The sequence below is a fragment of the Budorcas taxicolor genome, chromosome 16 (assembly GCF_023091745.1).
Source record: "Budorcas taxicolor isolate Tak-1 chromosome 16, Takin1.1, whole genome shotgun sequence".
In the NCBI taxonomy this organism is placed as follows: Eukaryota; Metazoa; Chordata; class Mammalia; order Artiodactyla; family Bovidae; genus Budorcas; species Budorcas taxicolor.
The window spans coordinates 78,236,288-78,308,376 of NC_068925.1; the positions used below are offsets into that span (position 1 = coordinate 78,236,288).

At 43.2% G+C, this 72,089-nt stretch overlaps 1 protein-coding gene across 1 annotated transcript; it reads right to left on the bottom strand.

Moving 5' to 3' along the window:
• Window positions 1–12,475: 12,475 nt before the first annotated feature.
• ATP6V1G3 (ATPase H+ transporting V1 subunit G3) lies at window positions 12,476–33,092 on the bottom strand. The gene is made up of 3 exons (XM_052654126.1): window positions 33,011–33,092; window positions 21,233–21,333; window positions 12,476–12,649 (listed from the first exon to the last, which is right to left on the bottom strand). The coding sequence occupies exons 1-3, from the start codon at window positions 33,090–33,092 to the stop codon at window positions 12,476–12,478; spliced, it is 357 nt and encodes a 118-aa protein (XP_052510086.1).
• Between the last annotated feature and the right edge of the window lie 38,997 nt (window positions 33,093–72,089).

Here is a 72,089-nt window from a genome sequence, read left to right on the forward strand (position 1 = left end):
TGGGCACAGAGGCCTTTCTGTCCCCCTTCTTCTTGTTATAGGGAATGGCCCCCAGCCTCCAGGACCTTCCCTGAGTCCAAACAGTTGCTAATCGAGAGAGGGGCAGCCAAGAGACCGCCTGAGGCAAGATTTAAAGTATCAGAGATGCTCACCAAAAAGGTTAACTGAGAGACTTCCCTGGTGGTCAAGTGGCTAAGGCTCTGTGCTCCTATGCCGGGGACCTGGGTTCAATTCCTGTTCAGGGGACTAGGCGCTTCCCAGGTGTTGCTAGTGTAAAGAACCCACCTGCCAATGCAGACGACATAAGAGATGCTGGTTTGATCCCTGAGTCGGGAAAAGCCACTGGAGCAGGGCATGACAACCCACTCCAGTAATTTCTGCCTGGAGCATCCCATGGACAGAGGAGCCTGCCTGAGTCGGACATGAGTGAAGCGACTTAGCACACATACAGGCCCTGCACACACCCTAATCTTATCAGCAAGCCCAGCCTTGAACTCTTGTTCTTTTGTGCTTCACCCAAAAGTCTGTCTCTGAGATTTGATTCTACACCAGTTTGGAGAGGACCAGCTTTTGGCATCTCTGCCTTGAAGAACCAGTAAAATTTGCCAGATACAGAAACTGTAGGCAAAGAGAATGGCAAGTTACTATAACTGACCTTAATATTTTTCACTTGCTAATACTACTTCTAAGACTGTTGTTGTGACTTTCTCGCCATTAGCAAGTCCTTAACTTGGATGAAAGAGAGTGGTATTAGTTATTTTATGTACCATGTGTGTGCATACTTGGTCCTGTCCAACCTTTTGCGACCCCATGGACTACAGCCCACCAGGTTCCTCTGTCCATGGGATTTCCCAGGCGAGAATACTGGAGTGGGTTGTCATTTCCTTCCCTGGAGGATCTTCCTGACCCAGGGATCGAACCTGTGTCTCTGGCGTCTGCTGTACTGGCAGATGGATTCTTTACTGCTGAGCCACCTGGGAGCCCCATTAGTTGTTTTGACAAGAGTCAATTACTCATTTCACAGCTGGGGTGGGGATGGGTATTGTGTTGGTGGGTATTTGTTGCCTGAGAGTTTCACCTTCCCTTCGGTGTGGTTACGGCAATTTTGAAAGTCCTTTCAAGACTGGTGGGCTGTCCAGCGTTCCATCAGCAACATTACAGCTCTTTCAAACTTTGTTGATGCCAATAGTCACCAGGGGGAACTTCTTGCCTCTTGTGCAGACATATGTACCTCACATTTGGGGCTGGTGGTTTTATTCAAGGTGTTTGGGCATACTTACATTTTTGCTTAGGAAAGAATCTGTCTGAACCGTGACTGTGAACTGTGAATTCACTAGGAAACAGGTCTTTAGAATATTGGCAAGGTTGTCACATTCACTGTAAGCTCTATTTAAATATCTTTGGGGTTGGTCTGTGGAACATATATGTTCTTATTAATTGACTGCACATTAATAGGAATGATAACAAGTTAATACTGGTAGATGCTTTTTCGATGGAAGTGATAGCATGATAAAGCAGGCTCTGTTAAACTTCTGTTCTGTTAGATTTCACTTCTCCAAACATAAACAGTTTACTTTAAAAATGAAGTAATTTCATAATGGTCTGTTTAAACTGGCTGCAAACGTAAATCACACTGGTTTTCTGCCATTCCCCACCTCACCATCCCCTACCACACTTATTTCTCTCTTAAATCAGTGTATTTGGCTTAGTACTTTTTCAGCTATAATAATGATAATAATTGTCATAATTATTAGAAGCTCATATATCACTCATAATGTGCCTGGTAACATTCCGAGAGTTTTCTGGGAATCTAGTTATTTAATATTCATCCTAACTCTTTGTAGTAACAGCATCGCTCTTGTTCTAGGGATGATGGAGCTATAACACAGAGAGGTGAGTGACATGTTCAAAGTCACAGTCAGTCGCTGATGGTGCTGGCCAGGAGTCCAGACAGTCTCACTGCAGGGCTGGTGTGACATGAACTCTTTAGCCAGGGCGATAGTCAACACGCTTCTCTTCCCAGAGTCATAACAGGAGTTTCATTGATTTCAGGACGCAGAGAACCCCATGCCTGCAAAACATCCCCTCTCACACTGAGGCAGGAGGAGCAGGAACATGGGCGTGGCAGTTACCCTCGAGCCTGAGTCTGTATTTCCCGTCTCAAATGTGTGATTCAACAGGATTCAGCAGTCTTGGTTGAATAAATGAATGGGTGGATGAATAATGACTACCACACAGGACCTAAGATCTGCAGTTATGTCACTGGTGAGTGATTCCCTCTGGCTGCCCTGGGAGGTGAGTGAAGCAACTCTCTGTGCCAGTGACTCTTCGAAAGGCCAGCATCACATTGACCCGGGAGGATGGAGAACAGGAAGCAGGACCACCAGTTAGAAACAGCTCTCTCACTGATAAAATAGAGCCGTAATGTTTTCAACAACCTCTGGATTCCTAGCTTTAGAGAATTTCCTGGTGGTCCAGTCGGGGCTTCCCTGAAAACTCAGTTGGTAAAGAATCCGCCTGCAATGCAGGAGACACCGGTTTGATTCTTGGGTCGGGAAGATCCGCTGGAGAAGGGATAGGCTACCCACTCCAGTATTTTTGGGCTTCCCTTGTGGCTCAGCTGGTAAAGCATCTGCCTGCAATGTGGGAGACCTGGGTTCGATCCCTGGGGTGGGAAGATCCCCTGGAGAAAGGAAAGCCTACCCACTCCAGCATTCTGGCCTGGAGAATTCCGTGGACTGTATAGTCTGTGGGGTCGCAGAGACTCAGACACAGCTGAACGACTCTCACTCTCACTTTCGCTTTCAGGGCCATGAGAGCCATTTTGAGGAGAATTATCTCAGGGCAACTTCTGAGCTGAAGGAAGCAGGGCAGGAGAGCAGATCTCAGGTCTTAGATGATGAGTCTTGAGGTGGAACCAGACCACCTGCCCACCCCCTGCCCACGCCTGAATCCCACCATCACCAGAGGAAAACACACCGCTGGCATCATCCATTCTAAAAGGATGACAGTGCGTCTCATTTTGACACTCAGCACTGCTTGGTAATCCTATCACACGTCCCTAGCATAGCCATCTTCTTACTTCCTAAAATGACCATTTCTCCCCTTGTTTTGTCTTGACAAGTCTCCTAAGATTTCTCACTCAGCTAATCATTTTCCTCCTATTCATTAAGACACAAATAACAACAGCAGTAAATGAGACCTGAAATTTGTCATCTGAGCACTAAATCTACCTGCCCACTTGCACGTCGATTCCACTGTTATCTTCCAGTTCATACAAGAGGCCCTACTTTCATCGAAGGTCAACTCCTGTTATAACGAGAATCCTATGCTTCTTTTCCCCACAGGGATATGGCTTCTGTAAGTTTTCTTCTACTCTGCATTGCAATCTTCGCTTCTTTAGTGGAAACTCAGTTGTTGTTGAAGATTGACTGCTTTGATCTCCTTGTGGTCCAAGGGACTCTCAAGAGTCTTCTCCAATACCACAGTTCAAAAGCATCAATTTTTTCAGCCTTCAACCTCCCTTATGGTCCAACTCCCACGTCCATACATGACTACTGGAAAAACCATTGTATAGCTTTGATTGTGCGGCTTTGACTATACAGATCTTTGCTGGCAAAGTAATATGTCTGCTTTTTAATACACTGTCTATGTCTGTCACAGCTTTTCTTCCAAGGAGCAAGTGTCTTTTAATTTTGTAGCTGCAGCCATGATTCTGGAGCCCAAGAAAATACAGTTTGTCACTGCTTCCACTATTTCCCTATCTGTTTGCCATGAAGTGATGGGACTGGATGCCATGATCTTGGTTTTTATAATGTTGAGTTTTAAGACAGCTTTTTTACTCTCCTCTTCCACCCTCATCAAAAGGCTCTCTAGTTCCTCTTCACTTTCTGCCATTAGAATGGTACCATCTACATATCTGAGGCTGTTGATATTTCTCCCAGCAATCTTGATTCCAGCTTGTGATTCATCCAGCCCAACATTTTGCATGATGTGCTCTGCATATAAGTTAAATAAGCAGGGTGACAATATACAGCCTTGACGTACTCCTTTCCTGATTTGGAACCAGTCTGTTGTTCCATGTTTAAGTCCTAACTGTTGCTTCTTGACCTGCATACAGGTTTCTCAGGAGACAAGGTGGTCTGGTATTCCCATCTCTTCAAGAATTTTCCACAGTTTCTTGTGATCCACACAGTCGAAAGCTTTAGCGTAGTTCATGAAGCAGAAAAAGATGTTTTTCTGGAATTCTGTTTATTTCTCTATGATCCAAGAGAATGTTGGCAATTTGGTCTCTGCTTCCGCTGCCTTTTCTAAACCCAGCTTGTATATCTGAAAGTTCTTGGTTGACGTACTGCTGAAGCCTAGATTGAAGGATTTTGAGCATAACCTTACTAGCATCCAAGATGAATGAAATTGTATGGTAGTTTGAACATTCTTTGGCATTGGAATGAAAACTGACTTTTTCCAGTCCTTTGGCCCCTGCTGAGTTTTCCAAATTTGCTGACATATTGAGTGCCACACTTAACAGCATCATCTTTTAGGATTTGAAACAGCTCAGCTTGAATTCCATCACCTCCACTAGCTCTGTAGTAATGCTTCCTAAGGCCCACTTGACTTCACCCTCCAGGATGTCTGGCTCTAGGCGAGTGATCACACCATCATAGTTATCCCAGTCATTAAGACATTTTTTGTACAGTTCTTTGGTGTGTTCTTGCCACCTCTTCTAAATATCTTCTGCTTCTGTTAGGTCCTTACCATTTCTCACCTTTATTGTGCCCGTCTTTGTATGAAATGTTCCCTTGATACCTCCAATTTTCTTGAAGAGATCCCTAGTCTTTCCCATGCTATTGTTTTCCTCTACTTCTTTGCATTGTTCATTTAAGAAGGTTTTCTTACCTCTTCTTGCTATTCTCTGGAACTCTGCATTCCATTGGATACCTTTCCCTTTCTCCCTTGTTTTTTCTCTTCTCTACTTTTGTCAGCTATTTTTAAAGCCTCTTTGGACAACCACTTTCCTTGCTTGCATTTCTTTTTCTTGGGAATGGTTTTGATCACTGCCTCCTGTTCAGTGTTACAAACCTCTGTCCACAGTTCTTCAGGCATTCTGTTTACCAGATCTAATCCCTTGAATCTGTTTCTCCCCTCCATTGTATAATCATAAGGGATTTGATTTAGGTCATACTTGGATGGCCTAGTGGTTTTCGCTACTTTCTTTAATTTAAGCCTGAAGTTTACAATAAGGAGCTGATGGATGATCTGGACCACAGCCAGCTCCAGGTCTTGTTTTTGCTGACTCTATAGAGCTTCTCCATCTTTAGCTGCAAAGACTATAATCAATCTGATTTCACTATTGACCTTTTGGTGATGTCCACATGTAAAGTCATCTTTTATGTTGTTGGAAAAGGGTGTTTGCTATGACCTGTGTGTTTTCATGACGAAATTTTGTCAGCCTTTGTCCTGCTTCATTCTGTACTCCAAGGCCAAACTTGCCTGTTGCTCCAAGTATCTCTTGACTTCCTACTTTGGCATTCCGATCCCCTGTTATGTAAAAGACATCTTTTACTGGCGTTACTTCTAGAAGATCTTGTAGGTCTTCCTAGAACTGGTCAACTTCATCTTCTTTGGGATCAGTGTTTGGTGCATAGATTTGGATTACTCTGATGCTGAATGGTTTGCAGTGGAAATGAACTGAGATCATTCTGTCATTTTTGAGATTGCACCCAAGCACCGCATTTTGTACTCTTTTGTTGACTATCTATCAAGGCTATTCCATTTCTTCCAAGGGATTCTTGTCCACAGTGGTAGGTACAATGGTCATCTGAATTAAATTCACCTATTCCTGTCCATTTTAGTTCACTGATTCCTAAGATGTCCATGTTCACTCTTGCCATCTCCTGTTTGACCACATCTAAATTCCCTTGATTCATGGACCTAACATTCCAGGTTCCTATGCAATACTGTTCTTTTCAGCATCAGACTTTACTTTCACCACCAGACACATCTACAACTGAGAATTATTTCCACTTTGGCCCAGTTGCTTCATCCTGGAGCTCTTGGTAATTGCCCTCTGCTCTTCCCTAGTAGCATATCAGACATCTTCTGACCTGGAGGCTCATCTCCCAGTGTCTTATCTTTTTGCCTTTTCATACTGTTCATGGGGTTCTCGGGACAAAGATATTGAAGTGGTTTGCCATCCCTCCTCCAGTGGGCCATGTCCATCTTTGGTGGCTCTGAATGCCACGGCTCACAGCTTCACTGGGTTATGCAAGCCCCTTCACCAGGACACGGCTGTGGTCCACGAAGGGGTGGGTGGTTTGTATGGTCTCTTCTTTTCTCACTCAAGTGTGATGGTCAACTGCAAGTAACGTGGTTCTGCTGGTCTAGGCTGTGTTCTTACATGCTGTGATAACCTTGGTTCTAGAATAGCTTTCAGTTCAGTTCAGTCGCTCAGTCGTGTCTTACTCTTTGCGACCCCATGAATTGCATCATGCCAGGCTTCCCTGTCCATCACCAACTCCTGGAGTTCACTCAGACTCATGTCCATCGAGTCCGTGATGCCATCCAGCCATCTCATCCTCTGCCGTCCCCTTCTCCTCCTGCCCCCAATCCCTCCCAGCATCAGAGTCTTTTCCAATGAGTCAACTCTTTGCATGAGGTGGCCAAAGTACTGGAGTTTCAGCTTTAGCATCATTCCTTCCAAAGAACACCCAGGGCTGATCTCCTTTAGGATGGACTGGTTGGATCTCCTTGCAGTCCAAGGGACTCTCAAGAGTCTTCCCCAACACCACAGTTCAAAAGCATCAATTCTTCGGCACTCAGCTTTCTTCACAGTCCAACTCTCACATCCATACATGACCACTGGAAAAACCATAACCTTGACTAGATGGACTTTAGTCGGCAAAGCAATGTCTCTGCTTTTGAATATACCATCTAGGTTGGTCATAACTTTTCTTCCAAGGAGTAACCGTCTTTTAATTTCATTGCTGCAGTCACCATCTGCAGTGATTTTGGAGCCCCCCAAAATAAAGTCTGACACTGTTTCCACTGTTTCCCCATCTATTTCCCATGAAGTGATGGGACCAGATGCCATGATCTTCGTTTTCTGAATGTTGAGCTTTAAGCCAACTTTTTCACTTGCCTCTTTCATCAAGAGGCTTTTTAGTCCCTCTTCACTTTCTGCCATAAGGGTGGTGTCATCTGCATATCTGAGGTTATTGATATTTCTCCCAGCAATCTTGATTCCAGCTTGTGCTTCTTCCAGCCCAGCATTTCTCATGGTGTACCCTGCATAGAAGTTAAATAAGCAGGGTGACAATATACAGCCTTGACGTACTCCTTTTCCTATTTGGAACCAGTCTGTTGTTCCATGTTTAGTTGCAATATTTCAACATTGGCATCTTGGCACACTCTGGCCAGCTCTATTCCAGGTCAGTCTATTTGGAACGTTAATAGGGTTGATTTTCTGGTGACAATTATTGATTGTGTGTCTGTGTGTGTGTGTGTATGCACACTAGTATAGAGGCAAAAAAGTATGAAATCTTTTTGTCCCTCTCCACTTCTGCAAATGGCATGGTTTTGTTTTCAGATAGATTGGAAATGATTAAGAACTTAATAGAGTCATTGTCCATGTTGGAAAGAATGAAAATAAAAATAGAGGAGGATTCTAAGCACCCTTCTGTGCAAAGACCTGTGGAGACAGATGAAGCCTGCAGGGTGAGGACACGTGCAGAAAGGTCAACGTTTTTGGTGACTGGGGAAGCTGGAAGAAATAAATGAGTGTTCTCTGAAATATGTAAAACCTTCTCGTATGTAAATAGAGTAAACTCTGGTGACTCTGCCATCTGTGACAGTGTAAGAGTTCTTGGGAAATGACTCATTCAGTTAAGCAAAGAGATGAAACCAAATTTGAATAGTAAAACTATGTGAGTTACAGAGAATCCAGAATGCTGGGTGTCAGCATGTACTCCTGCTAACACAGTGTTTAGGGTAGTTGTGGAGTCATGGAAAAATGAACAGATGCTACACAAGTGGATGAGAAAAGGGCTCATAGTGGGAGCCACTCTCTGCAATTGACTTGGTTTAGTTGGTGGGACTAAACGTGGAAGGCCTGCTGTTGTTGTTATTCAGTGCTAAGCTGTATCTGACTCTCTGTGACCCCATGGACTGCAACACACCATGCTTCCCTGTCCTTCACTCTCTCTGGGAGTTTGCTCAATTCATGTCCATTGGTTCAGTGATGCTATCTAACCATTGCATTCTCTGCCACCCCTTTCTCCTTTTGCCTTCAGTCTTTCCCAGCATCCAAATCTTTTCCAGTGAGTGAGCTCTTTGCATCAGGTGGCTAAAGTATTGGAGCCTTGTCAGCTTCAGACTTTACTTTCACCACCAGACACATCTACAACTGAGCATCGTTTCCACTTTGGTCCAGCGGCTTCATTCTTTCTGGAGCTGTTAGTAGCCGCCCTCTGCTTCTCCCCACTAGCATACTGGACACCTGCTGACTTGGGAGTCTCACCTTCTGGTGCCACATCTTTTTGCCTCTTCATACCGTTCATGGGGCATCACAGCAGGAATACTGGCATGGTCTGCCATTCCCTCCTCCAGTGGACCATGCTTTGGCGGGTCTCTCCACTATGACCCGTCTGTCTTGGGTGGCCCTGCAGGGTGAGGCTCAGAGGTTCAGTGAGTCATGCAAGCCTCTTTGCAACATCAAGGCTGTGATCCATGAAGGAGTGAAGACCTGTAAGGATCATTTAGTTTAACACCATGTTGTCAATTAAGCCTTTAAAGAAAGAATCCAACTTGAGAATGCACTTATGATTGCCAGGCGGAAGGGCGGGGGGAAGGGATAGTTAGGGGGCTTGGGACGGACATGTACACACTGCTCAATTTAAAATGGATAACCAACAAGGACCTACTGGATAGCACAGGAAACTCCGCTCAGTGTTATATAGCAGCTTGGATGGGAGGGGAGTTTGGAGTGGTGAATGGATCCATGTATATGTATGGCTGAGTCCTCTTTCTGTCCGCCTGAAATGACCACAACATTGTTAATTGGCTGTGCTTCAGTATAAAATATAAAGTTAAAAAAAGAAAAGAATCTGAGGCCCAGAGAGACTGAGTTACCAGCAGAACACAGAGAACTTGAGGCAATGCTGGGACCAGACGCAATCTTCACGGCTGCCTTCTGGACGTGGGAGCTGATTCCTGCCGAGAAAAATCCTGTGCTGATTTTAGTGTGTTTCCACAGTGCTTAAGGCTTAAAATAGTCACCCTATCTCCTCTGCAAGCTCAGGGATTTATCAGGTTGGGTGTTCTGGACACTCTATCTGAGCTTTTTACATCCAGAAAATTGACAGCTTGATGGTTTTCATGGGATAAGTTATTTCAGATATTTTTCATGAGATTAGATACTCAAGGCAAATCACAAGGCCGTGTTTTTCCAAGTGATCTTCTCACGTGATGACTTTTCACATGTGCTGTTTTACACATTGTTTGATGTGTCTTGAGCTGTAGGAGAGAGTAATGAATTCTCCAAATCTGCGTTGAGATGGAAATCCTGCCCTCGTTTTATGGAGATGCCTTTGTTTGATGTCTTCAGCTTCTCCTACAGCCCTCTCCTCCCTCTGAAAAAATGAGGGGCAGTGTCCTAGGAAAGTTGATACCTTTCTGATCATTAATTGGGGAATCAGTTGTCTTTCCGGTAAATGGAGAAATTTACACCATAAAACCAGTAAACAAATCTGTTTTGTTTTCATTGCTTCCAAAGTTGGGAAAATAGAGAAACAAATGGAATTCAGTGTCTTCTGTTTACCTAATGTGAATGTAAAGTTGCATGTATGAGATCTGAAACTGTGATAAAATTTTAACCTTTGTCTGCTAAAAGGAGACAGCGGTGCTGGTAATCTAACTGAAGGTTTCTCAGTCCTGTCCGACTCTTTGTGACCCCATGGAAAGTACATGGAATTCTCCAGGCCCGAATACTGGAGTGGGTAGCTCTTCCCTTCTCCAGGGGGTCTTCTCAATGCAAGGATTGAACCCAGGTTTCCCATATTGCAGGTAGATTCTTTACCAGCTGAGCCACCAGGGAAGCCCAGGAATACTGGAGTGGGTAGCATATCCTTCCTCCGGGGGATCTTCCCAACCCAGGAATTGAATCAGGGTCTCCTGCACTGCAGGCAGATTCTTTACCAGCATTCTACAAGGGAGTCTAAAAACAAGAATCATTTCAGTTTGTGTTTGGAATTAAGTATATACATAGTTTGGTAGAAATGAAAATTTCCTAATTAAATTTTGTTTGGATTGGAATTAAAGTTTGTCCTTCTATAAATGGCATCACCAATCCAATGGACATGAACTTAGGCAAACTCCAGGAGATGGTGAGGGACAGGGAGGTGTGGCATGCCATAGGCCATGGGGTTGCAGAGATTTGGACATGACTTTGCAACTAAACAACAACAACACAAATTGTTGGAGAATCAGAGTGCCTCGGACCTTACTGGTAAAAATATAGAAACTTTTCAGGGAGGCAGCAGAATAAGTACGGAAGCATGAAGACATTGGAGTTGTATTTCTAGATGAAGCCTTGAATTGTCCATAGTTCTCAAGCAACTCTAGGCAAATTTCTTGATCTTATTTCCTATCATGTTCCATGGGGATGCTAATAATACACACTAATACACACCGCAACAGAATCAAGATAATTGATACAAGGCACTTAAAGTACATGGTACTTAAGACTCTTGAGAATCCCTTAGACTTAGGGAGTCCCTTAACTAGGAGATCAAACCAGTCAATTCTAAAGGAAATCAACCTTGGATATTCATTGGCAGGACTGATGCTGAAGCTCCAATATTTTGGCCACCTGATGGGAAGAGAAAGCTCATTAGAAAGACGCTGATGCTGGGAAAGACTGAGGGCAGGAGAAGGGAGTGACAGAGGATGAGAGGGTTGGATGGCATCAGTGACTCGATGACATGAATTTGAGCAAACTCCGGGAGATAGTGGAGGACAGGGGAGCCTGACATGCTACAATCCATGGGGTTGCAAAGAGTCGGACATGACTTGGTGACTGAACAACATGAACAACTTAAGAAGTTAGCTATGACTCTGTGGGCAGCTGGGCTAAATGGCACACTTAGTCCCTTGAGGGTGGGAGTGGGGGCTCCTATTCCAAACTACCATAGGCCGGGTGGCTTATGGATAACAGAAACTTACTTTCCACAGTCCTGGAGACTGGAAGTCTCAGATGAAGGGGGCAGCATGACCAGGTTCCACGAGGGTCCTCTTCCCAGCTGCAGACAGAGGGCTTCTTGTAGCCTTACATGGCAGAAGGTGGGTGGCAGCCTCCTGGCCCCTTTTATTTCATCAGTTTTGGCTGGGCTGCATCTGTTTTGCTGTGTTATGGCGCAAGCGCTTCTCACTGTGGCGGCTTCTCTTGTTGAGGAGCACAGGCTTTGGGTTCACAGGGTCAGGGGCTGCAGCGAGCAGGCTCAGATGCTCTGCGGCATGTGGGATCTGGCCAGACCAGGGATCGGGCCTTGTTCCCTGCACCGGCTGGTGGATTCTCATCCGCTGAGCCACCAAGGAAGTCCTGGTCTCTTTTGGTAACGCCACTCGTCCCTTCACACGAGTGCCACCCTCAGAACTTGATGGTCTCCCAAGGTTCTACCTCCAAACACCATGACAATAGGGATTGATTTCTGCGTATGCATTTGGGGGTGGGGAATGCAAGCATTCAGGCCATCATACACCCTAACCTGCTCCTTTAAGCTTTTATTGTTGCTGTTGTTGTTTGATTTTTTTTTGTTTGTTTTCAGCCTAAACATGTGTGCTAGCAACTCATCTGTCATTTAAAAAAATTTTTTTTTTCTGCTTGAAAGAGAAGAATGTTTGCCTAGTTGAGATTAGGCAGAGAGAATAGTTATATAGCCCGTTTCTCTTCATGTATGTATACATGTATGTGTGTGTGTGTGTGTCTATCTATTGTCTCTCTTTCTATCTTTGAAGGTCTTATTCTTTGAACTAGTGATAACATCTTACTGGTTTCCTCATTGATTAATGAGTTACGTAAAATCCTTAACATATAATAATTTTATACCAATATCAGAGTCATGATTCTACCTCCCTTAAAATGACCTTTCAACAACCACAACTAAGAACACATTTTCTAAACTGATAAAGAGGGGAAGAAATTAGGAAAAAAACAACCCATCCCCACTAAAAGTGGCCCCATCCATGCTTTTGCTCATGTGTAAAAAATTAGAAGAGAAGGTCACACCTTCCACCAGGAGAGATATGACGACTGTTTTGTTGGTTTGCTTTTAAATTCAGTATTCATGTGTGAATTACATCACATGAAAATCTGTAGATGTGTAGTAAATTCAAGATGTAACATTTCAAATCTCTTAATACAAACATGAAGCCATAAACAACCGGGGGGCATGAAAACACTATTGAACAATCAGATGCACATTTAGTTGGTGATTCTGTAGTTCACGTGGATTTCTGGTTTGACATCACAGACGATGCTTAAAAGCTCATTGATCACGCTTTCCATGGACGCGCTGTAGCTTGCATTTAGTTCTTTTATCTTCCCTAGGGTTTGCACTTCGATTTCTTCTAAGACATTACTCTGAGAGCCCATTATCTACCAAAATAAAACAGAATTCACTACACTGTACATCATATTAAAATTTCCTTGTTTTGTAAGTTAAATTCAGTTTGGACTATCATTTGCATTGTGCATTATTTTTCCAGAATTTTTTCAGAAAATGGATAAGGTCACCAATGCTGTGAGTGGGATGGATAAACTTTTCTAAAAAATATATAATCTGCAAAAAAGATCAAAGCTGAATCACTATGCTGTACAACTGAAGCTATGTTGTAAACCAACTATTAAAAAAAAACGGAAGCTGGCCACAGCAGGTGACTTCTAAGTTGACCTTCACACAGTACAAATTGAGGGCAAGTTCACGATCATTATATTAATACCATGCTCAGAAGTTTTTTTCATGTATTTATGATAGTTTCCACAGAGTTCCTGTGTCTTACTTTCTGAATTAAAAGTCTGGCAAATAAAGTTGAAAGACATCATTAAACCCATTATTGCTGGTCTTGAAAGAGCAAATAACTGGTTTGTGAATTTTTAAAATAAATTATCTGGACTCTTTAAATCTGTCTTTTTAGGAATATACAGCCACAATATGCCCCATAAGATACCTTCAGAAGCCCAGATATATCATTTATTGTGTGTGTTCAGACACTCAGTTGTGTCCAACTCTCTGCGACGCTATGGACCATACCCTACGAGATTCTTCAGTTCATGGGATTCTCCTGACAAGGATACTGGAGTTGGTTGCCATTTCCTCCTCCAGGAGATCTTCCCAACACAGAGACTGAACCCATGTCTCCTGCATTGATGTCAGGTTTTTTTTTTTTAACAGTGAGCCACCTGGGAAGCCCATGGGTAGGTTGGGTATATTCAATACATTTTTGACTTCAGTAGTTTCAACCTGCCGTGTGTTTACCAGAAATTAACCCCAGTGTAAGTCGAAGAAGACCTGTAGTTGTCGATTTAGTCCCATTACAGTTTTAGACTCAGTGTCACTTATCTTTCTGATTGTTTTCTCACTAACAGTGATCACCAGTATTTCCTATCGTCTCCTCTCTCTCTTAGCTTCTCTGTCAAGTAATGATATGACTGAAATATAATTTCCATGAACAGTATGAAAAAGCAGAAAGATAATTTTACCAGCGGAGTTACCAATTTAAAGAAATTCTGCGGTGAAACCCTTTGTAAGATTATCCTTTGCTAAAGCAAACAGTCACCTCCTAATTGGTCTGCTCTGTAAACTCAGCCTTTCTTGAACAGGGAATTGTGAAGGCAATACAGCTGGTTTTTGTTTGTTTGTTTTTCTCTTCCCTGAGTGTTTGGGGAAAGCGTGCATTTAATTTACCAGGAGACTCCACTAATGATTGACTTCTACTTCAAGGATGTTAGACTTTTCTAAATTCTAGAATCTGAATGATCTTTCTGGGTCCCAGACTTGAAATCAAATGTCACTGAGGCATCAGGTTCAAGTTCTTTTCTGTTTATAGTTCAGGCAGCTGGGTCTTTCTAGTTCAAACAAAATCATTTTGAAGTGATATAGCTTCTAAGACATCAAATAGCTTTTATAAAATAACATTTTGATAAGTGAGTACACAAGAAGCACAGACATGTGGATGAAATTTTCCTTGCTACAAAGCTGTTGAAAAATAATAGAAAACTACTTACCAAAGTAGTTCTACCAAAATTAAAACTTTCCTCTACATCCAATATTGGATTTTATACCAAATTCAAAAAAAAAATTACCGTTACTAAATTAATGTCTTAAATAGTGAAAAATTTAAAAGACACACTGTTATGAAAATATAATATTACCTACTTTTCTTCGGAGAATTATTAAAAATAGTTATTATTAGGCTGGATTCCTGCAGCTGTCCCATTGGACTTTGGAAATTTTCATCTCAGCCTTAAGATCTTTATTTTTTAAATGAGGGTAACATCACCTATTTGATGGGTTTATTGTAAAAAGTCAACCAGATTTACGAATGCAAAGCATGCAGAATTGTAATAGCCTCAAAGTGAGCCATAAATGTAATTTAAAATTATCTAGAATTGTATTTAAAAAATTGGAAAAATTAGCTTGAACAATATTTGTATTTAGCCCAATATAGCCATGCTATTATTTTAATGTGAAATTATTGCATTATTGTTTGTCGTGACAAACCTAGGCAATGTATTAAAAAGCAAAGCCATCACTTTGCTGACAAAGGTCCATCTAGTCAAAGCTGTGGTTTTTCCAGTAGTCATGCATGGATGTGAGAGCTGGACCATAAAGAAGGCCGAGTGCCAAAGAATTCGTGCTTTCGAATTGTGGGGCTGGAGAAGACTCTTGAGAGTTTGTTGGACAGCAAGGAGATCCAACCAGTTAATCCTAGAGGAAATCAGTCCTGAATATTCATTGGAAGGACTGATGCTGAAGCTGCAGCTCCAATGCTTTTGCCTCCTGATGGGAAGAGCTGACTCATTGGAAAAGACCCCGATGCTGGGAAAGATTGAAGGCAGGAGGAGAGGGCGACAGAGGATGAGAGAGACGGCATCACTGACTCGATGGCCCTAAATTTCAGCAAACTTTGGGAGATAGTGAAGGGCAGGGAAGACTGAGGTGCTGCAGTCCATGAGGTCGCAGAGAGTCGGACACGACTGAGTGATTGAAGAACAAGTTCCTATCACCTGGCGTGTGTTTTATTTATAGAGCATCTTCATCTGGACGGGCTGCACTTCAAGTGCTTGGAAGCCACATGAGAATGGCCATCTTTGACAGTGAAGGTGCAGGACAACAGGTGACAGGTACCAGCATTAGGTGTGTATTCCTGATGTGCTTGGTTAAGACAGCAGGATAATTTCCTGAAGATGTCTATTATGAAGGTGGTGTTTAGCACAGAAGCTTAGCACTGAGCAAGTAATCAATCAGTCAGTTCAGTCACTCAGTCATGTCCAGCTCTTTGTGACCCCATGAACTGCAGCACGCCAGGCCTCCCTGTCCATCACCAACTCCCGGAGTCCACCCAAACCCATGTCCATTGATGCCATCCAACCATCTCATCCTCTGTTGTCCCCTTCTCCTTCTGCCCTCAATCTTTCCCAGCATCAGGGTCTTTTCCAGTGAGTCAGCTCTTCGCATCAGGAGGCCAAAGAATTGGAGTTTCAGCTTCAGCATCAGTCCTTCCATGAACACCCAGGACTGACTTCCTTTAGGATGGACAGTAAATGTTAGTAATAATTATTATGATGTATCACTGTGTTGCTTGCACTTTAAAATGTGTATAATCCATCTTAAACTTTCAGAAATGTTGGAATACCCTTTTAATAACCCAAACTCTTGTATTTCATCCTGTATAAATGAGCATATTATTTCTAAGTTTATTTGATCCACAATAATTTGAGTTTTTGCAGTATTTCCTGGACAATATCATACCTTGACTCACTACAGACCACCTTCTTTTATTTTTAATAGATTTTTTATAGTTTTTTAAATTTTATTTTTAATTGGAGGATATTAACTTTACAGTATTGTGATGGTTTCTGCTATACATCAGCATGAATTTAATGTGGACAATTTTAAAAGTCTTTACTGACTTATTACAGTATTGCTTCTGTCTTATTTTATTTTATTTTATTTTGCCATGAGGCATGTGGGATCTTAGATCCCCAACTAGAGATTGTACCTGATCCCCCTGCATTGGAAGGTCTCAGCCACTGGGCTGCCAGGGAAGTTCCCATATACCGTTTTAAATGGTCTTCTTTGGGAAGAATTCCATTTGTATCTGAAGACAGTGCTGATTTAAGCCACACAGGAGTTACATGAAAGAATGTAAGCTCTGCAAGGACCAGGGTAAGGGTTATCTCAGCCACTGATGAGCTGAAGCGCCTCAAACACTGTCAGGCACATAACAGATGCTCCATATGTAGGTTGAACAGGAGACAGTGAGTGGATCACCAGGCGTTACAGAGGACTTACTACCTGTGCTCAATCGCTCTTGTCGGCCAAAGCCTGCTGTTTGGATGCTTGGGACACTATGTAAAATAGAAGTGGGTAACGATGTGATACGTAGCAGTGCATTGGGTCAGAGGCTACCACTGAAGGACCTCTTCATGTGAATTTGCAAACCTTCAGTGTTGAGACTGATGTGTATAGCTTTACAATTTAATGACCAACAGTGCTGGTGAAATCTTTCAACATTAAATACATTTCTTTGTAAGTTGTATTTCAGTTTGAGGCCAACAGAGGTTCAGTTCCTGCCCACAGTTTTGCATTCTCAATTTGTAGCTGCTTCAAGGAAACAAAAATACTTTCATGATGTGAATTTAGGAATATTAAAGATATAAAAATCTTCAATATGACCAGAGCACTCATTTTTGGATCTTTTGTATAGATGCCTGGTCAGTCCACCTTTTATTGGCATTAACAGTGTTTAATATTTCCATGGTAGCAATCTACTGTTTTCTCATTAGAAGATGCTGTTTGTAGAGCTTTTCCAAGGTCCTGCAGGGTGGTTGAAGTAACTGTATCACTAGAGATTTGTCGTTTGAGTACATCGTATAAAGGGAATGGAGTATATATTTTGTGTCCATATAAATGGAATCATACAGTATAAATGATGGCCTTCTCTCACTCCCTTGTGGCTCAGAGGGCTTCCTTGGTGGCTCAGATGGTAAAGAATCCACCTGCAATGCAGGAGACCTGGGTTCAGTCCCTGGCTTGGGAAGATCCCCTGGAGACAGGAAGGGCTACCCACTCCAACATTCTGGCTTGGAGAGGAGAGGAGCCTGGTGGGCTACAGTCCATGGGATCGCAAAGAGACGGACACAACCGAGCGACTTTCATCTTCCCTTCTCTCACTCAGTGTAGCATCTTTCTAGAATGATCCAGGCTGTTGCATGTTTTACTAGTTTGGTCCTTCTCCTTGCTGAGTGGTATGAAATTTTAGCAAGCGATAAAGTCAAACAAAGAATAAGAAAATAGTTGCTGCTGCTGCTAAGTCGCTTCAGGCGTGTCTGACTCTGTGCGACCCCATGGACAGCAGCCCACCAGGCTCCCTGTCCCTGGGATTCTCCAGGCAAGAACCCTGGAGTGTGTTGTCATGCCCTCCTCCAGAGCATTTTCCTAACCCAGGGATCGAATCCAGGTCTCCCGCATTGCAGGTGGATTCTTTATCACTCTGCTGCTGCTGCTGCTGCTGCTAAGTCACTTCAGTCGTGTCCGACTCTGTGCCACCCCATAGATAGCAGCCCGCCAGGCTCCTCCATCCCTGGGATTCTCCAGGCAAGAACACTGGAGTGGGTTGCCATTTCCTTCTTCAATGCATGAAAGTGAAAAGTGAGAGTGAAGTCGCTCAGTCATGTCCGACTCTTGGCGACCCCGCAGACTGCAGCCTACCAGGCTCCTCCGTTCATGGGATTTTCTAGGCTAGAGTACTATTCATTGATATACAGCCCACGCAGGAGTACTTGTTTCTCTTGATGAGTCAGGGGAATTGGAAAATACATTAACAAGAGCTAAAAAACAACCCCCAAAAGGAGCAGCAAGGTGCAACCCCAGCAGCAGGCAGAGAGCTGGTTTCTTGGGTCTCCTCCCAGACCTTCTATGTGCCCTGGGTTAACAATGATGAGCTTTAGTGGACTAGCTCTCTGTCTGACATATGGGGGTCATGCAAGGAGAGAAGATCCGTGCTTGTGGTTTCCAATATACTTGAGGTAACAGAGATCTAAACATGCTGACCTTTCTATGTGAGCTTTTGATCAACTAGCTGTAAAATTGGCTTAGAGCTCTAATTATGAGAGCCATGAGGAGTTTTAATGACTCTCTGATGCAGAGAATAAATATCCTGAGCCAGATTTACACTGTAGGAGATTCTTCTGGAGAAATAAAATTTCAAGGGAGTAAACCCAGTTACTTTCTAAGACGATGGTCAGTTTTGTAATTACTTAAAAAAAATAGTAATGCGTATGTTAGAAATGTCCCACACAGGATCAGAAAAGCTGATTGGTATCAAGAATGGTTATTTTTTTTCTTGGGGGGCGGTCCTAATATGTCATGGGCTTCCCAGGTGGCACAGAGGTAAAGAATCTGCCAGCCAGTGCAGGAGGTGCAGATTCAATCTCTGGGTCAGGAAGATCCCTTGGAGAGGGAAATGGCAACCCACTGCAGTATTCTTGCTGGGAACATTCCATTGACAGAGGAGCCTGGTGGGCCACAGTTCATGAAGCTGCAGAGAGTCAGATATGACTGAGCATATACGGACACATGACAGAATTCAAAAAGAAAAAGATGCCCATGGAAGAGATGCTTAGTTACTTATTCGTACAGTGAATACTTATTGGATACTTATGGAGGAGCAGACGCTATTCCAATATCAAAAGCAACAGAGAACAAAACAAAGAACCATCACTTTGGTGCTCACAGTCCAGAAGGAAAGATAAACAATAAGCAAAAAAAATTTTTTTTTAATATATAATATATCCAGTAGTGATAAATGCTCTGGCTATAATGGATTTTTTTTTTTTTAACCAGAGACATTATTATAGACAAGGTGATCAGTAAGAAGAGCTAACACCTAAACAGAGACCAAGGAGAGGTGAATGTGTGTTAAAGAAGAACCACAGAATGGACATAGCATATGCAAAGGCCTGGTGGCAGCTGCCTACTTAGTTCTTCTGGGGAAAAATGAGGAGACATATGGCTAGAACAGGGCAAGTCGAGACAAAAAAAAGTTACAAATGGCCAAAGTAGATATTGTTGTCTATTGCTAACAAGCCTTCTGGTGTTTCCCTATGATTTCCTTTTCAACTAGCTGGCTTCACTCCATAAATCCTTCATGAAAATATAAAGCAATGCTGTTTCCTACCCTGGCATTTGACGAATATCTGCAGTTCAGAGTAAAAAGTAAGTGCATGCCATTTTCAGAGCTGACGTTGGGAAGATTCCCAGGGGCCAGTCGTGGAGGGCATATATGCATGTATATTCTTGGAATCTTATGAGTTATTTTTCCAAATATTGATAAGAAGGAGTTGCTTTTGCTAAGTTGCCCAGTTTATTCTAGGAAGGACATTTTATTTTAAGAAATAGCCCCTTGGAAAAGTTTTTCCTACTGTGAGATCTAATGTACCTAATCCTACACGAGTTCCGTACCAACTGCCACTAAAATCAAAGTTGTAAACAGAGAGATTTACAAACTGCTCGTAGTTCATCTTGCAACGGCCAGCTTCTACGCAGAGCTTTATTTATAATTTTGCTGAGGCATAAAGAGAACATACAAACTTTGGTTATGGCACGTGGAACTTCATCACTTCTTTTAGTCTGTGCTGCAGTCGGCTCAGAAAAATTCATGCACTTATATTTTTCTACTGTAAACTGCAGATATTTTAAAAATGCTACTGTAAGAAAAAGCACTTCTTAATTTTTTAATAAAAGATTTGTTGAATGAAGTCAGCCAATTGAAAAGGAAATCATAAAGAAAACCCAGAAGACCTTTCAGCAATTTACAGCAGCTACATGGATCATTTGCAAATCTTAAGTTCACCAAAGGAAATTTGGCCTAGCAAGCTCATTGTAAACACTGTGCAGCACTTTTTATTGATTCTACTAGGAAATGCTAATAGACAGCAGCAAGAAAAAGAAATGTTCTCTGAGATTTTTTCTTATTTAAATGTATTAGTCAATAATCTATAGCAGGAATGATACTTTAACCAATTCCATTCACTTGTATATTTGAGAACATGATTTTTAACCTATACTGTGTTAGATAATAACTACTGATTGATACTTCCTCTGACAAATCAAAATGCCTCGGAAGTGAAAATGTAAAATCAGGAATTTCGTAACATTTGTTTGAGGGACTTTCCTGGAGATCAAGGATTAGGATTCTGCATTCTTCCAATGCAGGGGGTATGGGTTTGATCCCTGGTTGGGGAGCTAAGATTCTACATGCCTCGGGGGCCAAAAGCCCAAAACATCAAATAGAAGTAATATTGTAACAAATTCAATTAAGACTTTAAAAATGGTCAATCCATATCAAAAAATCTTTAAAAAAAAAAAAGGTGATTTTATTTGATATTCAGCCTTGAAGTGAAGTGAAAGTTGATCAGTTGTGTCCAACTCTTTGCAATTCATTCTATGTCCATGGGATTCTTCAGGCCAGAATATTGGAGTGGGTGGCCTTTCCCCTTTCCAGGGGATCTTTCTAACCCCAGGTCTCCCACATTGCAGGCAGATTCTTTACCAGCTGAGCCACCAGGGAAGCCCCATATTTAGCCTAGGCTGAACTCTATTAGCTGCGTCCCGTGTATTTTTCTCTCCTGGTATCATGATGGACCTCCCTGGTGGCTCAGCAATGACAAACCCACTTGCCAATGCAGGAGACGCAGGTTTGATCCCTGGGTGGAGAAGATCCCCTGGAGGAGGAAATGGCAACCCACTCCAGTGTTCTTGCCTGGGAAAATCCCATGGACAGAGGAGCCTGCAGGGCTACAGTCCATAGGGTGGCAGAGAGTCAGACATGGCTTAGCAACTAAACGACAACGTTGTGCGTGACGCTTAGGAGGATCAATACCTTATTATTAATGAATATATTCATGCCTTAGAGTCTATGCTGCAAAACACTCGGTGCTGACTCTCTTACTCACCTTCGCCTGTTTCTGTCGAAACTCCTCATTTCGCTGCATCCTGTACTGATCGGTTTCTACCATCGCTTCCTCCTTGGCTTGGCGCAGTCGCTTGACTTTTCCTGAAAATTAACAGGGGCACAGAAGGAGTGATATTTCTTTTCAACACATCTGGAATTTTCAACTTAACTTCTAAAAATGTGGATGTGGTCTTACATTTTCTTTTTTTTTTTTCTTTTTCTTTCTAGGATGACACCCTTTGTTAAAAAAATGATAGATATTGAAAAATCCCTGATTTTTTTCAATTGGATTCTTTTGAACATGGACATGACAACGTTCTTTCACAGGTCCATGTTTCAGTAGATACCCGCCCATTTACTCACAGTACCAGCCAGGGGACAGATTTTAGTTGTCACTGACTCGAGCAGACATTATTTGGTCAGATTTTCTGTCCTGATTTGGTGCCAGGAATCCTTCAGTCCATACCAACTGGATTCTATTTAATACTGGCAGATATCCAAGTGCACAAACATGCTACTCAGACTCTATCAAACCGACTCACAATTTTTTTAAAGTATTTTATTGGATTTTTTCTCTTCCCGTTTGTTGACTCTAGAAAGTCTGATTAAGCCCCACAACACATCAAAGTAGATTTTTTTTGTAGCAGCTTTCTCTCTGAGGGGGACTTGAAAGTGATTGTAAAACCAATTGTTTTTAATGGTGAGGAGATTTAGTTAAGTAGCTCTCTTTTCTTTTATTAAGAGCAAAGGTGTAAGCCTTAAGCCAGCAGACAGCAACGAAGATCAAAGTTTCAGACAAGCACGGAGCTGTGGAGATCATTAGGTAAGCCTGTGACTTTGTTTGACAGCCAGAGGAAGTCTGGGGGTTACAGAGAAACAGTTATCTCGGCTGGTCACTCGCCACCCACCGCCTTCAGATACTCATGCTTCATGAGCTTTAACACTTTGAAGAAATCCTAAAAAAAATTAAAAAAAAAAAAACTTTGAAGAAATCCTGAACTGTATCAAAATTAATTTTTCCCCAAATCTGTTGCCTATTTTAGTTACATACCTTTATCCTTTTGCCCATCTAACAGCATATTTCCTTTTCTCTGGTAATGTCTCTTAAGCTTTTGTTGATGGTTTTTGTCAAGGGTTTGTTTTACGGGGTAGTGCGTGCCTGCGAAGTCGCTCCGGTCGTATCTGACTCTTTGTGACCGTGTGGACTGTAAGCCCGCCAGGATCCTCTGTCCATGGATTTTTCCGGGCAAGGATACCGGGGTGGGATCCTCCTCCAGGGGATCTTCCGTGCCCAGGGATGGAGCCCGTGCCTCTCACACCTCCCGCACTGGCCGATTCTTTACGACTAGCGCCACCCGGGAAGCCTCTATGGGGTGGACTTTGAACTAAATAAGCATTTTCTCAGACATAGAAAACAAACTTATGGTTCCCAAAGGGGCCAGTCGGGGAGAGGGATAAGTTAGGAGTTTGGGACTAACGTACACGCACCACTAAATACAGATCTGGGCTTCCCAGGCGGCTCGGTGGTAAAGAACCCGCCTGCAATGCAGGAGACATGGGTTTGATCTCTGGGTGGGGAAGATCCCCTGGAGAAGGAAATGGCAACCCACTCCATATTCTTGGCTGGAGAATCCCAGGGACAGCAGAGCCTGCCGGGTTACAGTCCACGGGGTCGCAGAGTCAGACACAAATCAGAACTAAACAACAACAACATATATAAATATACAAATACATAAATATATTAATATAAACAACGGGCTGTATAGCACAAGAAACTATATTCAATATTTTCTAATAACATATCAGGGAAAATCATCTGAAAAAGAATATATATATATGTATATAGATCTGTGTTTACACAGATATATATGTGTGTGTATATATTTTGATTGTCAAAGTTGCTCAGTCATGTACGATTCTTTTCGACCCCGTGGACTGTATAGCCCAAGGAATTCTCCAGGCCAGAATACTGGAGTGGGTAGCCTTTCCCTTCTCCAGGGGATCTTCCCAACCCAGGGATTGAACCCGGGTCTCCCGCACTGCAGGCGGATTCTTTACCGCCTGAGCCACCAGGGAAACCCATGTGTACACATGCATACATATATATGTGTGTGTATATGTATGTATATATATGTATACACATATATGTATATACTGAAACGAACACAACATTGTAAGTCAATGATACTTCAACAGAAGTAAGTTAAGAAGCATGTTCTCATTAAGTAGCATAAAAGAATTTTTATGTTAGTTTATTTTTCAAATGTTTTATTAACAGAAAATGTTAATGTAAACTCTGATCTCTCATCTAGGTACATGCTTTACTTGGCTTTATGTACCTTTGGTGTATTTGAGAGTAAATGGTTTGTAAATTTCTCTTCCCACTATATACAAGATGCTTTGGTAGTCACTGTATACAGATGGAATAAAGAGAGTCTCTGAGTTATAAATTGAAATGTGTTTGACTATTTCACTTGAGTGGGACTGAGCAGACCTCCTTCAGAACAGGTACTTTACTCTAAATTCTCTGTAAAAGCCAAGGTCTCGTGAACATGACTGCTCTTCTAAGGCTTGAGACTTAGTGGAACATTCACACCAATGCTCACCTTTTTCCTACTTAATTAACAGTTCTCCCCATTTTGCATCTACACACTTTTTCAATTCTTTATAGTTCTAGCCATTTGGTGGGAATTGGACATGGATCATCCATAGGACAAATAGATGATATGTGGGCAAGGTACGCTCTTCTGGGATCCCCAGCCCACTTTCTTATCACTGCTCATGACTGACATTAGGAGAAAAATGTATTTAAGATGTAGCAACATTTTCTTAGGATAGATTGTAGGATACATAATGATGGGTTGCAGGATCTGGTTTTATCCAGTCGAGCACTCTCCATCTTAACTGCATCTTAGGTAAAAATACTGGTCTCGGAGTCATGATTCTAGCATATAGAAATAATGCTAGTAAGAAGCTCTCCAAGCGCTCTGCCCCCAGAAGCATCCAGGACTCCACTTAAGAGGCCGAATACTAGCTCCATCCCACAGCGACAAGCTGAGAGTGTGTCTGATTCCCCCGCGTGGCACCGGTCACCTGCTGGTTCTCATTCAATTAAAGAGGAGAGCCGCGGGGAGATGGCTGCTTGCACAGCAGTTTTCTGGAAGGACTGGGCAGCTGCTGCCGGGAGGGCCTGCATATGTTCCGCCCGATTGCATCCAGGGCAAGAAGTGGGGAGCCTCAGGCCGGCTGTCTCATCAGAGGCGAAGCAAAATGAGCGCCTCAGATCTGCTCCTGTTAACCTCTTGCTGGGGTCTCTGTGCAGGAGGTTTCCCAATTTTAAAATTACACCACCTTCAGAAAGACAAACAGCCGAAGATATTGCATAAATGCAGAATCTGAAAAAATGATACCAGTGAACTTATGTACAAAACAGGAACACTCACAGACTTAGAGAACTAGTTTAGGGTTACCAGGAGCAGAGGGCGGGAGGAAGAGATTGGGAGAGGGGGCTGGACGTGTCCACACTGCTCTATTTGAAATGATACCAACAAGGTCCTACTGTCAGCATGGGGAGCTCTGCTCAGTGTCCTGTGGCAGCCTGCACGGGCAGGGAGTTGAGGAGGATGGGTACATGCATATGGATGGCTGAGTCTCTTCACTGTTCACTTGGCAACTATCACGTTGCTAATTTGCTATACCCCAATTAAAAAGCAAAAAGTTAAAAAAAAGTATTCTGTAATAATCTAAATGGGAAAAGAATTTGAAAAAGAATGGATGCTTGTAGAGGTATACTTGAATCGCTTTGCTGTATACTGAAGCTAGCACAGCGTTGTTAATCAACCATACTCCAATATAAAATAAAAATGAAAAAAAAACCAAAACCCCAAAACCAACAAGGTGGCCAACACACGTTCCCTGGAGTGGAAATAAGAGACATTTAGCCCACCAGTACTACTGTCTGTCTACTGCGTCGCCCACTCTTCTGGGTCCTGTTGATACAGCTGCAAAAGCCACAGGCAGATCTGTGTAATGTAATAGGGGGAGGCAGAAATAGAAAAGACACAGTGAGGATATAATACAGCAAAGATGATGAGTACCATGCAGGAGAACAAAGGCGCCTAAGGGTCAGAGAGAGGGGCAGGCGCTAACACAGACAGGGCAAGCCTCTCAGAGGATGAGATACATGAGCAGGGACCTCAAGAAATATTATTGGCCATGCAAACCCCTGAACGGGAAGAGCATTGCAGGCAGAGGGAACCATAGACATGAAGCCCCTGAGCGGGAACGCTACTTGACCTGTTGAAAGAACAGTAAAGGCATCCTCATGGTGGGTCCCAGGTCAGAGAGAGCAGAATGGCTGAGTGTTAGATGACGTCAGAGAGGCAGCAGAAGCCAGGGCACAGAGAGCTCACGAGGAGGGTAAAGGTTTGGGTCCTTGAGATGCTAAAGCCGTGAAGGGTTTTTAGCCAAGATGTGGCGTTCTGCTACTTGCGCTTTACACGAATTTCTTTAGCTGGTGTGATGAAAACAGATTGTAGGGGCAAGGGAGAAGCAGGAAGCTGGGTCTGAAACTTACTGCAATGGTTCAGACAAATGTTTATGATGAGCGGAAATAGCAGAGCAGCCATGGAATTAATTAGCAAGGAGTTATGTATCCTTTGAAGAGAGTTGAGGGATAAATAGGAGGGACACGTGAGCCCATGCTGGCTCCAACATTTTATTCTGGAGCAAAGTCAAGAGGGCAGTGTAATTGTGATGCCCAGTAAACATCTAGTGGAGATCGGGAGAAGGCTGATGTTTATATAAATCTGGAGATCAGGGAAACAGGCCAAGCTGGAGACGTAAAGTTTGAGAATTATCAGCACGGAGCCAAGGTTTAAAGTCACAGAATTAGATGCAATCTCCTAGGCAGCGTCTGTGGATACGGAAGAGGACACGTCCCAGGTGGGGCCCCTACTCTAAAGACTGGCAAAATGACAGAAATTCAAGCCTGAGAGCAGGGTTGCAGAGGCCAGTAAAGGGAGGGTTTCAGAGATGAAAGAAGAATTCAGTTGTGACTGAGATTGTTCATTAGTTGGGTTTAGCAAATTTGCTGGTCTTGACAAGAGGGAACTTTGATGGAGCTGGAGGGACAAAGTTCTGATTAGAGTTTCTGGAGCAAAGGGGATTTTTAAAATGTAGATTCAAGGCATACAGAAGTTCAAGGCATACAAAAATAGACAAAGAGTATAAGGACACAGGACTATCAAGTGAATCTGACAACCAGCAGATGTTAGATTGTGTTTACACATCTCGAAAGTCTGTCTACATTTGGTACCTGCGAATGTGACCTCTCTTGGAAAGAAGGGTTTTGTAGATGTAATCAAGTTGAGATGAGGTCATGCTGGATTAAGACGGGCCCTCTACCTGAGGACTGGCAACCTTAAAAGGAGAGGGAGAGACTTCCCTGGTGGTCCAGTGGTTAGGACTGTGCCTTCCAATGCAGGGGGTGCAGGTTCGATCCCTAGTTGGGGTGCTCAGATCTCACATGCTTCGTGCCGCAACCCCCCTCCCCCAAAAAAAAACCAACAGAAACCATGTTGTACAAACTCAGTAAAGACTTAAAAAGGACTCACAGCAAAAACAAAACCTAGAAAGCAAGAAAGGAGAGGTAGTTTGGACACGGAGGCATAGGGGCACAGAGCAGACACACAGCGACAGCCGCCTGACTGCAGAGGCGTGTTAGAAGGACGCGGCTCCCGGCCAAGGGAAGGCAAGGGCTGCTGACCATCAGCAGGAGCTGGGAGACAAGCAGGGCAAAGGTCCTCCCCGAGACCCATGAGGAAGGGCCGCCCCCACCCCCAGCAGCTTGTGTCTGGACTCTGGCCGCCAAACCTGGAGGCTAACACCTTTCTGTTGCTGCCAGCCACCCTGTATGGGGTGCCTGGTTACAGGAGTCCTGAGAAGAAGCTAAGGCTCAGAGAAAAAAAGTTTGTTGAGCAGTGGAAGCAAAGTCAGGTAGTTGGGTGTGGTAGAAAGAGTAAGTATCCAAATGGAAAAAGGAAAAAAAAGCATAAACAGAGCAGGGGTCACCTTGATTTGGTATAAACAGAAAGGGCACTTTGGGAGTGTTTGGAGATTCTATCTGTTACTAATAACATCTTTATTCTGTTTTACCACATGTGTGTGTGTGTGTGTGTGTGATCCCATGGGCTGTAGCCCACCAGGTTCCTCTGTCCATTGCTTTCCCAGGCAAGAATACTGGGGGTGGGTTGCCATTCCCTTCTCTCAGGGATCAAACCTGCATTGGCAGGCAGATTCTTTACCACTGTGCCACCTGGGAAGCTCTACTACATAGAAGGAGAGGAAAAAAAAAGTCTCCTGGCTTTGAGAGGGTTGTTAATATTATGATATAACCAGGCACCCTCATTCTGCTCACCTACCACAAACAGTAGTAAATAACCCGGAAAGCAAAGCAGCATTTCTCTACTGGGGCCTTGACTGCTAGAGTGCGGCTTCTCTGCTGGTCCTCGCGTCTCCTCTTGTTCCTCTGCCTGCTTGTAATTCCTTCAGTTTTCCTTTTACTTGTTCTTTCCTTGTTAAAATATATATATTTACATTATACGTAGTTTTATGTAGATCCTAGGTTGAATATAACCAAATGTTTTTAATAGATGACAATGTTGTATGGTTATTATTTTAACACGACCCACTCGAAGATATCAAAGTCCAGTATACCTACAAATACCCCATTAGTCTGTGGACGATAAAGTAAAAGGAAGCATGTACAAGCTTACAAAACATGCCAAACAGGGCCATGAATTTCTACTGCCACATTTTTTGTTTTATTAGTTAAGTAGAATTCATGTCTCCCTGAATCAGAACACTCACTTGCATCATGAAAAATATGAATAAGTCAAGATGCTTGTTGAAATAAATTTGGAATATCTGTATATTGGGAAAACAAATGAGCAATTACAAAAAAAACTCATGGCAAGCCATCCGAACAAGTCTATATTATTGTACTCACTGATGTGTTATCTAAGTAAGAAGTAGAAATATTTAAATCATTTATTTTGCAAAAGTATCATTCCCCTGGAGGAGGGCATCACAACCCACTCCAGTATTCTTGTCTGGAGAATCCCGTGGATAGAGGAGCCTGGTGGGCTACAGTCCACGGGATCTCTTAGAGTCAGACACGACTAAGCAATCACATATTCACAAAGTGTAATCCAGTGGGACTTCATGGAACATGGGCCTGCCCAGCACCATCCCGCCAGCCCAAGGCTCAGCCCACACTGTCTGGTTACCATCCTTACAGGTGTCTCCATCTCCGAGTCTGCAATGTGTATAAGTGAGATAAATAGTGCTCTTATAAAACGTCAAGCTTAAAGTAAAAAAATCGTATTTCCAAAGACACAAGTCCTTTTTCCTCCTGTTGATAATAGTACCTTGAATTTTTTATTCTAATTCTGATCAAAGATGCAATTGAACTGAATAAATAAATGAATGAAATAAAAGAACAGTGAAATACAAGAGAAGCTACCCAGGATACCTCGGCCTGCCTGTGAAGGGAGTACGATGCTCAGCTATAGCTGAGCAAGAAAACCGGGCTTATCCAGTGAAAACGGTCCTCAGGGCCCACGCTTTTTGAGGAAAAAGACAGACACCCTGTATAAAGTGGGGGGCAGGGACTTCCCTGGTGGTCCAGGGGCTAAGACTCTGTGCTCTCAATGCAGGGGCCCAGCTTCGATCCCTGGTCAGGGCGCTAGAGCCGACGTGCTGCCACGAACGTGGGAGGTCCCATGTGCCACGGGCAACCCCTGCTGCAGCCAAACAAACAAGCAAATATTTGCTTAAAAAAACTGAGTGCACAAACAGGGCCTCTGTATCAGCCTAGAGGGGTGGGGTGGGAGAGGGGAGGGAGGTTCAAAAGGGAGGGGATATTATGTACACCTGTGGCTGATTCACGTTGAGGTTTGACAGAAAACAACAAAATTCTGCAAAGCATTTATCCTTCAATCAAAAAATAAGTAAATTAAAAAAAAATTGTGTGTGTGCAGACGGCAGAGGTTATTGGTTGAAATAACATTCACAAACATATTCTCCAAAATGGTTTTTAAGGTCACAGTATTTACTATTACTGACTGATATTTGCTTGACTACTTCTGAACAAAGACGAAGAAAAAAAAAGTACACAAACACTTTCAGTGACTGGTAGACAAAGTTAACATTTTGCATAAGAAAAACTCGGTATGGATTTTCCAGTACTGACTTCTGAGGGATGATTGCCCAAAGGCAGCATGTTTACTAGAGGAAAGGAACAGAGGCTTGGCTTTTATCTTTATTATGAAATCCGAGGTTAGATCCTGTAGAGGGTTCCACCTCCCAACAACTTGCATGACTCATTAGGCTGCTCTGATGACACTGAAAAATGAGAAATAATTGGTAAAAAACATTTGGACCCTACGATGATAGTCTTTTATTTTTTTTTGATTTGTCATTTTTTTAAATTGAAGTATAGTTGATTTACAATGTTGTATTGATTTCTGCTGTATAGGAAAGTGATTCAGTTATACACACATATACATTCTTTTTAAAAATATTCTTTTCCATTATAGTTTATTATAGGGTACTGAATATAGTTTTCTGTGCCACACAGTAGGACCTTATTGTTTATGGATAATATTGTTTGTGTATTTTATTATTGTTTTGTTTCTTCTATAAGGGAAAGCAAAGGTAACATAATTATTAAGTCTTAAATCAGCTTGTCTTCTGTTCTGGAAAGTTTAAATGTGGTAAAGAAATTTGAATAAAAGATAAGCAAATTTTCTACACTGTTTCAGCCAGCAGGTCCTGGGCGACTTTTTTTTCTATACAGTTGCTCTGCATTTATACAATTTTGCTATCCTTGGCCATGTTTTTAAAAATTTTATTTTTAATTAAAAATTTTTTTAAAGAATTTCATTTTTAGTTCCCTGACCAAGGATGGAACCCACGCCCCCTGCACCAGAAGTGTGGTGCCCTAACCACTCGCCAGCAGGCCAGTCCCGGCTGGGCTCCCGCAGAGGCGGGCGGAGGCAGGCCGGGTTGGCCTCGCTCGCTCTCGCCCGCCTTTCCTCTCCCAGCTCCTCCACGGGGCTTTTTCTCTTTTTGTTGTTGGTGCCCACATGGCTGAGTGCTCAGGTAATCAACTTATCTTAAGAAAAGAAAATGATTTTACCTGCAGTAGAAAACCCCCCCGGGACTGAGGGGTGCCTGACCCTGCCTCCCTCTCTCTCTCTCTCTGTCTCCCTCTCTCTCTCTTTTTCTACATCTCTGTCTCTCTCTGTCTCCTCTCTGTCTTCCTCCCTCCCTTTCTCTCCATCTCTGTCTCTGTCTCTCTCTCCATCTCTGTCTCTCTCCATCTCTGTCTCTGTCTCTCTCTTTCATTGCAGTGTCCTGTGTCTGTCTTTCATTCAGCATGTTAAAGCAGGACCCACCATACAGAAAACTAAAATCATGGCATCTGGTCCCATCACTTCATGGGAAATAGATGGGGAAACAGTGGAAACAGTGTCAGACTTTATTTTTTGGGGCTCCAAAATCACTGCAGATTGTGACTGCAGCCATGAAATTAAAAGACGCTCACTCCTTGGAAGGAAAGTTATGACCAACCTAGATAGCATATTAAAAAGCAGAGACATTACTTTGCCAACAAAGGTCTGTCTAGTCAAGACTATGGTTTTCCCAGTGGTCATATATGGATGTGAGAGTCGGACTGTGAAGAAAGCTGAGCGCCAAAGAATTGATGCTTTTGAACTGTGGTGTTGGAGAAGACTCTTGAGAGTCCCTTGGACTGCAAGGAGATCCAACCAGTCCATTGTAAAGGAGATAAGCCCTGGGTGTTCTTTGGAAGGAGATAAGCCCTGGGTGTTCTTTGGAAGGAATGATGCCAAAGCTGAAACTCCAGTACTTTAGCCACCTCGTATGAAGCGCTGACTCATTGGAAAAGACTCTGATACTGGGAGGGATTGGGGGCAGGAGGAAAAGGGGATGACAGAGGATGAGATGGCTGGATGGCATCACTGACTCGATGGATGTGAGTTTGAGTGAACTCCAGGAGATGGTGATGGACAGGGAGGCCTGGCGTGCTGCGATTCATGGGGTCGCAAAGAGTCGGACACGGCTGAACTGACTGAACTGATAAACAATGGTTTTAAGACACTATCCTAATCTGCAGGGCTTAGATTCTGATTGCTGCAGGGACAGAGCGTGTAGTCAGGAGGAAGGTGATGACCCTCTCTGTGATGGATTAAGTGGCGATGTGATAGGAAATGGAGGAGTGCGAAAAAGAGATCTTGGCTCAGGGAGCCTGAGAGGGTCAGAGGTCTTCAGTGTTAGTTCATTCATATAAAAATCAAGTACATTTTGTACAGTGCAGACTGTGCCTGGGGACTCAGACCCCATCCAAGTCTGTCTCTACGATGTATCCTCTGTGCGACCTTGGGCAACCGGTGTGATTTCTCTAAGGGTCATGTTCCCCTTTTTGCAAAATAGGTTGGTGTGAGGAGTAAACAAGATATGCTTTGGTCATAGTACCTGGATGAATTTTTCTAGTTTTAAAAAAATATTATGGGAAATTATGGACTCTCAGTTTCCACATACATGAAATGGAAATAATACTAATACCTAATTCATATGGTTGTTGTGAATAGCAAAGAGAAGAGGAAGGAGATACCGGTTTAATGAGGATATCCTACATGTAATTAAGTAGATGCATGACTGAATAGCAAGAACGTTAGCAGATGAGAATTAAATGGAAATATTTTTAGAGATGTCTCAGTGGTAAAGACTCCACCTGACAATGCAGGAGAAGCGAAAGCCCCAGAGACCCAGTGCAGGTTTGATCCCTGGGTTGGGAAGACCCCCAGGAGAGAGAAACGGCAGCCCACTGCAGTGTTCTTGCCTGGAGAATCCCATGGACAGGGGAGCCTGGTGGCCTACGGTCCACGGGGTCACACAGAGTCAGATATGACTGAAGCAACTAAACAGCAAACGAAAATTTTTGAACATTGGAAATGAAAAGCCATCCAGAGAGGGAGGAGAATGAGCTATGAGCTGTTACGATCACAATTTTACAGGAACAGAAACCGAAGCTTACAGAGGATAAGTCACTTGCGGAAATTCAGTCCTTATTAAGTAGATTCAATCTGGAAGTCATCCTTGTTTTTTTTTCTTCTTGGCCATGCTCCAGAACTCATGAGATCTTAGTTCCCCAACCAAGGACTGGGCCCCGGGGCTGCCAGGGTGTTCCCGGTTGTCCGTCTCGGAACCATGGCACAGTATTGAGACTCTGAGCTGTAGTGCCATGGAGGAAACTCAGAGGCAAAGCTTAAGGCTCCGTGACTTCAGTGCCCTTAACCGTCTCCCTTAGCCCGTGACCGGTCCTACAGATCTGAGCCGAGAAGCCCATCCCCACTACAGTGATGGGACACGGACACGTGGGTGGTTTCTGGGAAGCGGCCAGCCCCTCCCAGGGAGTGTGGTAGGACCAGGATTTCACTGGCACCCCCCCACCCCCAACATCTGTGCACACCCACCCTGCTGCACTCCCTCATCCCGTTCCGTGACAGAAGGAGCGTGCTCAGTCGTGTCTAACTCTGCGACCCTGTGGACAGAGGAGCCTGAGTCCACGGGATTCTCCAGCCGAGAATACTGGAGTGGGCTGCTGTATCTTACTCCCAGGGATCTTCCCGACCCAGGGATCGAACCTGTGCCTCTTGCCCCGGACATATCAGATGGAATGGAAGAGACTTACTCCTCTTGGCTTCCTCGAGCTTGTCCTTGGCCCTCTTCTCTGCCTGGAGGAGCTGGTGGATGCCCTGCGACTGGCTGGCCATGGCAGTGGCTCTAGGTCAGGCAGCTTCTGCAACTGTGGGAAGGGGCGGCCCTGTCTGTCCTTAGAGAAATCAGCCCAGAGCTCACACTGTTGTGTCAACAGTGAGCTTCAAGCACAGCTGCTGCTCCCAAAGCGTCCTGAGGTGTGGGCTACTGGACTCCAAGGAGAGCCCAAGGGTGGAATCCAGAAAAACAAGTTAAGGCAGCTGAGGACCTAGTTTTGTCAACTTTAGCTCTTTTCTGTGAATTAAGAACACTTTTAAGGGGGTCCTGTGTTTGCTTACAAAGAATGAATAAAATATCTGTAGGGAGATCAGCGTCCCTCTCCTTCCAAGGGATATTGACTTATTTGTGGCATTTTTCTTCCAACTTAACTTTAAACCAGATTTTCCTTTGTTCTTTGTCCCTGTGGTTCCAGTTTTAGGTCTTTTCCTTTATTTGTTTCTAATGGTTCAATTATCTGCTTGGGACGAATTCATCCTGCTTTCCCTCAGTCTCCAGCAACCACAAATCTGTTCTCTATGTCTGTTTCTATTTCATAGCTAAGTTCATTGTGTCATATTTTAGATTCCATGGGGAAGGGATTACATACAGATTGTCTTTCTCTTTCTGGCTTAGTGTGATAAGCTCTAGCTCTATTCATGTTGCTGCCAATGGCATGATTCCATTCTGTGTTATGGCTGAGTAATATTCCATTGTATACACGTATTGCAGCTTTTTCATTCATTCCTCTGTTGATGGATTTAGGTTACTTCTAGGTCTTGGACGTTGTACATACTGCTTCCCTAAACACAGGGGTGAATGTACCTTTTGAATTATAGTTTTGTCTGGACATATATCCAGGAGTGGGACTGTTGGACCATATGGCAACTGCATTTTGTAGTAACGACAACTTCTTTTTCTTTAAGATTTTTTTTCTTTTGATGTGGACCATTTTTAAAGTCTTCATTGAATTTGTTATTAGGTTGGTACAGATGTAAACATGGTTTCAGACCATGAATTTTAAATCATTATAACTAGGTTCAAATGCATCTTTATTAATCAAAATAGGAACCCTTACAATCAACACATTTTTGCCAAAGATAAATAAGATTGTTTATTCCTGTAGCATAAAAATCCACGCTTTGGGATTCAACAGCCTCCTGGAAAGCATTTTTTGCCTCCTGCTGGTTGTGGAAGCCATTTTCCCTGCAAAACGTTTTTGAGATGTTTGAAGAGCTGGTAGTCGGTTGGCGAAAGGTCAGGTGGATGTGGGGAAGGAGGCAAAACATCTTAGTCCAACGTGTTCGACTTCTGAAGCATTGGTGGTGTGACGTGCAGCTGGGTGTTGTGAACTGGGCCCTTTCTGTTGCCCAATGCCGGCTGCAGGCGTTGCAGTTTTTGGTGCATCTCATGCGTTTGGTGAGCATCCTCCTTAGCTGTAATGGTTTTCCCAGGATTCAGAAAGCTGAGGTGGGTCAGACTGGCAGCAGAGCACCTAAGACTGACCATCAGTTCAGTTCAGTTCAGTCGCTCAGTCGTGTCCGACTCTTTGCAACCCCATGAATCGCAGCATGCCAGGCCTCCCTGTCCATCACCATCTCCCGGAGTTCACCCAGACTCACGTCCATCGAGTCCGTGATGCCATCCAGCCATCCCATCCTCTGTCCTCCCCTTCTCCTTCTGCCCCCAATCCCTCCCAGCATCAGAGTCTTTTCCAATGAGTCAACTCTTTGCATGAGGTGGCCAAAGTACTGGAGTTCCAGCTTTAGCATCCTTCCTTCCAAAGAACACCCAGGACTAACCTCCTTTAGAATGGACTGGTTGGATCTCCTTGCAGTCCAAGGGACTCTCAAGAGTCTTCTCCAATACCACAGTTCACAAGCATCAATTCTTCGGTGCTCAGCCTTCTTCACAGTCCAACTATCACATCCATACATGACCACAGGAAAAACCATAGCCTTGACTAGACGAACCTTAGTCAGCAAAGTAATGTCCCTGCTTTTGAATATGCTATCTAGGTTGGTCATAACTTTTCTTCCAAGGAGTAAGAAGCGTCTTTTAATTTCATGGCTGCAGTCACCATCTGCAGTGATTTTGGAACCCCCCAAAATAAAGTCTGACACTGTTTCCACTGTTTCCCCATCTATTTCCCATGAAGTGATGGGACTGGATGCCATGATCTTCATTTTCTGAATGTTGAGCTTTAAGCCAACTTTTTCACTCTTCTCTTTCACTTTCATCAAGAGGCTCTTTAGTTCTTCTTTGCTTTCTGCCATAAGGGTGGTGTCATCTGCATGTCTGAGGTTATTGATATTTCTCCCAGCACTCTTGATGCCAGCTTGTACTTCTTCCAGCCCAGCCTTTCTCATGATAAACTCTGCATAGAAGTTAAATAATCATGATGACAATACATAGCCTTGACATACTCCTTTCCTGATTTGAAACCAGTCTATAGTTCCATGACCAGTTCTAACTGTTGCTTCTTAACCTATATACAGATATCTCAGGAGATAGGGCAGGTGGTCTGGCATGCCCATTTCTCAGAATTTTCCACAGTTTGCTGTGATCCACACAGTCAGAGGCTTTGGCATAGTCAATAAAGCAGAAGGAGATATTTTTCTGGAACTCTCTTGCTTTTCCAGTCGTGTGGCCACTGCTGAGTTTTCCAAATTTGCTGACATATTGAGTGCAGCACTTTCACAGCATCCTCTTTTAGGATTTGAAATAGCTCAGCTGGAAATCTGTCACCTCCACTAGCTTTGTTTGTAGTGATGCTTCCTAAGGCCCACTTGACTTCACATTCCAGGATGTCTGGCTCTAGGTGAGTGATCACACCATCTGCATCATGAAGGTCTTTTTTTGTACAGTTCTTCTGTGTGTTCTTGCTACCTCTTCTTAGTATCTTCTGCTTCTGTTAGGTCCAGACCATTTCTGTCCTTTACTGTTCCCATTTTGCATGAAATTCTCCCTTGGTATGTCTAATTTTCTTGACGATATCGCTAGTCTTTCCCATTCTGTTGTTTTCCTCTCTTTGCATTGATCACTGAGAAAGGCTTTCTTATTTCTCCTTGCTATTCTTTGGAACTCTGCATTCAGATGCTTATATCTTTCCTTTTCTTCTTTGCCTTTAGTTTCTCTTCTTTTCTCAACTATTGTAAGGCCTCCTTAGACAATCATTTTGCTTTTTGCATTTCTTTTTCTTGGGGATGGTCTTGATCACTACCTTCTATAAAATGTCATGAACCTCCGTCCATAGTTCTTCAGGCACTCTGTCTATCTGATCTACTCCCTTGAATCTATTTCTCACTTCCACTGAAAAATTGTAAGGGATGAATGGTCTAGTGGTTTCCCTACTTTTTTCAATTTAAGTCTGAATTTGGCAATAAAGAGTTTATGATCTGAGCCACAGTCAGCTCCCAGTCTTGTTTTTGCTGACTGTGTAGAGATTCTCCATCTTTGGCTGCAAAGAATAGAATCGATCTGATTTTGGTGTTGACTGTCTAGTGATGTCCATGTGCAGAGTTGTCTCTTGGGCTGTTGGAAGAGGGTGTTCGCTATGACCAGTGCGTTCTCTTGGCAAAACTCTATTAGCCTTTGCCCTGCTTCATTTTGTACTCCACGGCTAAACTTGCCTGTTACTCCAGGTATCTCTTGACTTCCTATTTTTGCATTCCAGTCCCCTATGATGAAAAGGACATCTATTTTTGGTGTTAGTTCTAGACGGGTCTTCACAGAACCCTTTAACTTTAGCTTCTTCAGCATTAGTGGTTGGGACACAGAGTTGGATTATTGTGATATTAAATGGTTTGCCTTGGAAACGAACAGAGATCATTCTGTCATTTTTGAGATTGCACCCAAGTTCTGCATTTTGGACTTTTGCTGACTATGATGGCTACTCCATTTCTTCTAAGGGATTCTTGCCCACAAAAGTAGATATAATGGGCATCTGAATAAAATTCACCCATTCCAGTCCATTTTAGCTCACTGATTGCTAGAATGTCGATGTTCACTCTTGCCATCTCCTGGTTGACCACTGCCAGTTTACTTTAATTCATGGACCTAGCATTCCAGGTTCCTATGCAGTGCTGCTCTTTACAGCGTCGGAATTTACTGCCATCACCAGCCACATCCACAGCAGGGTGTTGTTTTCACTTCGGCTCTGTCTCATTCTTTGTGGAGTTTTTTCTCCACTCTTCTCCAGTAGCATTTTGGGCCCCTACTGACCTGGGGAGGTCATCTGTCAGTGTCCTATCTTTTTGCCTTTTCATACTGTTCATGGGGTTCTCAAGGCAAGAATACTGAAGTGGTTTGCCATTCCCCTCTCCAGTGGACCACGTTTTGTCAGAACTCTCCACCACGATCCATCCATCTTGGGTGACCTTAAAACTATCACAGCACTGTTAATTGGCTATTTTCTATTATAAAATAAAAAGTTTAAAAAATGCTATATGTTAATAACCCAGGTTTTGAGTTTGTTTTCCAAATATTTTGTATTGTGGAGGTGCTAATTGACGAGAATCTCTTTTTCTGTTTGCTAACAAATGCCAACAGAACTGGCTCTGATACTCCACGACTACGATGCACATTTCCGCACACTCACCCATCTGATTCTCACAGCAGCCCTGGGAATGGGTATTGTTGTCACAGGACATGCCGATTTCATCAGCACAGACGGTAGAGTGTTTATAAAATAAGCAAGACCAGTCTCAGGAAACTGCGTCTCAGAAAACCTGAGGGGCAGCCCCGAGGTCAGGGGCTCCTGAGTGGAAGAACTGAGCTGATCTCAAGGTCAACCAAGCCCTTCCTTCTCCCCAACCCAAATCATCTTTCTTCTCAGAAATCTCTCTCTTTCCTTCCATATTTCTCTTTTCCTCATGAAAAAGTTGAACAGGGAAAACAAGCAATATCAATTGGCTTTTCCCTCTGCATAAAACACAGTTAAAATATGGATCAAATAAAATGCTAGGTGATCAATTAGAAAAAAAAACAAAGCAAAGTGAGATTTGGCTTAACTTAGGTCTCGATTACTGAAACTTCCTCCTCAGAGATGCTTATTTTAGGCAAATACAAATCTTTAAAGATTTTTTAAAATGTGAACCATTTTTCGTTTTTATTGAATTTGCTACAATATTGCCGCTGTTGTTCTTGTCTTGGTTTTTGGCTGGGAGGCCTGTGGGATCATAGCTCCCTGAGCAGGGGTCAGACCTGCATCCTCTGCTTTGGAAGGAGAAATCTTAACCCTGGACTGCCAGGGAAACCCCTAGAATTTTTCCTGTTCAACTTATTTGGAATCATTTGTTTTCATCTTCCTGTTTATTCTATTCCTATTTTATCCTTTTCTTTTGTATTTAGAAGTTAAACCAAATAACACAATTTTCTTTAATTTGAGTGGCACGAACCATGTTTGGTTTCTGTGTTAATGTTGATGATTTCTACATGGAACCATGTAAGCCACACAATTTACTGATACTATTGATTGCTATTATGTATATTATATAATTTTTTAATTTATTATTATTTTCAACAATAAATTGAATATTTAAGTTATGTATTTATATACAAATTCCAAAGAGTAGGCGAGATTTGAATTCTCAGATGAGGTAGAGAAAGAACACGTATCACTCACTGTAACTTTGTGAAAAGGAAGTGTAAGAATCGGCATAGTATAGATTTAGATCTTTGTTCTTTGATTCTCTTTTCTAAATACTTTCATATTTCTTTTTCATTAGTGAAAAATGAAAAAAATTACCAAAACGTAGCAAAACCTTACAGAGAAACTCTGTGCTTTTTGGAAGTATCTCACTGTTGAAGGATTGGAGTCAATGCCTCTTGGCTCTCCTCATACTTAACTTGAGGGCAGCGTAACGCTGAAAGTTTTGAATAGCTATAATTATACGTTTAGCAAGCGTTTAGTCTATAATTTGTAGTTTCTCTTGCTTGAAGTTTCGTTTTTGCTCAGACTTCCTCTTCTTGTCTGTCCCATCCCCTCCCCTGCATATTTCTGCTAATTGTGTGACCCTTCCTCCTTCTGCCCATGTAGGTTTAGTCCTTGAGTCTGAACAATAGTGAAAAGTAGATGGATTTCTGGTTCCCTGAAGGCCTGGAGCTTCTAGGTGCTTCAAAACTGTGAACTGCTATTTTTAGGCCAAAGGCTAAGGCTTGGTCTGCAGCACAGAATGATTATTCCCGTCACTTCCTCATGACGGCTGAGCAATGGCACATGGAGCGTGGATGGGTCCAGGCTGGCCGTCCTCTCTTTGTGCACCTGTTGCCAGGCGGGGAAGCTGCCCTCCCAACTCCTGTCCCCTCCTCAGACCCTCGTCTTCCTCCCCCTCTTTCACCCCACGGCTCATCAACCCTTCCACCCCACAGACATCGCTCCATGTCTTTATTCAGCCTTTCCCTTCTGGTGAATTGAGAAAGCAGCACTGATATCTACACTCCCATGTGCAAAATCGGGCTTCCCTGGTGGCTCAGCTGGTAAAGAATCGGCCTGCCATGTGGGAGACCTGGGTTCAGTCCCTGGGTCGGGAAGATCCCCAGGAGGAGGGCATGGCAACCGACTCCAGTATTCTTTCCTGGAGAATCCCATGCACAGAGGAGCCTGGCGGGCTACAGTCCACGGGGTTGTGAAGAGTCAGGCATGACTGAGTGACTAAGCACTGCACGGCACTTGTGTAAACTAGATAGCTAATGGGAGGCTACTGCATAACAAAAGGAGCTCAGCTCAGTGCTCTGTGATGACCTAGAGAGTGGGGGAGGGGGAGGGGAGGGAGGCTCACGAGGGAGGGGATATATGCACACTTACGGCTGATTTCCTGTTGTCCTACAGCAGAAACCGATGCGATGGACATGCGTTTGAGCTAGCTCCACGAATTGGTGATGGACAGGGAAGCCTGGCGTGCTGCACACCACGGGGTCACAGAGTCGGACACGACTGAGCGACAGAAGTGACAGCAGAAATCAACACAACGCTGTGAAGCAGTTATCCTCCAATTAAAAGAGAAAAAGGCGCTTCCTTTTGCCTGGAGGAGCTTTCTTATATTTGCCTGGAAAACAAGCCTGTGAAGCCCATTTCCAATGTCAGCTTGAAGGAACCAAACTTGTTGGATCCTCCAAGACCCCAGTGATCCCTTCTCCACCTTGTAAGACTTTGCACTGACCTGTCAGAGGACATTTGTCAAGCTTCCCTTGCCCTTTTGGACTTTCTCTCTCTCTCTATATATATATATACTTTTAATTCCCTCTCTGTATATATATATGTATATATACTTTTTTTACATTGACACTTTTCAGCTGAAGTACAACAAATAGCCCCATTTCCTGTGAGAAGCTTGCAGAGCTCTCACCTCGGGTCTCTGTGTGCCTTCACAATATTTAATGGCTTCCCCATCCCCCGTGAAGCTGCCATCTCAGGGGCACGTTCTGTAGACAATCTGATGGCTCTAGTCTAAGGAACTTGACCTGAGATTGTCGCATAGTCCTGGACCGTCCCCTTGGCTCCCTGTTCTTCAGGCTCCCTGTTGTCCCTGAAGTGTGTGTCTATGCAGAAGGACGGAGGAGCCAGCCCCCAACACCCCAGGCTGCTTTGAAGGAGGTGTGGCCATCTCTGGCCATCCCTCCTGGCTGAATCCCTTGAAAGCCACCCTCTACTGGAAGGACACCCCAAATCCTTTCACGTCTCTGGCTTCTCCCTTTCTGTCTATTTCTCTGGTTCCTCCCATTTTCTTCCAAGTTTTGGAGTTTCCCAAGTTTCAGGTTTTGGACCATTTCCTTTTTTAGTCTATATTCCCTCCCAGGATGATTTCGTTCTGGCTCACATGTCTAAATGCCATCTGCATGCTGATGACTCACAGACGAAAGCTGTACTTTGCACCAGCAGCAACACATTCACTTGGCTGTCTAACAGGCATCTTGCCTTCTGCAAGTCCTAGTCTGAGCTCCTGGACCCTGGTGAACCTGCTTCTCCTATATTTCCCCTCGTTGAAGAAGATGGTTGTTCCGCTCACATATTTCATCAAGACAGAGTCATTCTTTCTTTCTTTACCCAGATCAAGTTCTTCAGCAAAGCCGTTGACTTTTTTTTTCTTTTTTCCAAAATAAATTCAGAGTCTGATTTCTCAGCAGCTCCTTAATACCACCCTGGTAAAAACCACCATCACCGCTTGAGCAGTGGATTGGCCTTATTCTATGAACAGCTCTTCTTTATTTTAAACAGTGTTTTATTCATTTATTTGGCTGTGTCGGGTCTTAGCTGTGGCGCGTGGGATGGCTGCAGTGTCCAGTCTCTCTAGTCAGGGTGTGCGCACTCAGTAGTTATGGCACATGAGCTTCGCTGTTCCCTGGCATGTGGGATCTTAGCTCCCCACCCAGAGAATGAACCTGCATCCTCTAAGTTGCAAGGAGGATTCTTAATCCCTGGACCAACCAGGAAGTCCCTACTGACTGCCCTTCTCTTCCTGTTTTGGCTCTACTTAAATCTGTTTTCAGTACAGCAGCGAGAGTTATCCTATTAAAACAGCCAGAACGATGTCATTCCTCTGTTGAGGGCCTCATGGTGATTGCCCAGATGATTAGGGTAAACATCAGGTCCTCTACCAAGGCATCTGAAGGCGTCTGCTGTGGATGCCCTTCAAGTTATTCTGGCCTCCTTATCTGGGAGGCCACCTGCTGCCTCTGACCTTTTGCCTTCCCCTTTCCCTCTGACTGCAGTGCTTTGCCTTAGAATCCACTGGCAACTCAGCCCATGAGCCACACCTCCTGAAGCCCTTGCTCCAGAGCTGTGGTCCACAACAAGAGAAGCCACCGCAGTGAGAAGCCTGCTTGTCCAAAGGAGGAGTAGCCCCCACTCGCTGTAACTAGAGAAAGCCTGTGTGTGGCAACGAAGAACCAGCACAGCCAAAAAGAAGTAATTTTTTTTTTTTCAGTGTTTGGGGAGTTTAGGGATTTTTAGGGCATGGGCCACTCATCTCCTTGCGTGGCCCCACATTAAGCCTTTCTCTGTTCCAAACTCTGACATTTCGGTTTGTTTAGCTTCACTGTGGGTTGGGTGCACAAACTTGCATTAGCAGGGTTTATTCCTTGAGGGGATATTCAGCTAGATGTACTCTAGACTTGGTACGGTATGCACAGTTCCCCGGTGGTCTAGTGGCTAGGATTCAGTGCTTTCACCCACCACGACCTAGGTTCGATTCCCAGTCAAGTAGTTTTCTATTTTTTGATGCTTCCCAGAAGACACCAGTGGTAAAGAACCTGTGTGCCCATACAGGAGACTTCAGAGATATGAGTTCAATCTCTGGGTCAGGGAGACCCCCTGGAGGAGGCAGCAACAACCCACTCCAATATTCTTGCCTGGAAAATCCCATAGACAGAGGAGCCTGGTGGGCTACAATTCATAGGGTCACAAAGTGTTGGACACGGCTGAAGGTACAGTGTTTTCCAAAACTGTTGGCTGAGGTATTAGGTGGATATGTCTTAGTTTCCATGTCCTTGCTGTCTAGTTATCTAGTTATCTGCTGTCTAGTTATCTGGTTACCCTAGGATATATGGCCACAGGAATACAACACAGAGCTGGGTAAGAGCAGACTTGGGAGCAGAGAGCTTAGTCTGGGTCCCATCTCAGCCCTTCCTTCACTGCACCCTGGAGAAGGAGAGCTAAAACCAGTACCTACCTAACAGGGGTGTTGTGAGATTAAACTAGCTAATATTTATAAAGCACTTAGGAAAGTGTCTAGCACAAGTTAATGGCACACTTAAAAAATATAATTAAAGAAAAAGTGTTTGAAACCTTATGTTTTCCTGTTATCTCATCAGCCTCACAGCTCACGTCCTTATGATTTTCTGTCTGCCCAAGAGAACTCACTTCTCTACCCTGACAGGTCCTACTTTATTCATTTTTTTCATCAAATTTATTATTTCAAGTAGAAATTTTGTTTTCAAGACGAATTCCAATGGCTAAAAGGAATTGTCTGTGGCATAGTGATTTAGAAAAGTGCTTCATTTTGTGACTTATTCTAACATAATAAAAACTCCTTTCTTTCCGTCTAATTTTCTGTTAGAGCCTCTATCGATTTCTAATTATGAGAAATTAGGGTTTGGGAACTTCCCTGTAGTCCGGGGGTTAAGACTCCGCCTTCCAGTGAGGGGAGTGTGGGTTCCCTCCCTGGCCAAGGAACTAAGATCCCATGTGCCTTGTGACCAAAATAAAAATGCAAATAGAATAGCAATAAGAGTAGTAAATCATTTAAAAAGAAAAGAGGAAAGTTAGGGTTTGGATTAGCTACAATACATTGGTGAACTGTGCTACTGAGAATTCTCACTATCGGACAATTTAGGGATAAGGTAAAAGGGTTTAAACAGGAATCCAGAGAGGGGATGAAAGAAAAGCAAGACACTTCCTTTTCTCTGCACTAAATATAAAGTTTTTTTTTTTAAGGTGTAACATAGGTGAAATTATTTAAGTCAATAAATTCTTGAGGAATTTCACATACTTTGATTCTTTCCAATTAGTTTAGTTCCTCCAAAGTCAGAATCTTCAAGATGAGACGCATGCGTGCTCAGTTGCTCACTTGTGCCCCTGTGGACTGTAGCCCACCAGCCTCCTCGGTCCATCCAGGCAGGAGTGCTGGAGAGGATTGCCATCTTCTCCTCCAGGGGATCTTCCTGACCCCGAGACTGAACCTGAGTCTCCTTCGTCTCCAGCACTAGCAGGCAGATTCCTTAGCCCTGAGCCACCTGGGAAGCCTCAAGATGCGATTGCTGTTGTTGCTCAGTTGCTAAGTCGTGTCTGACTCTTTGCGACCCCATGGACGGCAGCACACCAGGCTTCCCTGTTCCTTTCTATCTCCCAGAGTTTTCTCAAGCTCATCAGTGTTGCTATCCAAGTCCTTTCAAAAAAGAGGTTTAGCTCGCTCCACAGCTGTCATATCAGCAAGACGCTTTATTTCCTAGTCCTCAATATTTGAAGTGTATACCAAGGGTAGATTTCAGGGAAGTTCTTTGTACAATGATATGCTTCATGCTTTTTGCTTCAGAATCTCTTTGAACAAATTTGCAACTGAAAGTCAGTACCCTTGAACAACAGAAACCAGATGATCATTAGACTTCTGTATTTCAGATGCCATTTCTCCCAAAGACTGATCCCCTGGCAGCTGGGCCCTAGCTTCCTAGGGTATAGGGTGGCTCCATAATGGTAACCAAAGCCCAAGACACTGGGGCTACACCCTTGTCCCTGATAAGGTGGGTGATCTTGGGCACGTTACTCAGCCTCATCCATGAAACATCGTAGATAAATCAGTTCCCGTGTCGTGAGTATATCTTGAAAACTAAATTGGATCAAGAGTGAGAACTGCCTGCTTCCTGAGTGTTACTGTTTTTAGCCTTTGGATAAAGCAGAGATCATACCAAAAATAATGTGTATTTACATGGCCTTTTACATGGCCTGGGTTATCACAGCGAGTCTGTCAAGCAGAATTCTGAACTGGGCATCACGACTGTGGTACATCCTAGTACAAAGAGCTATTTGCATGGGATAGACCTCAGGCTTGAGTTTTGACCACATTGCTCTCTAGCCAAGGGACCTCAGGGTGTTGCTCTCCTTGGCGGATACCTCTGTTTTTTCTTCTGTAAATAGTGATAGTTACACCCATCTTTTTCTGTGGTATGGATCAGAGATAATCAACAAAAGATGCCTATTGTCATGACTGGCATCGAGGCAGTTCCTGGTAACTGTAGTTATCAGTTTCAGCTGTTGGAGTGCTCAGCTGAAGGAAACAGCAGTGGCAAGAGTAGGTGGTCTTACCGGGGGTCCTGGGGTCGATCTGCAGTTTCTAAAGCCATTTTAGGTCCTGAAGTCTATGGCTCGCCCATGCCAAGACACACGAATGAACACCTTTGAAGTTCTGTAAAGTCTGATTTACTTGAATTTGCTTAGGAGAAACAACAACAACAAAGCAACTGTGTGGGTTCCCTGGTGGTTAAAACCCTGTGCTCCCAGGGCAGGGGCGTGGGTTTGATCCTTTGTCAGGGAGCTAAGATCCTCCATGGTGCACTGTGGGACCAAAAGTCACACACACACACAAGACAAAATAAAATGGTAACGATAACAAAACAAGACAGTGCATCGTAATTCCTTGAATTCAAAGTTTGGGAAACACTCACCTAGACTGAAGGAAAGAATGAAAGGAGGGAGGTAAACGGAGCAGGACCCTATGGTCCAGGCCCCCGCACCATGCCCGCTGCCTGCCTTACGCCTGCGGGAAGCTTTAGTCAAAGACTAAGTTTAATCAGAGAAGTGAGAAATGCTGAAACAGAGGAAAACAGTCAGGAGACTAAACAATAGTAATGTAGGCATTAAGCATAGTCGAGGACTGTTAGCTCTCTCTCAAGGGCTGTAGATAATATTCTGAGCCATATCCTGTGAGCTGCCTTATAGACACTAAAACCCCAGGTGGAGAAGTTAACCACACGATGATCAGACTGTAGCCGGGACACGAGCTGCCACAATTCCAAGAATCGACTGCAAAGAAACAGGAATAAGTGCACCCTGGAAGTGAAGATTAACTGTACCTAAAACAACCAAGATGATGCTGGTCAGCCCACTGAAGGCCAATTGAAGATGGCTGTGAGAGATGACTGCGCTGTTTCTGCGTACCCCACTTCCCCGCGCACGCCCCCCTCCCCTGCTTTCTCTCTATGGGAGTTCTTGCCCCATGGTCACAGGTGGAAGCGGAGTGGCCTTTGGACAGGTTTCCGTGACCCGCCCGCGCGCCCGCCCAGTTGCTAGCATCTGAAAGAAAGTAGACTTTCCTTTCCACCAGCCTGGCCTGTTTATTGGCTTTTGAGCAGTGAGTAGCCTGATCCCACATGCTCTTTCGGTAACAAAAAGATCTGGGTTTTCCAGTTTTTCCGGCTTTCAGACAAATATCAAATGCTTAATGGTGAGTGGGGTGGATTAGACAACTGCGGACTTTCTAATTGGCTGAAACATTGGCTCTACTCTGTTTTACTATTAATCTATAACCATAACATATACCATTAGACATGCTTGGTTTTGTGAAGGTTAAACAAAATAATGGAGGAGAAATTCACTCAGAGATAGATTTTAATGTCAGTGTAATAGACTCATGTTGAGACTTCACCCTTCATCTTCCAGAGGTACCTCTTTATCAAAGGAAAGTAAATTCTATAAAATGCATTTTTTATTTGACATACTCAGATATGCAGATGACACCACCCTCATGGCAGAAAGTGAAGAGGAACTAAAAAGCCTCTTGATGAAAGTGAAAGAGGAGAGTGAAAAAGTTAGCTTAAAGCTCAACATTCAGAAAACGAAGATCATAGCATCTGGTCCCATCACTTCATGGGAAATAGATGGGGAAACAGTGGAAACAGTGTCAGACTTTATTTTGGGGGGCTCCAAAATCACTGCAGATGGTGACTGCAGCCATGAAATTAAAAGAGGCTTACTCCTTGAAAGGAAAGTTATGACCAACCTAGATAGCATATTCAAAAGCAGAGACATTACTTTGCCAACAAAGGTCCGTCTAGTCAAGGCTATGGTTTTTCCAGTAGTCATGTATGGATGTGATAGTTGGACTGTGAAGAAAGTTGAGCTCTGAAGAATTGATGCTTTTGAACTGTGGTGTTGGAGAAGACTCTTGAGAGTCCCATGGACTGCAAGGAGATCCAACCAGTCCATTCTAAAGAAGATCAGCCCTGGGTGTTCTTTGGAAGAAATGATGCTAAAGCTGAAACTCCAGTACTTTAGCCACCTCGTCCAAAGAGTTGACTCATTGGAAAAGACTCTGATGCTGGGAGGGATTGAGGGCAGGAGGAAAAGTGGACGACAAAAGATGAGATGGCTGGATGGCATCACCGACTCAATGGATGTGGGTTTGAGTGAACTCCGGGAGTTGGTGATGGACAGGGAGGCCTGGCAGGATGCAATTCATGGAGTGGCAAAGACTTGGACACGACTGAGCAACTGAACTAAACTGAACTGAACTGAAATTAGTCTAGAGGTTATAGGTTCTGAAAAATCAATCAGTCCTCCATTGTACATTTTGTGATACAAACTAGTTGACTTGAACTCCATAAACTTCATGGTGCTGCTGAAACCATGTAACCATGTGACAAGATTTGGGATTTGAACCCAAATCTTTTTTAACTGGTCTTTTAACTGAGGTTACACAGCTGGTTTGGGGACATAACGAAACCCAGGTTCTTGATGTTTCATCAGAAAGAATTCAGTGAGAGACAAAGTGATAGGTAAGAACAGGATTTATTTAGAGGCAAAGTGTATATAGTCCATCTCAGAATGCAAGAATAGTCCTTGCAGTATGGCACAGTTAGTTTTCATGCACTGAGTAATTTCATAGGCTAGTGAGTGGGAGGATTATTCCAGTTGCTTTAGGGAAGGGGCAAGGATTTCCAGGAACTGGGCCACCACCCACTTTTTGGTCTTTGATGGTTGGTCTCATAATAGTCATGGTGCTGGTGGGTGTATCAGTTAGCCAGCTGATGTGTTACAATGAATGTATACTGAGGCTTAAGGTCTAGCGGAGGTCGACTGCCCACCATCTTGGACCTGCTTGGTTCGCATCACTTTATGTCATGTCCTCAGGCTATCTCATTCTTTTAAAGGCTGTGACCTGCCCCCTTCCCTCCTCTCTCACTACTGGCAAGTGCACTGGTCTCTGCAGCAGAAGGAGACCCACACTCATGTGAAGTTTGTATTGCCTTCTTTGAATCTTACCATGCCCATGTCAACAGGGCACACACTACTCTGCCCATTTTATGGATGTAGAAACTAAGAGACAGGGAACTCAGGCGGCTGGTCCTTGTTATCTGGCTCCTTAAAGGTCAGGTGAGGATCAGGATTTGACACTGACTCCAACTTTTCATATTCTTTCTACTTAATTTGTTGTCTTACACATAAGAGGTTTAGGAATAAAACATGCATAAATTTGCATGGAAAAGACTGGCTATTCTGCAGACAAGTTGGATTGTTTGTACACAGGACTGAAACCGTTTATCTCAGATTAGGACGTGAACCCATGGGGTTGGGATTTGAACCCAGCCAAAACCCTTGGTCTTCCAACTGAGATCACAGACCTGGTTACAGGACCAAATGAAGCTCAGGTTCTTGATGTCTCATCACAGAAAGAATTCAGTGAGAGACAAAGTGATAGGTAAGCAGTGGATTTATTCAGAAAGACAGAGTGTGGGGCCATCACAGAGGGTGAGGGCAGCCTCGAAATGTGGTGTGGTTAGCTACTATGTGCTGGGTGATTTCATAGGCTAATGAGTGGGAGGATTAGTCCACCTGTTTCAGGGGAAGGGGCAGGGATTTCCAGGGTAAGGCCGCTGACCGCTTTTTTGGTCTTTAATGTTCCAACGGGGAACTGTCAAGACAGCTCTGAGTGTGTCATTTAGCTTGCTCTGTGTTATAATGAGTGTATACTGAAGACCAAGGTCAGTCACGTTGACTTGTCTGCCGTCTTGGGCGCATTTGATTCTAACCAGTTTGTGCTGTGCCCTTGAGCTACGTCATTCTTTGTGTGCCCTGTGCCCTGCCCTCCTGCTTCAGCACGAGGTGGTTGGAGGTGGGCATGGTAGACGAAATTTTGTAGACATTCATCGTTGACAGCCACTGGACCTGTCTTCTCCCTACGCCTCCTGCCTCCCTCCCAAGAAGCAGCGAAGGAGCTTGAGACGGAATCTGAAGATGCAGAGCCTCGGAGGCGGTTCCTTCAGGTAAAATGAAGTTGAGTCTCCCCTGGGCTAAGGGTTCACAGATGGCTCCATGGCAAAGAACCTGCCTGCCAATGCAGGTTCGATCCCTGGTTCGGGAACATACCCTGGAGGAGGAACTGGCAACCTACTCCAGTATTCTTGCCTGGGAAATCTCATGGACAGAGGAGCCTAGCAGGCTACAGTCCCTGGGGCCATACAGAGTCGGACTCGGTTTAGCAACTAAACAACAATAACACTCCCCCTCCCCAGGCTGGAATCCATTGTTAAGGAACTGATGAGACCGTACCTGGGGACCCTGTTGTCTCTGTTGGGTAGAAATCGCCCCTGGGTGACTTAGGACATCACAAGATTGGGGGGATGAGGGTGTCGCCAGCTTGTGTAGAGAGCTGAGACTTCCCACCATCATTTTGCCCATGACCTCCCACCAGGAACTCTCCACAGGGAGGCAGATGGGGGTGGGTTTCCTCTTTCCCCACTGTGCCGCTCCTAGATGAGTGTTTTTATCTTTTAGGACTGCCTAAGAACACCAAATGTTGATCAGGAGGGGGATGTTACGTGCCAAGGTTCACAATTAATAACTTTTAGGGCCACATAGTGTCCCATTTTGGAGGAGGCAATGGCACGCCACTCCAGTACTCTTGCCTGGAAAATCCCATGAATGGAGGAGCCTGGGGGGTTGCAGTCCATGGGGTCGTGAAGAGTCGGACATGACTGAGCGACTTCACTTTCACTTTTCACTTTTCACTTTCATGCATTAGAGAAGGAAATGGCAGCCCACTCCAGTACTCTTGCCTGGAGAATTCTATGAATGGAGGAGCCTGGTGGGCTGCCGTCTATGGGGTCGCACAGAGTCAGATACGACTGAAGCGACTTAGCAGCAGCAGCAAGAGCTCCTTTGACCCAGTTCCATATGGGAGAGGGAAGTGAGGAATGCCCACATAGCTACCCACTGGTGATCCTGAAGAATGTTCAGGAACATCAGTAGAAGCAGGCAAACCATCGGGGATAAAGTGCACAGGGGTAATCCTTTTACAATGGAATTCTTACTAGAAGAAACTCTGACAAAGCCAAACTGGTATTTTATGGGAATCCATAGCAGTTCAAGCCAAGCAATCATGTTAAAATAAAGGTTAACGTTATTAAACCTCAATATGTTCTAAAATGGCTTTAAAAAAAGTGCCCAGTGGCAGTCATACAGGAAGTGTTACCGGGCACAGCCGTTCCCCCCGAATAGGTCCTCCCCCCGCGTGCCGTCCGGGTCCTGGAACGCTCCCAGTTCTGCAACTTGGGCTCCCAGACGCTGTGTCCTCTTGACCAGAGAAGCACCTGATCTCAGCAGATGGAAAACAGCATCAAGCAGAGGGCTTCCTGTCACTCCATGGGAAATAGATGGGGAAAAAGTGGAAATAGTGACAGACTTTATTTTCTTGGGCTCCAAAGTCACTGCGGATCATGACTGCAGCCATGAAATTAAAAGATGCTTCCTCCTTGGAAGCAAAGCTATGACAAACCGAGAAAGCATGTTAAAAAGCAGAGATATCACTTTGCCAACAAAGGTCTGTATAGTTGAAGCTATGGTTTTTCCAGTAGTCAGGTATGGATGTGAGAGCTGGACCATAAAGAAGGCTGAGTGCCAAAGATTTGATGCTTTTGAACTGTGGTGCTGGAGAAAACCCTTGAGAGTCCCTTGGACTGCAAGGAGATCCAACCAGTCCATCCTACAGGAAATCAACCCTGAATATTCATTGGAAGGACTGATGCTGAAGCTGAAACTCCAATGCTTTGGCCACCTGATGTGAAGAAGTGACTCATTGGAAAAGACCCTGATGCTGGGAAAGACTGAAGGTATAACAGATGATGAGATGGTTGGATGGCATCACTGACTCGATGGAAATGAGTTTGTGCAAACTCAAGGGGACAGAGAAAGGGAAGCCTGGTGTGCTGATCTGTGTATATGCAAACACAGAGTTAGATATGATTTAGCAACTAAACAATGAAAAACCACTTTGGAGCTTTAAGAAGACCTTCTGCATTGGGAACACACACAAAGAAAGAAGGGTCCGTTGGAAGAGGAGCCTGGGGCAGAGAAAGCTGCACACCCAGCAGAAGGAAATGGGCAGATGCAGGGGATGGAGGGGAAGGACAGGGAGGGCAGAGGGGGAGGGGTGGGGAGGGGGAGGGGTGGAGGAGGGAGAGGACACCTGATGCTGTGCAGTGGAGCTGAGCACGTGTGGGGGAGGGTGGGAACATCTGCATGAAGTAGGTTCCTATTCTTGTAAGCGGTAGGCGGTACTTACAACTCAGCTGTGGGCACGCAGCAGCTTCTGAAGTCCAGACAGACATAAAGTACTTGTATTGTTCTCTAGAACTGACGTATATAACATATAAGTTAATTCCACTAACCCAGTGGAAATGTTCTGCATTTTCCAAGGTTCATTGTTTGACACTGTTATTGATTGATGTCAAACATCAAAAGAAAAACAAAATGCCCAGACTCTAGAACTCTCTTGCACAAAACAGTTGCCACTTGCTATACTCACGCACAGAGATCACGTGTGTGACTGGCTGGTCCACAAGGAGATGCACTATATATGCAAATGCCTACTGGACTTTGTGGTGTGCACAAAAGAATAGGAAAATATCTTTTTAAAATTAATTGCATGTTGAAATGATATTAGGTTGGCCAAAAGAGTTCATAAAACACAAACTTTCTGGCCAATCCAATATTTTGGGTGAAATACAATGTGTGAGAATTCATTTAATGGCTCTTTACCACTTCTGATGCAACTACTTGAAAGCTTAGAATTACAGACGTGGCTCATATTGCATTTGTTTTGGGTGGTGCTGCTTTTGAACCCAGTCCCACCACTTACATGCTGTGCATCCTTGGGAAAGTTAGTTAACTTCTCCGTACCTTCAATTCCTCAACTATAAAGTAGCTGAGTTATGAAGATAAAATGACTTGATGTTTGAAAAGCACTTAGAAAGATATCTGGGACCTAGAAAAATGAGCTATGATCTATGTGCTATAGCAGATAGCATGTGTATGTAGGCACAACACCAGAGTGAAGTGCAAAAGCAGTAATATCACAAAGTGCTTCTATCACAGGTTTTTCTTCTCTGCCTTCCTTCCTTTCCTCCCTCCCTCCTTACACCCTTTCTTTCTTTCTTTCAGTAAAAGAGTTTGAGCTTCAGTTGCAAATCACAGGTGAACCCACAGAAAATGGTGTTGTTCAGTTGCTCAGCTGTGTCCAACTCTTTGCGACACCATGGATTGCAGCACCAGGCCTCCCTGTCCTTCACTATCTCCTGGAGCTTGCTCAAACTCATATCCATCGAGTAGGTCATGCCATCCAACCATCTCATCCTCTGTCGTCCCCTTCTCCTCCTGCCTTCAGTCATTCCCAACACCAGATCTTTTCCAATGAGTCGGCGCTTCCCATCAGGTGGCCAAAGTATTGGAGCTTCAGCTTCAGCATCAGTCCTTCCAATGAATATTCAGGGTTGATTTTCTTTAGGACTGACTGATTTGATCTCTTTCTAGTCAACCATTTTCTGTGGGTACAGTATGAAAAGACAAAAAGATATGACACTTAACCCACAGAAAACAGTTGACTAGAAATGCATTTCTGTATTTCCAGACAACCAGTTGAACAGCAGCGTACTTTTGTTGCAGCTATGGAAACATCTGAATTATTTTGGTGATAGCTGTAATAGTGATATTTCAATTATTTTTCAAAATTGCTTCACAATCTTTTAAAAATGTGAACTCCTATAGCTGTTTTCTTGTTTTATAATTGCAACAACCGTAAATGCGCAAGTCAGGGCCGCACAGGTAGGGTGTGCATCGTAATAAACAGACAAATGTTTCTTGGTTTTTACTGTCAATAAAAATAAAACTACACCGGAGTTAGTGAGTTGTTTAATTAGAATCTGCGACTTATTCATGTCCGTGTTTTCTTTTGCTAGTTTCTTCTCCTAAAGTACTTTTAATTTGCTTAGAAGTGAGCCTAAAAGGTATAATACGTGGACACTTCTAAAGATGGAAAATCCGAAAGCTCCGGTTGGATTGGAGGAGGGTGATTAAAAGGAAAAGGGGAAATGGAAAGATTGCAGTCAGTGTCATTTAAGGGACTTGATCGGACATCAAGAATATGACATGTCATTCAAGAATTGCTTGCACACATAGAAATCGACCCCCCACACCCTGGGATATATAAACAGGAGGAGACTTACAGGAGGGCTTCTCTTTTATGTGATATGTATCATTGCTCCAGTGTTTTTTAGTGGGGGCTGATTCTAATTTTTGGCTCCATGATTTACAATGAATGTAATGGATATACAGAGAAAAACAGCAACAAATGATGAAAGGATTAGCAAATGAAATGCCTGGAAACAAAGCATGTTAGCACAGAGTTTTTAACCCTTTAGAGTGAAAGCCCATAGAGCTTTTTTAAACCAGGAGAAGGATGACAGGCAATTTACCAAAATTGGAAATGAGTCTAGCAGGTGAACTTGGACATTGTCCTGTGACTGTCTTAGTGCATGAGAATCCAGCAGTTTTCAGCCTGGGGCTTCTTTTTTATTAAAAAAAAAAAAAATTGGCCACACTGTGCAGCAGGCAGGACCTTAGCTTCCTGACCAGGGATCAAACCTGCACCTCCTGTGTCGGGAGCAGAGAGTCTTAGCCACTGGACTGTCAGGGAAGTCCCATCCTGTGCTTCTTAATTCTTCTCACGTGTCTGCCATTTTCGAGGGAAGCAGGGTTCAGATCCCCTAACACCCCGTACCTCTCTGCCTTCTGTGTTGTAGTTTTCCACTTTTGTGTGGGTCTCTCCAGATCTCTAAGCACAGGAACTCAGGTCTTCTTGGTCCGTTTTCCCAGAACCTGGTGATGTCTTTGGCACATAGCAGTAGACACTGACAGATCTCTTGCCTAAGTGCGTGAATAAGTACAGGAATGCTTAATTTTCTTGAAAGGCTAATTTAGAATAACTTGAGGTAACTAGTTTTTTGCCGTTAGGACGGTTATAAATAGTTCCTTAATAAATGATTCAAGACTAAGGGTGAGATAAGTTGATGGTGTGTTGTTATAGGAGTTTTAGAAACAAACACCTCTTTTTCTAGGTTGGACAAGCTGTTTAACCTTTCTGAGGCTCATCTTCTTATCTGTGAAATGAGGAGAGTAAGACCCAATGCCCTGTAAGGTAATTGCAAGTTTGTAATTGAAATGCAATGATGTGTAAAAAGTAGTTAAGTGTCTTTGATAATGTAAGCAATTCATTCAGCAAGTATCTGTTGCTACATGATAGACGATGTTCCGCGTGGTAAGAATATTATAGGTGGGGACTTCCCTGGTGATCCAGTTTTAAGACTCTGAGCTTCCTCTGCAAGGAGGCGTGGGTTCCATCCCCAGCAGGCCGGTACTGGGGCTGCTGTGATGAACAGTAAGCCTCACCTAATGCAGGATGTTAGTAATGCGGGTGACCTGTCCACCTGTAACGTGCAGTTGAAGGATTCATGAGAACAGCTTGGTCTCAAGACTGACTTGCAGATCTGGGTCCCTGCTTTCAAATTCTCCCCGTTGACCCTCAGCTTCCAGTGTTGAAAAGCCCACCTGAGTCCAAAGACCTTCCAACTATTCTGCCTGAGATTACTTGCGTTAGATCTGGCAATGAAACTCTCAGAGACATTTCCCTTAGCTCTGCCTGTAACCTACTATGGCTTTTGAGAACCCAGATTTACTAAAGAAAGTTAAATATTGGTGAACGGAAAGCAGACTTCTGGACTGGCATGTACATTAGAGGTTTCGTTTTCACAACCCCAGTTCCTTCGCAACTTCTTGCTGAGTCTGTTGCCAGAAGGGACCTCAATTTCTTTTTCCTCTTCTATGTATTCACTGAGGTTACAGTAGCGACAAGGGGAACACAGAGACACTTAATGCCTCTTGTCACTCAGTCTGGAAAAGGCAGTGAGCTCCAGTGCAAAAGCCAGATCCCCAAAGAAATCGCAGCATCCTCTAAACCAGCGAGTCAGAAAAGGTCGCAAATCCAAAGCCAAGGTGATTATCCTCTTAACTAATTTGGATGTCCCTCAGCGATTTCTTATTCAGATGAGTCCATCTGGAGGGATATTTCTGAAGGTACCTTGTCTGGTAGAGACTCTCTGTTCTTAATTTGGGGAAAAGAAATGTTGGAGAAAGAAATGATAACTGTTAGAGAAAAGAGAGAGGATTTACTTTAAAAAGTATATATTGTCAAAGGCAGAGGCTGATTTTTTGGGTCAATGAGAGCAGCTGATCCCTTCAGAAGCCAGTTGAAGTCTACATGAAGTGGTAGAAATGATTTTATTTTGTCAGAGAGATCTGTGTCTCTAGGGGTTAATGATTTCATTGCATGTGTAAGAGAGGGTTACCGGAGATCCAGAAGGTGGGTAGTAGCAGGGATTTTTAAATTGAATTTACCTTCTTAGTGTCTTGGCTGCCCTGGGTCTTTGCTGCGGCTCTTGGGCTTCCTCCAGGGCGCTGCACGTGGGGATGTCTCTCGATGTGGCTTGGGGGCTTTTTCATGGTGCAGAGCACGGCCTTTAGAGTGCTCAGGCTCTCTAGTTGCAGCCTGTGAACTTCATTTCCCCAAGGCATGTGCGATCTTACCTCCCTGACCAGGAGTCAAACCTGTGTCCCCTGCTTTGGAAGGCAGATTCTTAACTGCTGGATTTCCAGGGAAGTCCCAGAGTGATTTTTTTTTTTTTTTTTTTTTGCCTCTTCTCTAAGGATCCAATTAGTCCCATTTTCTTTCTCTTATTTCTCCTTCTCCTTGCTCCCCTTTCTCTCCCTCCTCTCCCCTTCCCTGTCTTGCTCCCCACACTCCGCCTCCTCCTTTTTTGGGGATTCTGTTCCAGGCTGGGAGTGATCCTGGAGGTGCCATTGTGTTTGGCTTGTGAAGAACAGAGACAGTTCTTTGTCACCCAGCAAGATCAGGTTGACTCTAGAACCAGATGGGTGCCTGAATCCACCCCGAGTGGGTCTTAGTCATTCCCAGGAAGTTCAGCTTCTGCTGAAGAGTGGCCGGAGTCTTTCCCAGCTGAGTCACCAGGGAAGCCCCAAGGATACTGGAGTGGGTAGCCGTCGATGGCTCAGACAGCAAAGGATCTGCCTGCGATGCAGGAGACCTGGGTTCAGTTCCTGGGGCGGGAAGATCCCCTGGAGAAGGAAATGGCAACCCACTCCAGTGTTCTTGCCTGGAGAAGTCCATGGACAGAGGAGAGTGGCAGGCTAGAGTCCATGGGATCCCAGGGTCAGACACAACTTAGCGACTGACTCAGATAACCTGTGTCCAGATTCCTGTCCAGTTTAAATAGTTCCATTTAAACTATCCAACCTTTAGAAAATTAAGTATTTGAACACTAATTCTCTTAACGAAAAATGGGGTTCTCATCACCTAACCCAGTTGTTGTGAAGCTTCAAGGAGTTGGTGCTCCACATAGCTCCCACAACAAAGGCCAGCAACCATGCAGTCACTTCCGTCCCTCTTGCCTTCCATGGCGCCCGACCGTCTGTTCATACATATAGCTAAATCACTTTTAGAAACACAGCATTGTAAAGCAGATATACTCCAGTGAAAATTAAAAGAAAAAAAAAGAAAGAAACAACCCCAATCCCCACAGAAACATGCAGAGATGCTCTGGGTGTGGTTGCCTGTGTTAACGGTATTTCCGGCTTCCTGTCATCTTAAGAAAAAGCAAGTTCAGGAGTGTGTGTGCGCGCGCGCGTGTGTGTGTGTGTGTGTGTGTGTGTGTGTGTGTGCCCACGCCGGCGTGTGAGTTTCTCATTGGTGTGTGAGTTTTCCCGCGTGTTTCTGGGTGAGTGAGCCGAGGCTGGCTGCAGGGTGGAGACCACAGGAAGCCCAGACCCTGTGGCACGTCTGTCTACCCCGGCTCAGCCTGGGTGCCCAGGGTCCCTCTCCATTTCCCTGGGTCTGGGAATGATCCTTTTTAATTACTTCTTTGGTTTGACTCTCATGTTTCTGGACCACTACATCTGCTTTTTATTTCCTCTGAATTACATAAGCAATATATATTCAATGAAGAAATCTTGGAAAATATAGAATCCAGGAAAAATCACACTGACTCCTAAGCCGCCCTGCAGGAACTATTCACATTTGCTCATGTATCCTGCCAGGCATTTAGTTTTACAAAATTGGGATGATACCTACCTAGCACTTGTTTCCACTTGCCACTTCCCACGCCGTGCACTATGTTAGTTCCCGACAAGGGATCGAACCCCTGACCCTTGCACTGGCAGGTGGATTCTTAACCACTGGACCACCAAGAAAGTCCCCGTGCTCAGGTTTTATGTGGCAAATCCTCGTATGCTCCGGACGCTTCAGCGTCTCACCTGGGGGAGTCTCCGCCCTCCTGCAGACCCATCCATCAACTTCAGGATGTGCTTTCTTCCAATGATTCCCTCACGTCTGGCTTTGACTCTCTGATCCTTCCATTAAATCACTTTTTGGCTTATACATTCAAATCCCTTTTTGTAATCACCTGGTAAAGCCTTGACTGAAAAAAAAAAAAATCAATTCTATTCTTCTATTCCACATGAAATGCTGCCGGAGAAAAATACGTACTTGAGCTGACTCCGCAAGATGCTATTCCTCAAACGTGACATCCCTCTAATACATAAAATGTGCTCTTTCTTTGTGCCTCTGAGTGTCTCCTTGCTCAGAAATCTCTTTCCTGAGTTGTCTTCTGCAGTTTATTCCTTTACAGTCAGAAATTCCTACCCTTAAATGTCAGCTCTGAACTCAGAGAAAACTATCACTGGCCTCCTCGCACTGAACTGAAGTGATTGAATCATTTGTTTGTCTTTATTAGCCTGGTGGCTCCTTGAAGATAAGAAACATATCTAGGGACTTCTCTGGTCGTCCAATGGTTAGAGCTCCACGTTTCTGCTGCAGGTGTGGGCTTGCTACCTGGTTGGGGTGCTAAGATCCCACAAGTCACATGGTGCAGCCCCCAAAAGAACCATAGCTAGCGGAGGTTTGTCACATAGTAAACGCTCAATAAATGTCTGTTAATTATAAGCATAAATACATTTAAAAAGTCTGCCTTTCTTTCCAGTTACAAAGGACTTCTACCTACATGATCATATTTGATTCTTTTTACAAATCTCTGTGATATTTGTTGGTGACAGCATTTTGGTCATTTTATGTCTATTTTGAGCAGGACTTGGCCGGTTCATACCACTCGCAGGGGAGAAAAGCAGAAGCTTGGCGTGACCCTTGCTCTGACTTTCTTCTCACACTTTCCCACCAAGTAGTTCTAACAGCAGAAGAAGCTGTCAGCTCTGGATGTTGTGGGAGCTGAATGTACCTGGACACATCCTGCTAAAGCCGGACACGTCTATGAAGTCTCTAAAACTTGTTTATCTTGGAATTACCCTAAAATTTGTATGAATTTAGCATATTATTTCATCTAGTGTATTGCTTCAATATTATCTTTAAATAACTGACCACTTTATTTTTTACTTTTTATCTTACATTGGAATATACTTTATAATGTTGTGTGAATTTCAGGGGTACAGCAAAATGATTCAGTTATCCATATACATGTATCTATTTGTTTTCAGATTCTCTTCCTATAAAAGTTATTACAGACTACTGAGTAGGGTTTCCTGTGCTATTCAGCAGGTTTTTGTTGGTGATCTATTTTATGCATCGTGGTGTGTATCTGTTAACCCCAAATGCCTAATTGAATCCTCCCCAAAGTTTCTTCTTTGATAGCCATGCTTCTTTTCTATGTCTGTGTGTCTGTTTCTATTTTGCAGATAAGTTTGTTTTTATCGTTTTTTAAGATTCCACATAGAGATATCATATGGTGTTTGTCTTTCTCTTTCTGACTTATTTCACTCGGTATGATAATCTCCGGGACCATCCATGTTGCTGCAAATGGCCCTGTCTCCCTCTTTGTTCTGGCTGAGTAATACTCCATTGCACGTATTTACTGCATCTTTGTCCATTCATCTATTGGACACTCAGGGTGCTTCCTCGTCTTGGCTAGTGTAAGTAGTGCCACAGTGAACACTGGGGGTGTATGTATCTTTTCAAACTTTCTCCAGATATATGCCCAGGAATGGGAATTTTTACTTTAATGTCATTGACTCTCCCTCTCTCCCTCCCTCAAGTATGCCACTCCAGAAAAGTCTTCAGATTCATCCTTTTCCCAGCCTCTCCTGTCTGTATCCCCTTGCTGTCTGCAGAGGGATGTGTAGACCTGATCTGAGAAGCAGGGCCTGGACCACACAGCCTTTCCCGCTTGTGGGTTGAAGGCAGGTCTTGGCCACGTTGCTGTCTGTACATCATGGAGGGAATGAGAAGCACCGACTCAGTCAAGCCCCCCAGCTTTCCAACGCATTCTGTCTGAGCAGCAGGGCAGCTCCCAGAGCTTCATAACATCCGGACATGCTTTTAAGACATTGAAACTCCTCCCGCCTCTCCTGACACATAACTACATTCTGCTCTCCCCTCATCTGAACGACGAATGCACTTCCTGTGGATGGTTTGGACACTTATTGCATGTATTTGGAAGGCATAACGTTCTCTCAGGAGGAAAAAATTAATAAACACTTATATGTCCGGAATGAGGACAAGTAAGTAAGTAGAGGAGATGAAGTGTCGTGTTACTTGACTCCCAGATACACCTGCTCAGCCTTCCAGAGGCTGAAGTCTTAATGAAAGGCTAAAAAAGGCAATATGAGAAGTACCAGTGCGTATTTTGATTGTATCACTGAGGGATTTGCATTTTATATAGGAGAAAAAGGAAACACTGTTATTTATGGCAGATTATTTATAGCTTTCTGCTTTATAAAATTATCTGCAAATGTAATAATCATACATAAATTCTCTACTTCCTATTGTTACTCATAATGGCCTTTTTGAGAAATACTTCCTTCTATCACCCAAATAGTCTAAATAACCTGTTTCAATTTATTTGCTGGAAAATCATTATAAAATAGCAAGAATACTGTGCATTCTTGTGAGGACAAAAAATACAAATATGTGGCAAGAAAGTGAAGTCTCAAGACAGAGCTCAGAAACTACATACTTGAATTCCCTTTGATATTTGCCTTAGTTTTAACTGTCTTTCGTTTCCTTGGATTTTTATATCTGAAAGCCAGATTTCTCTCTGGAGGAAGCATCGTACATACCTCCAAGTTACAAGAATGTACAGAATTCCAAAAGTGTATAATACAAAAAAATTTAAAATCAGCAAGCCAAATACTCCAAATTTAGTAAATCAGGACTTCCCTGGAGGTCCAGTAGTTGAGACTCCACGCTTGCCTTGCGAGGATACAGCAGACATGGGTTCGGTCACTGGTTGGGGAATTGACATCCCACATGCTGTGTGGTGTGGCCAAAAAAATAAATTAAAAATAATGAAATTTAATAAATCACTCGTCAGGTCTTGACCCTTTACGCTTAGGATGTACACATGGGGTGGTTCAAGATTGCAAGCAAGAGCTTCATATCAGAATTGTTCTCTCTAGATCCAAGCCACATTCTAAGAGTTCTGACTTGGAGGAATCTAAATGTGTAGCTTTCTCTTAACATGCTGATTGTTAGCAAGGTATACAAATACACAGACTCCAGGGAGGCAAACAGCATTCCCCCTCCCTGCGCCCCATATCAGCTCCGTCTCCCTCACTCTGCTCTGGTGGCTGCGAGCCAATTCCCGTGGCAAGGCATTTAAAACAACCTTGCGGCTCCATATTGATTGGTGACGCGAAATTTGGCTCCATGAAGTCTGGAGAATGATGCTGTTACCTGCCTGGCTTCAATGTATCTTTGTTTGCTTCCCACAGGAAAAACAGTTTAATCACAGGCGGTTTACAGCCTTGATTAGAGCGGGCTGGGGAGGTTCAGTACCAGAAGCGCTGGCAAAACTCAGCCAACAGATTCGTGGTTTTATTTATTTATATTTTATAAAGTCAGCTTTTAATGGCCCACGGGTGATTGAATCCAGAATGGCATAGTCTACACTGTTGACCTTGTTACGGCCAGGAGCCTTCGATTTTGCCAAGACTCTGGCTGTGCCTATAAGATTCCACCAAGAACACGCGTAAAGGACAACATACTACGTATTTAGTCCCAGTGACAATTCTGGCGTTTCAACCAGTGTAACACATGAAGGGAGGAGGAAGCATAGACTTTATGTCTGAGTGGAATTTTTCTTTGTGGTGTATGCCCTGGTAAGTGAGGACTTTTATACAGATTCTACTGGGAAAAACTAGATGTGTGTGTTAACTTGTAACCTCCACAGTAGAGTAGGATTCATCTCACTTACTTGAAGCCCAAATATTACAGGTAGTTGGAATAAGAAAGTTTATGAATGATCATTGTAATACAGGTCATGATAACTCAAAATAGCAATTTAAATTTGGCATTGAGTGTTGGGCTTTTCCTACTGCCTTGGGTTATTTTTATTTATGTTCATATATTTCTATTAAATCCAGGCTGCAGCTGACTGTCCTCTTGTGACAGTGGTAACAGGGAGAAATGTTGGCTTTAATTTTGGGAGGATTTGTAAGAAATCAGGACCATCCATTATTTTATTTTATTCTTTTTAAAGATTTTTTTTGATGCGGACCATTTTTTTTAAAGCCTTTATTGAATTGTTTATGTTCTATTTTTTTTGGCCACGATGCATGTGGGATCTTAGTTCCCTGACCAAGGATTGAACCTGCACACACCTCTAACTCTGCAACACCACCACCTCCCAAGCCCTCGTTGGAGGGCAAAGTCCCAACCACTGGACTGCCAGGGAAGCCCCCATCGACTTATTTCAATCCATTTTATTTCTGCAGTTTGATACTTTCTCATCCTAGTCAAAAGAGATAATAGCTGCTTCTGACTCAGTGAAAAGCAAATGATCTAATTTGTAGCAGGATTTAGGAGCATTTATGACACCATAGTAGAAAATAAAACAGAAGCAACATGTAAAATACAGGGACTTTCAGAACCGGACTCCTCAGGCTGCAAGTGTTTCATTTCCCAGCCCTGCCCGCCTCTCCCTTGCACCTCCGTGAATCACCCAGCTTGTCTGGCTTTCTGCCATGTCCTCCTTTCTTTCACACCAGTAGCACCTACGTGTTAACGTGAGCCTCTGGAACTGCTTACAATTTTCTGTCTTTTAAATGCCTTTTCATATTAAAAAAAAATGAAAAAAAAAGAAAAATGGTTGAGATAGAGCCAGTGATCTTCCGTCTTTTTCTCCCTTCCTCCTACCTTCTCCTCCCAGAAAAAGGATGCTTCAGATGCTAGGGATCGACATGCGTTTTCAAAAATGACTACTTTCTTTCATGAATAAGTTGAATTTTTTTAAGATGGGTTATTTTTAGCTTTCATTTTTAGAATTTATTTTTATTGGTGTGTTTCAGGTGTAAGCAAAGCGCCTCAGTTCTACATTCACGTACATCCCCTCTTTTTTCGATTCATTTCCCATATAGACCATTACAGGGTACTGAGTAGAGTTCCTTGCGCTATACAGTGGGTCCTTATTAGTTACAGTAATGTGTATCCCAAGCTCCCAATTCATTCCTCCACCTCCCTTCTCCCGGTTGAAGGTTTGTTTTCTATGCCTATGGGTCTGTTTCTATTTTGTAAATAGGTTCATTTCCACCATTTTTAAAGATTCCACGTATAAATGATATCATTTGGGATTTGTCTTCGCTGATTTACTTCACTCAGTATGACAATCTCTAGGTCCATCCATATTGCATTTTAACCTAAATGTGATTCTGATTTTTCTACTCTGGTTTAAGAAAATGATTTAACATCATTGCCTCATTCAAGATCCAAGGAGGAAAGCTTTTAATATTTCTCCATGAAAATAAAGCTGGCTGTTTTTTAAAAAAATAAGTTTAATGAAATTTCCTTTTATTCCTAGTTTAGAAAAGTAATTTTGAATAGATGTTGAACTCTATCAAATACCTTTTCTGTTTTTAGTGAAATGATCACATAATTGTTTTTCCTTTATTCCATTAATGTGAATTCCTTTGGTCTTGAAGGGTAAATGCCTGCCTGGAATAAATATCTGTAGTGATGACTTCATTTTTATTCCTGGTATTAGTTATTTTCATCTTTGTTAAAAAAATACCAGAAAAAAATGCCAGTCAGCACGGATTTATGACTTTTATAAGTCTTTTTAAAGACCACAGCATTAGGTCTTGTTAATTTGCTCTATAGTTTGTCTTTCATTTCTTTTTGCTTTTATATGTATTTCCTTTCATTCATTTTTTTTGGGGTTTAATTTGCTCTTTTTTAAGTGTCTAAAAAATGGGTACTTAGATCAATAAAAATCATTCATTATACGTACTTTTTCCTTTTCTAATATTTTCATCAATGCTATATATTTCTCAGTGCTTTGATAAGCCATATTTTAATTCGCATTGATATCATCTACATTTTATTTAATTATTTGAGCCATCGGTTATTTAGAAAAATATTGTCTAATTTCTCAACATCTAGGTATTCTCTAGTTATCTTTCTGCTACTAATTTATAGCTTGCATTGTAATAGGACACACTCTGTCTAATTTTTAAAAAGTTCTTGGCTGCACCAGGCAGCCTTGAGATCTTAGTTCCCCAGCCAGGGATTGAGCCTGCTCTCCCCGTGGTGAGAATGCGGAGTATAAATCACAAGATCACCAAGGAAGCTCCGGTCTGATTTTAAAATTTTTTTTCGTTGAAGTATAATTGATTTACAATGTTGTATTAGTTTCAAGTGTACAACAAAGTGACTCAGTTATATATATACATATTTTCAGATTACTTTCCCTTATAGATTATTACTAAATATTGAGTATACTTTCCTGTGCTATATAGTAGATCCTTGTTGATTATCTATTTTATATATAGTAGTGCTTATATGTTAATCCCAACCTCTTAATTTATCCCTCTCTCCTCCCACTGTGTCTAATTTAAACTCTTTACAATGTGTCCGACTTTTCTACCTGGTCCCTGTGGGAGGTTTGCACTATAACCCCCTCTGTCTTATTATAGAAGCAAAATCACCATTGTATTTTATCTGTATTTTCTTGATTACTAGTGTAGTTTTTCATTTTTTTGTCTTCTGTTCAGAAATTTAAAATGTTGACCCAGTGTGATTTAACATATTTTTCTTTATAATTTACATCTTTTATTTCGTGTTTCAAAAATTATTTCTGATTTGGATGTGCTAACTATGTTCTAAGACAATCTATGCTAGTGGAAGAACATGTTAGTTACCAAGACGACATGCATAACGAGGTCTGGTCTAAGCAACTGATAAATACTGCCACCCTACAAGGACCTACTGTATGGCGCGGGAACTCTGCTCACTGTTATCTGGCAGCCTGGGTGGGAGGGGAGTTTGGGAGAGAGTGGATACCTGTGTGTGTGTGTCTCTCTGCTGTGCACCTGAAACTGTCACATTGTTAATCAGCTATATTCCAACATAAAATAAAAAGCTTAAAAAAATACTGTCACCGCATCCAAGACCCATGGAAATCTTAGTTGCTCAGTCATGTCCGACTCTTTGAGACCCCATCGATTGTAGCCTTTGCCCATGGAATTCTCCAGGCAAGAATACCTGGAGTGGGTTGCCATTCCCTTCTCCAGGGCATCCTCCCGACCCAGGGATCAAACTTGGGTTTCCCATGTTGCAGGCAGATCCTTTACCGTCTGAGACACCAAGACCCATATAGATGTTTTATTCTCTTACTTCACCTTATCTGTCCAAGTGAATCAGGGCCTCCTAATAACAGTAGCTAACATTTATCACTGGTTATATGTTGGAATGACGCTAGATGCTTTACAGACACGTTTTAGTTAAGTTCTCACATCGGCCCTTCAGGGGAGCTAGACTGTCATCCCTGGTTTGCAAATGAGAGAAGCGTCAGCAGCAGAGAAAGGCATCTGGTGGGCAGTATAATGAACGTAGGAGCTCGGGCGGCCTCTCCCAGGGTCCGACTCTGAGTCACTGCGGGTGCCGAGGACGTGGTGCTGTGTGCTAAGTCGCTTCAGCCGTGTCCGACATCACTAGCTCATAAAGGATGCTGGTCATAATGCTCCCTCTCCTTTGGGATTTCTCTTGGTTCCTCTGTCTCTTTCTTTCGCTCTAGCACTCCTTCCTTCCTTCCTTTGAGTTTCACTTGGATTCCGACTTTCAGGTTTATGCTCTTTGAATTGGAAGCTCTGTTTCAATTATCTGCCCAGCTCTGGTTTAGTGCTAACTTTTTTTTTGCTACCGGCTACATTTGGCTCCAGCTACAAACGTTTGAGTTTCCTCTCCATCCAGTGCTCAGGGCTGAGTCTACTGATTGTCTAACAGAGAATACTGAATGAGAAATGTGTTGCTCTCTTCCAATAGCTCTAATAGCAACTTCTCCTTTAAATACCATTTGTTCATGTATTTATCCATTCATTTAATCAAACTTTCCCTTGCTTCCTTCCTTTCTCTCTCTTTCTTCCCTTCCTTCTTTCTTCCTTTCTTTCTTTCACTCATTCTGGAATTTTTCAGACATTTATCAGCAACGAGCTGATCTGTTCTAAGCACTGGGCATGAGGAGGTGAATTAAAAAACAAAACAAAACTGTGTGTAGAACTCATATTCCAGCAGAGAAGATAAGATTTTAAACCTGTGGATAACAGTCTGTGGCATAGTTGTGCATAAATATTCCAGATTAACCACGAATGTTTTCACTAAAGAGGCTGTAAGTCAGCTGAACCTTCAAAGATAAGCTTGTCAGATGGAGTATAGAAAGTATCTAGTTGCTAAGCTGTGTCTGACTCTTTGTGGCTCCATGGACTGTAGCCTGCCAGGCTCCTCTGTCCATGGAATTCTCCAGGCAAGAATACTGGAGTGGGTTGCCATGCCCTTCTCCAGGGGATCTTCCCAACCCAGGGATCGAACCTGGGTCTCCCTCATTGCAGGCTGATTCTTTACCCATTGAGCTACCTGGGAAATGCCTTAGAAGTGATTAAATTAAATATTAAATAGCTCTGTTAAACTATGTTTTATAAGAAAAGATAAAGAGTTACCCACATTTCACTAAATTTTGAAGCACAAAGCAGTTTAAGACTAGTTCTGGCCTGGGTCTCTAAACTAAACTCTTTTTTGCAAAACCAGAAGGCCACCTACCTCTCTAAGAGAAAGAGTAACTTTCTTTCCTTGGGATAACCTGGGATAACAACGAATTGTTAAAAATAATAAACTCAGAGATAAAGGGGGCAAAAAAGAACAACTTAGAGCTCATTTAGAACAAAGTACCAACCCAGTTTTAGAATATCTCCGAACTATCAATGATAGGTAATTAGGCAGACCACAATATACATAGTTTAGAACACAGCAGTCAATAGAAATTTTTCAGCATTTACCTCTGATTTCTAAATGTTATTTCTTTATAAATTACATACATTTTCAAATGTAATCAAATAAACATTAAAAAATAAGAAGTTGAGGTAAAGAGCAAGTGAATAATCATTTATAATACATTTTATTTGTGAATGAGCCAAAATATTTTAATTTCTCTGAAATCTTATTAATATGTAAAGTTAAATATCAAAGCTGTTTTGGTTTCACAAAGGAGATGTATGAGAACATTTTCATACATGAAAAAATATGGAAATGCTTCACAATTGTCAAAAACCTTTATGACAGAGCAGTTCGGATATTTGGTTATAATAGTTGTCATGACTAAAAAATATACGAAAATCTAAATCCAAAAAATATGTGTATGTAATCACTGTGGTTGATGAAGATGAAATTTTAATTTGTTCTTTGTTCTGAAATGTTCATTATTGAATATCCTGACAGGCTAGGGCCTAGGGAGCTTTGTGGAATAACAGCAAAATTAATAGAAAAGTGAATTTTGGATCTTGAAAATCCAGACGCCCTATGTCACCAGAGCCAGAGGTACTAAGTGAAGTTAAGTGAGTCGATTAAGGTCAGAAAACAACTGTGGTGAGCTGGACGGACAGGATGTGGCTCTGGACTCCTGGTCAGAGGAAAACCTCCCCCACTGACCACACAAAATTCTCTTAGCAGGTTAGCCAGCTAAGGCATCCACAGGTCCTGAAGCTTTGGAACTTGTGTTCACTTTCAAACCAGCTCCCAAAATGCACTTGTCAACTTGAGGCACTGGAGAAACTCACCTTCCAGGGGCTTTTCCGATCGTCCTGGAGAAAGCACCCTGACACGCTGCAGTTGTCTGAGCTGTGAGTTGGAGGAAAGAAAAAAAAAAAAGCTCTGTTAAAGTGAAAACATCTTCGAAGGACAGCTATTTATTCTATGTAACAGATTGGGAGACTGAGAAAAATGGGCTGTTGAGGCATGCTAAAAAGTTAGGACCCCAGTAAAAAGAAGTTCCTTAAGTTATTGATATGGTAAAGCACTGTTGAAAACCATTAGTCAAAAAAAAAAAAAAAAAAAAGAAGCAAAAGAGGTTCCATTTTGTGTAAATATAGCCAGCTTCCGGAAGTCCAGTAGCTAACCTGCCCCTGCCAGCTGCCAGGCTGGAGGTGGAGGTACAGTCAGATTTACGGTCTTCTGACCTGTGTGGTCGCACCTTGTCCAGCACTTAGAATGGCTCCTTGGTTGAAGGCTCTGGGGTATTGTTAAGATGTTTAACAATTTTGAACAAGAAGTCCCACATGTTCACTTACTTGGCAGTGAGTCCCGGAAATTATGTAGCTAGTCCTGGATGGAGGTGAGAATTTTGGTCAGCACTGTGGTTTGTGGCCAGAACACAGAGGTTTCCTAAGTACTGCATTCTCCGCAGCTGTGACTGTGTCTGCGCGGTTTCCCATTAGTCAGCGGGAACAACTGTCCCCCAAGCCAGACCCAGGCTTCAGGCCTTCATCCTCATCTGCTCCTCCATCCAGTCGGCTGCCAAGACCCGTGGTTTTCATCTCCTACGTCTGTTTACACTCGGTTCCCTCCTCTCTGTTGCCTGTGCGAAGGGCTTCCTTCAAGTCTCTGCATTCTTTGCCTGCTCAGTTTTCTAACCATCTTCCTGAAACATCAGACCCCAGTTTTTGTCTTATTATCTCCAATTCATCCTCTCTGGCAGAATCAGATATTGCCTACTACTATTGCCTGTCTCCGAGAATAAACTTTTAATAGAATATAGCCACGCCCATCGACATACCCACCCTCTAAGGTGACTCTTGCCCTAGACCAGCAGTGTGGGAGAAACTCTCTGACCTACTAACACCTATAGTCATAGCCTTCTTCTTCTCCTTTTTTTTTTTTTTTGGTTTAAATTCATTTCTAAAGTTCTTGAAAAAGTTGTCTGAATGAACTGCCAACAGTTCCAAAGCATTCATTCACAACCCCTTTCCCACCTGCCTGCTTCCCCGCCTCTCTGGTGGAACAGCTCTCTCACAGGTCAATGTTAGTAAGTTAGAAAGAGGATAACGAGTATCATACATCAACGCATATATGCAGAATCTAGAAAAATGGTACAGCTGGACCCACTGGCAAAGCAGAAATAGAGACCTGGAGGTGGAGAACAAATGGATGGACCCCAGAGGGAGGAGGGGTGAGATGGGTCGGGAGACTGGGGTCGACAGACGCTCACTGTTGGTGCTGCACGTGAAGCAGGTATCTGTGAGAACTCACTGCATAGCAGAGAGAGCTCCACTCGGCTCTGTGGCGACGACGGGGATGTACGTGTCCAAGCAGCAGATTCTGCCACACAGCAGAAACTAACATGACCTTGCAAAGCAACAAAACAACAACAAAAAAGAGTCAACGCTAACTAGACTTACTGTGATAATCATTTCATAGTACGGGCAAATATCAAATTATTACACTGTACACCTGAAAGAAATACAATGTTCTATGTCAATTATATCTCAAAAAAAAAAAGGCAACACAAGCTCATCGAGTCCAATGGATCTGTCTTACAGCTGAGCTGCTTTCACAGGGCGGCAGCATTTGATAACACTTTAAAAAAAAATTATTTTCTCTTTTAGCTTCTGTGACCCTGGCTTTTCCTGCTTTCGCCTCCCCTCTGTATTGCTTCTCAATCATCTTGTTGGTTAAGCTCAGATGTCCCCCCAGGGTTCCGTACTGTCTCTGAGCCTTTTCACCTGTTTCCACAGCTTCAGTTATCAGAGGACTTGTTGTCTTTCTGAGTCATGGGACTCTTTTAGCATCCGACCAGTGCTATGAACCACCCCCCGCCCCCTGCATCACCACCAACCACACTTTAACATAAAAATATAACAGCCTTCATTTATTGAGCACTTACCACTCAGTCTATTAAATCCTCTCAACAATTTCATGCGATTGGAGAAGGGAACTTGCCAAAGACCCACCTGTACCAAACTAACGTGGTTGGGAGTCAAACCTTAGCAGTGTGCCTATAAATACACAGAACTCACGTTCTGAGCACATTGCTAGCAGAATCGCTGAATCCCTTTTGAGAGATTCCTGAGCTATCACCATCAAGATGAAGGCTACAACACCTTTCTCTAGGCACAACCTGAATTCCCACTTTTCTGTCAAAAACAGATTTTATAAAGCTGCGAAAATACCTTTGTATGAGTCAGTATGAAGCAGATTGGTTAGAACACACAAGATATATATATATATATACATATATATATATAAATAATTTTTTTAAATGATGTCAAAGAGTTTGCCAAGTGGCTGTGCCATTTTGTGTTTCCATTCTTGATGTATAAGAATTAGAGCTGCTAAGACTTCCCTGGTGGTCCAGTGGCTAAGACTCCATGCTCCCAATGCAGGGGCCCTGGGTTCGATCCCTGGTCAGGAAGCTACATCCCATGTGCCACAAGACCTGGCACAGTCAAATAAACAAGTAAATAAGTATTAAAAAAAAGAATTAGAGCTTCTCTGCACTGTTGCCAATAGTCAGTATGGTCAGTATTTTTAATTTTTGCCTCTAAGAGGGATATATGGGTCTCTTGCCGTTTTTTGTTCTTTTTTTTTAAAAATAAATATGAAGCTTTAAGGACTTTTTAAAAAGTGAAGTTTATTTTATTTTTTACAATTTTGTTATTTTTTATTTCTTGGCTGCTCTGTGCAGCATGTGAGCTCTTAGTTCCCCAACTAGGGATTGAACTCAAGCCCCGTACATTGGAAGTCCAGAATCGTAACCACTAGACCACCAGGGAATTTCCTGCCTTGCAGTTTTAATTTGAAAACTTCTAATGACTAATAGAACTGAGCATCTGTTCATGTGCACTTCCTTTTTATCCACATATACTTTTTGTTGAAATGGCTCCTTCAATTTTTTTTTCCATTAAAAAAAATGGACTTTCCCCCCTTGTTATTGACATTTGAGAGTTCTTTATGTATGTAGAATACAAATTTCTTGTTATATTTATCATTTGCAAATATTTTCTCCTAGGCTGACTTTTCATGATCTCAACAGTCTTTTGAAGATCATAAGTTTTAAACTTTGATGAAATCGAATTAAATTTTTTTTTAATATATATGTTTTTGGTGTTGTAGCACAGAAATTTTTGCCTAACACACAAGATAAGAAACATATTCTCCTGTTCTTTTTTTCCAGAAATGTTAGAGTTTTCGGTTTAGCATTTACATCTAGAATCACTTTTTACTTAACTTTTGTACATGGTATGAGGTGTGACTCAGTCTATATTTTGAATATGCTTATCCAATTGTTTGATCACCATATAAAAATATCAACTACAGACTGTGTTTGAACACCATTTGCATAAAAGACCCTTTTCTTCACAGATTTGATATTTCATCTCTGCCAAAAAGTTGTCCATCTATGTATGGGCCCGTGATCCTGTCCCACTGATCTATTTTCTACCTTTATACCAACACCACACTTTATTATTTTAGCCTTACAGCTAGTCATGAAATCAGTTAAAGTTACTCCTCCTTGGTTTGTTTAGACTTTTCTAGGTTCCTTGAATTTCTATGCAGATTTTTCAAATCAGACTATTAATTTGTATAGAAAAGCACACAATATATTTTATTGGGATAACACTGAATCTACAGATCAATTTGAGGAAAATCAATATCGAAATGTCTTGTTTTCTGAGCTATAAACTGGGAACATCTCTCTATTCAAATGTTTAAAACCTTCTTTCAGTTATGTTCTATAATTTTCAGTTTTATGCAGTTTGCACATCTTTTATCAGATTCACCTCAAAGTAGTTGATTATTTAAAGGCTACTACAAACAGTATTTTTTAAAAACTTTCAGTTCAAATTATTCTTTGTTGATACAGAGAAGTACAATTTTGATTTTTGTAGGTTGATCTTTTATTCTACAACCTCTCTAAATGAACTTTTCCCCAGTGGTAAGTGATGTCCGCTAGATTTCTTACGAAGACGATCACGTTGTCTTCAGATAGAGACACTGGTACTTCTATCTTAGCAATCAGGGTGGCTTTGGTCTAGCTATTCTTGCCTTAATGGCTAGAATCTTTCATACAGTGAACGGAAGTGGGGAGGGTGGACACCCTATCTTGTTCTAATCTCGAGGGGAAAGCATTCAGTTTTCACCTTTAAGAATGCGCTGGCTGTAGAATTGTCATGAACACAAGAGGCACCCTCTGGGCCTGGTCGCCTGCTCCTGTCTGGTCCCCAGAGCTGTAGCTTCAGGGGTGCTACCTAGGTGGGCTGCCTGCACTCTTTTGCTCTGCTGGGGGTCCACTGGTAGGTGGCGCCCAGCCCTGGCCTAGTTGGCTGTGAGCCCACCCTCAGGGGATGGCTGTGAGCACAGGGAAGGTGGGGTCAGCTTCCCAGGCAGTTGGCTGTGAAGCCAAGGAGGGCATGGGGCCCCTGGCCTGCTGGGGGGCAGGGCTGGGCCCCTGGTGTTAACAGACCAGAGGAAAGATGCCAGAGTTATGCTTGTCTGCACTCATGATGCCCTGTAGAACGAGCTCCCCGAATGCCTGCCGCCATCACCTCCTTCCCCAGGAGGAGTCTCAGGTCCCACCTGCCTCTCTAGGAGGCTCCGCAAGATCAGCAAGGGTGCCTAAGCTGGCCTCCTCTCAAGGGCTGCCTCTGCCCTAGGCCCGGAGCATGTGAGGTTTCCTGTGTGCCGTGCAAGAGTGGAGTCTGTGTCCCCTACAATCACCTGGGTCTTCCGAGTGCGAAACCTGCTGGTTTTCAAAGCCAGGTTTCTGGGGCCTCGTCTTGCCTATGCAGGACCCCTTCTCCCTGGGGAGAACCTCTGCAATTGTGATTACCCCCCATTTGTTTGTTGCTACCT

Coding starts and splice junctions, on each gene's coding strand:
- ATP6V1G3 (XM_052654126.1), bottom strand. CDS start 33,092: ATGGCCAGCCAGTCGCAGGGCATCCACCAGCTCCTCCAGGCAGAGAAG. Junction 21,334..33,010: donor GCTCGAGGAAGCCAAGAGGA/GTAAGTCTCTTC, acceptor GTTAATTTTCAG/GAAAAGTCAAGCGACTGCGC. Junction 12,650..21,232: donor TTCGACAGAAACAGGCGAAG/GTGAGTAAGAGA, acceptor TTATTTTGGTAG/ATAATGGGCTCTCAGAGTAA.